The sequence below is a fragment of the Rhinolophus ferrumequinum genome, chromosome 11 (assembly GCF_004115265.2).
Source record: "Rhinolophus ferrumequinum isolate MPI-CBG mRhiFer1 chromosome 11, mRhiFer1_v1.p, whole genome shotgun sequence".
NCBI lineage: Eukaryota > Metazoa > Chordata > Mammalia > Chiroptera > Rhinolophidae > Rhinolophus > Rhinolophus ferrumequinum.
Genome location: NC_046294.1, coordinates 12,074,648 through 12,146,736, shown reverse-complemented (window position 1 = coordinate 12,146,736; position 72,089 = coordinate 12,074,648). Strand labels below are relative to the sequence as shown.

The 72,089-nt window shown below is 37.9% G+C and overlaps 4 protein-coding genes across 4 annotated transcripts; 1 reads left to right on the top strand and 3 right to left on the bottom strand.

Annotated features, from left to right (window-relative positions):
- The first annotated feature begins 7,850 nt into the window (after positions 1–7,850).
- LOC117031107 (olfactory receptor 1013) lies at positions 7,851–8,786 on the top strand. The gene has a single exon (XM_033121446.1). It carries the CDS (start codon positions 7,851–7,853, stop codon positions 8,784–8,786), a length of 936 nt encoding a protein of 311 aa, XP_032977337.1.
- An 11,357-nt stretch (positions 8,787–20,143) lies between these two features.
- LOC117030659 (olfactory receptor 1013-like) lies at positions 20,144–21,079 on the bottom strand. Its single transcript, XM_033120841.1, has one exon. The coding sequence runs from the start codon at positions 21,077–21,079 to the stop codon at positions 20,144–20,146; it is 936 nt and encodes a 311-aa protein (XP_032976732.1).
- Positions 21,080–44,560: 23,481 nt separating this feature from the next.
- On the bottom strand, positions 44,561–45,502 carry LOC117030657 (olfactory receptor 1009-like). The gene has a single exon (XM_033120840.1). It carries the CDS (start codon positions 45,500–45,502, stop codon positions 44,561–44,563), a length of 942 nt encoding a protein of 313 aa, XP_032976731.1.
- A 23,045-nt stretch (positions 45,503–68,547) lies between these two features.
- On the bottom strand, positions 68,548–69,504 carry LOC117031101 (olfactory receptor 5G3-like). Its single transcript, XM_033121438.1, has one exon. It carries the CDS (start codon positions 69,502–69,504, stop codon positions 68,548–68,550), a length of 957 nt encoding a protein of 318 aa, XP_032977329.1.
- Positions 69,505–72,089: the final 2,585 nt, after the last annotated feature.

Genomic DNA, 72,089 nt, shown 5'->3' with positions numbered 1-72,089 from the left:
TTCTATATGGGTGCATCTGGGTTGATAAATTTGGCTTGATTAATCCTTACATTTCATTCTCCTTGGTTTACCACTTTTGGAACCCAATCCCATATGTGCTTCCCAAATTCCTGCCAATACAGATTGGTGAGATCTGAAAACTTTTCTAGTGTGTATTTCCGCTAAGAGCGAGTCTTTGATTTCTTCCTCTGGGCTAGTGATACTTTCACTGCAGAGGGTGGGTGTGAGGTGAATTATGGGAGCTCGTAAGGCAACTCCCTAAATGCAGTCATTGGCAGACTTTTGTGCAGGGGAAAGCTGATTCCCTCAGGTGGGGGAAGCTAGGGACAGTCCTTCGAACAAGGATGGTTTGCCCAATATTCCTATTCTATTATTTTATGGCCCCAAGTCTTCCCTCCATAAATTCTTTCAGCTTACTGTAAAACCTCTGACTGTGTTAAGCATTTAGTTGGTATTGTTTTTCTGTAGTCCTTACAATCAGGCCCTGGGTCGGACCTCAACCATACCTTTTCTAAAGGATCAAAGGAGATGAGAAACTTCTTCAAACCTATAGTTGAGGCTTCCCAACTTCCCTTTCATATTCACAGTAGGATAATCAGAGTTTTCAATTCAAAAGACCCCATGATTTTTATAACCAAAGTTATTGCTATTTCAAAGTTTTTGATATTTCAATGCTTTGCTCTCTTACTGCACTTCATGCTAAGATATTATTGGCGATCATTTAAATTATCATGATGCCACTACATCCCATGGCTTATCAGTGTCCCATTTCCCTGGCCAGTGATATATTTGCACATTTTTAAATATGTGAGCAAACTAATCTCAGAGACCTAGGTCAAAGCTTTGATTCTAGGGGTCCTCCTAATAGTTATGAATAGATCAGCCAGAGTACTGTCAGAAAACAGATAGCCCATTCAGACCGGCCAAGAAGAATTTAATAAAGGGACTATTTTACAAAGTCCCTTTACAAAGATGTGAGCAGAGTACAGGAAAACCATAGTGGGTAGATTAGTCCTTTGACATAGCACGTTAGTAAATCTAGGCCTCAAAGGAAAAGGGGGAGGAACATTTCCAAAATCCAGAGAAAGATGGAGAGAGATTGTGTGGCAAGGGCACCCAGACAGAAAGGGTTTAGGGGTGAATGTGGCCTTCCCTGACGCTGCAGGGATAGATTCCAGAAAGAAATATTTTGAACTCAGGCGTTTTTCTCCATTCAGGTCCTCTGCTATTGGCCAAATTAGTTGACACAATTTGTACAGGTTGATATCCTGGAGTAGAGAGCAGGATGGAAAGGGTTGGCAGTTAATCTAGAGGGGCAAATGGAAGACACCCAGCACCCTATAGAAATATCAGTACCTATGTGTTTATCAATATCAAATATACATATATAGATACATATCTGTTATAAATATATTTGGATTCAGCAAAACTCAATGCAGGATATAAAAGAAAATTGTGATTGAATACATCTATCCTTGAGGAATGGCAGTCTTAAACAAAACCCTTCTGAGTCTTACTAAATAAGATTGACCTGATATTGTCAATACTTGGTTACCATCTAGAATGTGTAGTATATGTGGGTAATTGCTCCCATCATATCTCTGACAGCTTTGCACTGCAATCTGGCTTTCTGGCTGCTTGGGTTTTTGGGGGGCTTTTTTTTTCAGTTGGATACTCACAGGTTTAAATTTCAGCAGAAGCCAACTCATCACATGATATTTACAATCTCTATTTGTATGACTCTGTGCCACAGAATATTAATCTCTTAGTGCTTTGCCCTCTACCTGTCCTTCATTCCATAATGCCATCTGTGATCATTTAAGTACGTTTGATGGCACTGGATGCCATAGATTGCCACTGCCTCATTTCCCACCATGATGGGTTTATACATCTAATCTTCAAATATGTAAACAATCTAATTCTATTGAATGATTATCTCCTGAAAAGTACTTTTAGGACCAGTATGATGTAATGAACCTGGCAGGTAGCTCGTGGCCACTTAAACTGGTTAATTTGGGGAAGGTTTAATAAAGGGATTATTACAAAGCAATTGTGTGTGGTGTAGGGAATTCCCAAGGAATAGTGTAAAAATTCTAGGACTAATAACTTCTGAGACCTATTACGTGCCTTACCCCTGAAGGTACAAGAAGAGAGAGAGGTTATGAGTCTTGGAGGGAGAGCTTTGAAAGAGAGTCACCTGCCAGAATCTATGGTCTTAGTCCAGGGATGCAGCCAGCTGTGGCATTTCTGCAGGTAAGGAGCCTGGAGGAAACCGCTCTGACTTCACTCTCTTCACTGCCAGTGACAACCTCGGTTAAACCCATTAAGTAGATAGAGAGCAAAGGAGCCCATCGATGCAGTAAATACAGCTGGGTATCCTGGAGCAAAGAGGAGGTTAAAACTGTAACGAATGGATTTGGAAGGACAAAAGAAACATATTCAACATAGAACAAAAATATTAGTATCATTGAACATATGCATTTTAATATGCATATGAGTAATGTAGTATACATAATACATGAGCATGCATGTGTTTAGTTTAGTTCTACACAACTCAAGAGAGAATTATGGCTGATTACATTTTCACCTGGGCATAGTAGTCTCAAAAATTTTTTCTGCATCATGAAATAATACCCAATTTGTCAATATACAATTTTGTTTAATTGCCTTGTTAGTTATTTCCCAAGCTGTAAAATCCTGAGAGGCTGGAGGAATCTACAACCCTTGGGAGCCACAAACTGATATAAAAAATTCTGGGATAGGCAGATTTGAATTCTGTTGAAGTGATGATGTTGCTGAGAATTTTAGGTAAGTTGCCTAATTCAGATGTTATAGGTACATGGAAATTTTGCTTGTTCCTCACAACCAGTCCCAAGTTTGTTTATGTACTAATATAATCATACTAATGATGTGATAAGGGCTAAGAAAGGTCCTCTTTTGAAATATCTCCACCACCTTTCTATTGAAGTTTCTGAAATTGCTAAGAATTCACAAGGAGAAGTAACATTTCTCACCATTAGAGACAAAAAAAAAAAAAAGAGCAATTAATATTACAGAAAAGAACAAGGGAGAAAAAAAACTAAATGCATAAATGAATTTGCTACAAAGTTACAAAATTAAGATGATGAGGTACTGGCATAAAATAGACACAAAGATCAATGGAATAGAATGCAGAGTCAAGAAACAACCCCTTACATTTATACTTTGGGTAAGTAAAATAATGCTTCCCCAAAATATCCATGTTATAATCCCTGGAAGCTATGAATATTGTTTCATAGGAAATGGAAATTAAAATTTTTAATCAGCTGGCTTTAAAATAGATTATCCTGGATTATCGGCTGGGCCCAATGTAATCACAGAAGTCCTTAAAAGTTGAAAAGAGAGTCAGAATCAGAGGGAGATTTAACTATGAACGAATGTTCATAGAGATACAATGGTGCTGGCTTTGAAGATGGAAGAGAGGGATCATGAACCAAAGAATGTGAGCAATCTCTAGAAGTTGGATAAGGCAAGGAAATGGATTCTCCCTTAGATCCTCCAGAAAGGAACACAGCTCTACCTACATCTTGACTTCAACTCAGTTGTTCCTATGTTGTACTTCTAATCTACTAAACTGTAAGTTAATACATTTGTGTTGGTTTAAGCCACTTAAGTATGAGGTAAATTGTTACAGGAACAAGAGAGAACTAAAACTATGGTCAACTGATTTTGACAAGGCAATACAGTGAGGAAAGAATAGTCCTTTCAACAAATGGTGTTGTGATATCTAGTTATTTACATACAAGGAAATAAAGTTGGACCCCTCCTTCACACCATATACAAAAATTAAGTCAAAATGGATAATAGGCCTAAATGTAAGAACTGAAGCCATAAAAGTTTTAGAATAAAAAGAGCAAATCATTATGACCTTGGGTTAGGCAATGGTTTCTTAAATAAGACACCAAAGGCAAGCAAGAAAGGAAAAAATAAAGTGGACTTTATCAAATTTAAAAACATTTCTACATTAAAGGAGATCATCAAGAAAGTAAAAAGCTAACCCAGAGAATAGGGGGAAATATTTGCAAGTCATGTATCGGATAAGAAACTTGTAGCCAGAATATGTAAGAACTCTTACACTTCAACAATAAAGACAAAAACTTGGTTAAAACTGGGCCAAAGATTTTAATAGATACTTCTCCAAAAAAGATAAACAAATAGCTGATAAGTACATGAAAATATGTTCAACATCATTTGTCCTTAGAAAAATGTGAATCATCAAAATGGTGGCGTGAGGTGAGCCTCTGTAAAGCTCCCCTGGAATTTACAACTAATCGAACAACAATAACTCCAAAAAGGACTCCCTGCACAGCAGACAGGCAAGACGAACAGGCCCACTACTGAATTCACCTAAAGGTGGGCAAATTGCGCGAGCGGGGGAGGAGGGAAGGGAGAAGTGCGGAGACGGAGCCCTGCAGGCGCAGGACGCAGACCTAGCTCAGTGCTCCGAGCTCTCTGTATCCCGGAACTACCGCAGCTGCAGGAGAGGAAAGAATTCGAACTGCTAGGGCTCTGCTTATGGCCCACAGGGCTGAGGGGGCAGCATATAACATGGCTGAACCCAACGCTCACAGCAGAGACCTCGGAAAAATGATTGAGGGAAGAAGGCTGAAAATGGTGGTTTAAGCCCTCACAGCCAAGCAGAGAACGGAAGCCTTAGGCACTGAGACTAGCCGTGCCTCCCTACCCTCCTAGAGCTCACCCCGCCCCCCACCTGCCCAGTGCTAGAAGCGGAACAGTAGCAGTGTCAGATCAAAAGAACAGAATATTTGCTATTCTGAGAACTGTGGATCGCAGACACGGATTCGCAGCCCAACTAGTTCCGGCAAAGGGGAGGGAGCTGTGGAAGCAGGACCGGCTGTGGTGGTGGGCGCCGCCATTGCTCTGGGCCACCTCTCACAATTCACCCCGTCCCTGGCCCCACCTATCTGGGCAGATCCCTGTAGGAGTAAACAGAACTGCTGAAACATACGGGCTCTGAATCTGGTGCAGGAAGAGTTTTGGAACTTTAAAAGCTCTCTGCATACCCACACAGACACTGCACCCTGTGACCCAGATGAACTATTAACAGAGGAGAAGCCCATCTCACAGGGAATCCCCCCATTGTGTGAGAAGTTGGAATAGTGCAGAGAAAACAGCACTACTGTGTGAGAGAGGAAAAAAAAGGCTGCAGTCGGAGAGAAAATAAAACATTCTACCAACAAGTACTGGAAAACAAAAGAAAGACCTCTTCCTATCAACCTGTTGCAGAATTCACTCCTGTAGATGTCTAGGAAGAGAAATAATAAATCAGTAATTGTCATGAATAACCAAGGCAACAGGACAGCTCAGAAAGAAAGTGAAAAGTCTCCAGAAAAGGAACTTAAAGATATGGAAATATATGACTTAAATGACAGAGAATTCAAGATTGCAGTTCTGAAAAAACTCAACGAGATGCAAGAAAACAAAGAAAAGCAGTTTAATGAACTCAGAAACACAATCAAAGAACAACATGAGCATTTTACGAAAGAGATCGAAATTTTAAAAAAGAACCAAATAGAATTTCTGGAGATTAAGAACTCAATAGAAGAAATTAAGAATGAAATAACCAGCTTAAGTAGTAGAGTTGACCAGATGGAGGAAAGAATCAGTGATATCGAAGATAGAAACCTGGAAATTACACGGATGGAAGAAGAAAGAGACTTGAGACTTAAAAGAAATGAAAGAACTCTACAAGAACTTTTGACTCCATCAGAAAGAGCAATATAAGAATAATGGGCATACCAGAAGGAGAAGAAAGAGAGAAAGGAAAAGAGAGTATATTCAAACAAATTGTTAATGAGAACTTCCCAAACTTGTGGACAGAACTGGATCCTCGAATCCAAGAAGCAAATAGAACACCTAATTACCTCAATCCAAACAGGTCTTCTCCAAGGCACATTGTACTGAAGCTGTCTAAAATCAACTACAAAGAAAGAATCCTCAAGGCAGCCAGGGAAAAGAAGACAGTAACCTACAAAGGAAAGCCCATTAGATTATCATCAGATTTTTATGCAGAAACTCTACAAGCCAGGAAGGAGTGGAACCAAATATTCAAACTATTGAAAGAGAGAAATTATGAGCCAAGAATAATATGTCCAGCAAAGATATGAAGATATGAGGGAGGAACAAAGACCTTTCCAGACATACAGAAGCTGAGGGAATTTTCTAATACACAACCTGCACTACAAGAAATACTAAAGGGGGCTATTCGACCACCATCAACAGGGACAATTTATGGCAACCGAAACATAAAAAGGGGGAGAGTAAAGGCCTGCACCGGAATATGGGAATGGAGAAAGTAAGCGTGCTGAAGAAAATGGAATACTCTAAATATCAAACTTTCTTTTACATAAACTTAAGGGTAACCACTCTAAAAAGACCCAGAACTGAAATATATACTGTAATAAAAGAAGAAACAGAGGGAAACATCATAGAATACCACCACACAGAAATAATAGACAACAACAAAAAGGCAAAGAAACAATGGAGACACAGCCTTACCAGAAAACTAAAGATAGAATGACAGGAAATCCTCACATATCAATAATCACCCTAAATGTAAATGGACTGAACTCACCAATAAAAAGGCATAGAGTAGCAGATTGGATCCAAAAATGTGAATCAAAAACACAATGTCCAATTTATATTGAATATTCCTCAAAATGTTAAATATAAACTTACCATGTGACTAAGTAGTTCTACTCCTACGTATCTACTCAAGATAAGGGAAAACATGTCCATACACATATTGTGCAAGACTGCTCATTAGTAGTATCGTTCATAATTGTCAAAAAGTAGAAAAAATGAAATGTTCATCAATTGATGAATGGGTAAACAATGTGTGGTATATTCACATAAAGGAATATTATTCAGCAATGAAAAAGAATAAAATAACGATAGATGGTACAACGTGGATGAAAAAGGAAAAATATATGTATATTTTAACCAGGTTTTTTGGTGCAGAATATTTTTGGTCTTATTTTCTATCCCTAATAATAAGAATGCTTTTTTCTCCTTGTATCAGAGAGGGAAGCTCTCACGTGAGAGTTTTAGTTCCTGTTTTCAGGAAGAAATGGGGGATCAGAGTGTCCCTTTTGTATCTGCTGTTTTACAAAATGCCGTTATAATCATTATAAGCTCAAAAATAATCATTATGCCAAAGTGGCATATTTTGAGGTGAACTATTCGTCACCCTTCAAGTGTCACCACCATCTAAACTATGGGGACTTTTTTACTTCTCATGGGCTTTGAACAACTTGTCCATGTCTAGCTGGGAAATAGGAGCAGGGGGCATTTCTCTCTGTGTCTAAATTTAATTAGCTCCTCCCTTAGTTCATTTTCACCCCATCAATCATCCCATTTTATTTTCTTACTATCATCTAACATTCACTGAAATAATTTCTATACTTATTTTTTTTGTTTATTATGTATCTCTCTCTTCTAAATAAAGGCTCCATAGAATAAGGCCCAGCCCAATCATTCTCACCGCTGTATCCCAATGCTGTATCCAGCACTTGGGGCTCAAGAAATATTATCCTGAAAATGAATAAACCCACAACAGCACTAAAGCTTTCCTAATACTAAATGCCTTTTATCGAAATGAATATGTTGAGGCTCAGAAAACTCCCATCACCTGCCCAAGTCAGACAAGACTCCTGCTCAGATCTTTTTTACTCTAACATCCATAGCCTTGAGCACATCTCAGAGGCCTATCACAGAGAAAGCCCTCATTTGGTACTGGTTGAAGGAATTAAACTTCCCTCTTTCATCTGTAGGTGAGTTCTCTTTAAGTTATGGAGAGAAGCAATCACACGCTGACTGAGTTCATCCTCGTGGGTTTCACAACAGACCCCATGATGCAGCTGGTCCTGTTCGTGGTGTTCCTTGGTGTGTACTCTGTGACCGTGGTAGGAAATACCATCCTCATAATGTTGATCTGTAAGGACTCCCGGCTACACACACCCATGTATTTTTTCATTGGGAATCTGTCTTTTCTGGATCTCTGGTATTCCTCTGTCTACACCCCAAAGATCCTAGTGACCTGCATCTCTGAAGACAAAGGCATCTCCTTTGCTGGCTGTGTAGCTCAGTTCTTTTTCTCTGCTGGACTGGCGTATAGTGAGTGTTACCTGTTGGCTGCTATGGCTTATGACCGCTATGTGGCCATCTCCAACCCCCTGCTCTACGCTCAGGCCATGTCAAGGAGATTGTGTAACTGTTTGGTTATATATTCCTATACTGGAGGTTTTGTCAACGCTGTCATACTCACCAGCAATACATTCTCATTGGAGTTTTGTGGTAACAATGTCATTGATGACTTTTTCTGTGATGTCCCGCCCCTGGTGAAGTTGGCCTGTGACGTGGAGGAGAGATACCAGGCTGTGCTACACTTCCTCCTGGCCTCCAACGTTGTTGCCCCCTCTGTGTTCATACTCGCCTCCTACCTCTTCATCATCCATGCCATCCTGAGGATCCGCTCTCCCCAGAGTCGCCTCAAGGCCTTCTCCACTTGCTCCTCCCACCTGATCTCTGTCATCTTGTACTATGGCTCCATTCTCTACATCTACTCTCGCCCAAGTTCCAGCTATTCCCTTAAGAAGGACAAAATGGTTTCTATGTTTTATACTGTGCTGTTCCCCATGTTGAACCCCATGATCTACAGTCTGAGGAACAGAGATGTGAAAGAAGCTCTGAAAAAGCCCTTCGGGTTCACATTATCTGAAGTCTAAATTGACATAAATTTCTCAAATAAGTGCTCGATGAAAAGGGACGGCTTTGGGGGAAGGTTGGAGAACTGGAAGGAAAAAAAAAATCTCTTTTTATATTCAAATAATTCCAATGAGAAAGATTTTGTTTGTATGGGTTTGTTTTGCTTTAGTGATCAGACTACTAAAAAATAGAGATTCAATTTAACATTAACACAGTTTTTCAAAAGTAGTATCATGGTTTAATGCAAAATAGAGTGTGTATATTATAGCTGAGATCCCAAAGGATTAAATTTGACTTCACTATCTCCCATCAGATTGACCCAATTTTTTTTTCCTATGTGATGGGCTTTATGGGGACATAAAGATGTTATATGGATTCTGGAGATATGTGGATTATGCCCCTAATCTTTATTGTCTAGTACTTACAGAACTGTGTAAATAAAAGAATGAGGAATGTTAAGACTATTGTGATTAAGAGAGAGGGCAGTGACGTTATTTAATGCATGCAGATGAAAAGAAAGATCAGACATAGTGCTAGTACAAACAGTGAAGTGGCTACAACTATTTGTTCTAAAGTTTTCATTTAAATACATTGTATACATGTGTTCATTACAACAGTAGCTATAATCTTTCAATAACAAAGTTCTAACTTCTGAGGCTCAAGCTACTCATTTGTCATATGTAAGAAAAAAAATCCTTAATTTGCAGTGTTGTTGCAAAGAGTATTAAAAATATACATCAACTAAACCTGCTATGTAGTGAATATGGAGCTGTGAGTTTTTTGTTTTCCAAACCTCCTGGTTATATATTTTTTTAAAAAAGCATTGGCTCTAGAATATAGCGGGGGTTTTGTTTTGGGTTGGTTTGTTTCAGTTTTTCCACTCGATGTTATTTTCTCTCCCAGGGAATACGTGGTGATATGAAATGGGGGAGAGTATGGCAGAGTAGTCGTTCTCTGTGGAGAGATCATGCATTTGGGGTAACACACAATCCTAGAGACACATATTTCTCCAGGGGTTTACAAAAGTGTTTGGGTTTGTTTTTGTTTTGTTTCGTTTTGCTTTGTAACCTAAACAACTTTTAAACATTTTGCCTAATATTAAACTGATGTAGAAGACACAGTTTACAAAGATATTTTCTATATATTCAATTAAAGCTTTATGAGTAATATGGAGAGAATTCCTTACTCAAAATAAATATTTATAAAATTTAAGTAAATTTCCACAAGTTTAACCACTCCAAATCTTTTCCCCACATAATAAACTTTGCTCACCAAGCTTCAAAGTCAAACTATGTGCACAAACACTATCCAATTCCTCTTTTCTCTTTTTAAGACCACCCAAAGATAACTGAGAGAATGAATTTTATGAAAGATCTTGGACTGCTAGGAAGCAAAAATACAGTATTGTGGAACATCGCGCAACGCAGTATTATAGGATTAAAATAGTTTAATCACAACAAAGTAATAATCAACAATTAAAGAGTGGTTTGATCTGTTTCATTGTTTTAAGTGTAACATGTTGTATTTACTTGATACATTATATTGTATTGTTTACAAACATGTCTATAAGTCAATAATATGGAAAATGCAGTGAAAGCATTCTGCAAAAAGATAACATTCATCTGTCTCCATGGCCTGAGAGTCTGTGTTGCTTTCCAGAAGGCTGCTTTGACATCTTTGTTTCTCAGGCTATCGATGAGAGGTTTGAGCAATGGGTTGAACACCGTGTAGAACAAGGCAGCCACTTTGACTCTCTCCAGGGAGTAGGTGGAACTTGGCCTTGAAAACATAAAGAGCAGGGATCTGTAGAAGAGCATGACTGAGATGAGGTGTGAAGCACAGGTGGAGAAGGCCTTGCACCTTCCTGAGGCTGAGCAGATCCTCAGAATAGCCAGAAGGATGTGGAAATAGGAAATCAGGATGGCAAGAATGCTGGAGAGGACTGTGAAGCCCACCACACCCAGGAGGACTTTTTCATGGACCTAGGTATCTGTACAAGACATTTTTACCAATGGTGGTGCATCACAGAAGAAGTGGTCAATGATATTTTTACAGCAGAAACTCAGGGGGAATGTGTTGGCAGTATGGGCTATGGCATTCAGCAACCCTCCTATGTAAAAGCCCACAATGAGTCCAGTACACAGAGAGCTGGACACAGTATCTAAACAAAGTAACAGATTGCCATGTAGCAGTCAACTGCCATGGCTGCTAGAAGATAGCTCTCAGTGTAGGTAACAACACAGGAGAAGAACACCGGAGCTCCACACCCAGCCAAGGAAATGCGTTTATCTTCCGAAACACAACTGGTCAGGAGTTTGGGAGTATACACAGAGGTGTACCAAAAATCCAAAGAGGACAGATTGCCAATGAAAAAGTACACAGGAGTGTGCAGGCGGGAGTGAACACAAATTAAGACAAGCAGGGTCATGTTCCCCAACAAGGTTATCAAACAGATTGTCAGAAATATTCCAAATAAAATGAGCTGCCACTGGGGGTCTGCTGAGAAGCCCACCAAGATAAACTCAGCATGGTGCGATTTCCCACTTTCATGGTCACAGAGAAGAAAGTCTGATAAAGATTTTGAGGGGGAAAAAATCATTTCGTGATTTTTCTATTGAAATAAATAAAGGTATCAATTAACTCAACAATTACTAGGAGGTTTTTATCCATGACTATCTAGAATGATAGACTTCTGTCTCTGACTTGGGAAGACCACAGGAATTGGTGTTAGAATCTGATTTTGGAATTAGGGCTTTCACTTATTAATTGCTTAATGCAAGGCAAGTCCCTCAGTCTCACCAAACAGCCAAGAAAAATGAAGCCTCCTGACACAGGTGGTCTGATTGATTAAAAAAGATATGCATGAAAACGCCCAGCCCAATGTTAGGTACATAGTAAGCACTCAAAAAAATTTCAGTATTCTTCATATATTATTGAGAATTTATGTCTCAGGTATTGTGCTGAGTTACACAAATACCAATGCATTGTACTACTCTTGCTACTATTAATACAAATAAAAATAATATATATGTATATATACACATTAATATAAAATTACCCATTATGTGCCATTTAGTATTCTAAATCCTAATCTTAACCCACTTAATCCTTTCCACAACTTTATAAGGCAGGTACTATTATGATCCTCATAGAATTTAAGAAACAATTCCAAGATTACAGAACTGGTAAATAGCAGAACTGATATTTGAACGCAGAATTTTCTTTGTTAAGAGTATATCCTCTCAACTGTTAAGCCATTTTTGTCTTTTACAGGTGAATTCTTTCTCTCTTGTTCTCCTAGCTAAGGTAATGCTATAACCCTCTGACAACCTGAATATCTTCACTTATTAAAAAGAGCTTTAAATATAGAGAATATAATCAATAATATGGTAATAACTATGTATAGTGTCAGGTAGGTACTAGACAAGTCAGGGGGATCACTTCCTAAATTGTATAAATGTCTAACCCCTATGCAGGACACATGAAATTAACGTAAAATAATATTGAATGTCAACGCTAATTGAAAATTTAAAAAGGTGGGGGAGATGAAGAAGAATAAGACGTTCAAAATTCCAGATATAAAACAAATAAGTCTTGGGGAAGTAATATACAGTATAGGAAATGTAGTCAATAATATTGTGATAGCATAGTACATGTCAGATGGTTGCTGGACTTGTCATGGTGATCACTTCTTTAGCATAGGGAATATAATCAATAATGTGGTAATAACACTGTATAGTGTCAGGTGGGTATTGCTGAATAACTATGATGTACACATGGAACTAATATTGTATGCTAACTATATTTTAATAAAATAGTTTTTAAAAAAGAGCTTTAAAAAATCCTTTTTTGTTTTTTGGAACCCTCATACACTATTGGTGGGAATGCAGATTGGTGCAGCTGCTTTGGAAGGTAGTGTGAAGGTTACTCAAAAAATTTAGAATAGAATTACCATATAACCCAGCAATCCCTCTCCTGGGGATATCCCCCAAAAATCTGAAAACATTTATCCGTAAAGATATATGTGCTCCGATGTTCATTGCAGCTTTATTCACGGTGGCCAAGACATGGAAACAACCAAAGTGTCCTTCGATAGAAGATTGGATAAAGAAGATGTGGTATATATTACACAATGAAACACTACTCTGCCATAAGATGAAATAGTGTCATTTGTGACAACATGGATGGATCTTGAGATTATTATGCTAAGCGACAGACAGAAAAAGACAGAAAAAGTCAAGAACCATATGACTTCACTGATATGTGGGATATAAAACTGAAAGTAACAAAGGAACAAGACAAACAAATAAAGAAACAAAAACTCATAGACACAGACAACAGTCCAGTGGTTACTAGAGGGTAAGGGGGGAGAAAGGGGGATGGTAGAAGAGGGTAAACGGGGTCAAATATATGGTGATAAAAGGAGAACTGACTCTGGGTGGTGAGCACACAATGTGATATACAGATGATGTATTACAGAATTGTACACTTGAAACCTATGTAACTTTATTAACAATTGTCACCCCAATAAATTTTAATTTAAAAAAATAAAATTTTTTTAAATCCTTTTTATTAAGAATGATTTTTCCACGCACTTTCTCTTTTTGATGTGAGAGTTATATACATGGGTGAGGCATTTTTTGATAAAGTGGATGCTGAACATTAGGAAGAACCCAACTTTTGGAGTCAATTGATAAACCATGAATCCTTTGACATTCATATCTTGAGGCTCCAAAACTCTCAGAGAGAAGCTAAAAGGAAGGACTGACTTAAAACATACAGAAGTAGGGCTGATGTTCCAGTAAGGAAGCTAACTCAAGAGAACATTTGGGTTTCGCTATTTTAAAACATTTTCCTTTGAGCTAAATTAGATCAGTTTTGTAACTAGAATGCTAATGAAAGTTTTCTACTTCAAGGTCTACTGTTCCTGCTTGTTAGAAAAGGAGGCATCTTAATCTGTAAATATTAGATATCCTAATCTGTAAAATGTAGCTGCTGATGTCCAAAGACATCTGGTGACACTGTGGTAAATACAACTTGGAATCCTGAAGATCATTCTGCTTCTCTATTAGCATACAAGTTCTGACCATTAAGTTCACGAACTAGTTGCAATGATGTTGCTAACGTTTTTGATATCAGAGGGATTATTCATTATGAATTTGTACCAACTGGACAAACAGTTAACCAAGTTTACTATTTGGAAGTGCTGAAAAGGCTGCGTGAAAAAGTTAGATGAAAACTCCCTGAACTTTTCGACAACAATTCATGGCTCTTGCATCACGATAATGTACCAGCTCACACAGCACTGTCTGTGAAGGAATTTTTAGCCAGTAAACAAATAACTGTATTGGAACACCCTCCCTACTCACCTGATCTGGCCCCCAATGACTTCTTTCTTTACCCAAAAATAAAGGAAATATTGAAAGGAAGACATTTTGATGACATTCAGGACATCAAGGGTAATAGGACAACAGCTCCGATGACCATTCCAGAAAAAGAGTTCCAGAATTGCTTTGAAGGGTGCACTAGGTGCTGGCATTGGTGCATAGCTTCCCAAGGGGAGTACTTTGAAGGTGACCGTAGTGATATTCAGCAATGAGGCATGTAGCACTTTTTCTAGGATGAGTTCGTGGACTCAATTGTCTGACCTTGTATAATGAATCTTTTCTCATTAACACACAAAGCACAGATGCTTTAGTTCTCTACCCAGTGGTCCATAAACTAGCTTTAATTTACCTTTGTAACTCTCTCTCTCACTACTTTTCTTAGTCTACTTAGGACTTCAACCAAACTAAATTGCTCACATGATTGATTTCCTCATAATAATCTCACACATCCTGAAAGCTTCACATTTATAGTACAATGCTTGTATTCATTTGTACACTATAATATTTATTCCTAATCTGCTTAAGCTTGAGTAGAATTATCTTGGCAGGAATATATGGTCATTATATTTATAATGTATAAAATGGTAGGTTATAGACACCATCTCAAAAGTTACTATGAACTTTCTCTGCTATGTTATCACTTGTCTATACAATGAAAAATACCTGAGACTCATTAAGTTCATCTTTAATATAATATATAATTTGGAGGAAAGTGGAAATATCTAGACAGAGCCAATTACAAGTCTTCTGCCACTACCCTCTAAAAAGGGAAATACCGAAAAAATAATTTTCCTGTCTTCTATTCAAAGTCTCCCCATAAGAAGAGATATTTAAGTGAGCCCTGAAAACTGAGCCCAATGCCACCAATTATAGTGGTAAGGAGAGAGAGAAGTGCAGTTCCATGAGAAGAAAAAACATGTATCAGAACTCTCCCATGAGAGGGAGCCTGGGGAGTTCACAGAAGTGAGACAGGTTAAATGAAGAAATGGAGAGAGGAACCAGCAGGTGAGCTGCAAGAGTTATCATATTACAAAGCTTATTGGAACCATATTAAGGATTTTGACCTTAAACCAACAAAAATGGAAGCCATTGTCGTTATGAGAAAATAACATGATCAGATTTACATCTTTACAGTTTACTCTAGCTGCAGATTAGAGACTAGATTGAAAGGAAGCGAGAGTTCTTTCTGAACTGGAAACTCTTGAAATCCTCAATCCTCTATTACCTGTTGATGTCAGTCCTCTGATAAAGGCAGAAAAGAGATGTGTTAAAACTTCTAGATAAAATTACTAGGGACTGTATAAACTGAGATCTTATCATGATAGACAAGACTCACCGAGTATCACTCTCAATCTCTCTTCTAACCAGAAATTTACATCTAACCTCTAAATACTAGAGAATTCTTGAAGACAAAATCCTTCCAAAGTATGAGTTGGCAATGAAAGCATCTTCTCTCTATTTTTATACAAGAAACTAGAAATCTTGTAAGAGTGGATAAATTTGATACAAGATTAGAACATTGTACTATAAAAGATCCAATCTTATACTCATCCTTCTGAGATCTATGTGAAACATAACTCTATCACAAATTCATCACATTATACTTTATACCAACTTTAATATTTAAAAGATAAATATGTAAATTAACCTATCTATGATTATTTAAAAAAAGAAAAGACCACAATTCTTCATCATCCAGCTCCCAACTCAACTAACAGCTAACCACATTCATAGGAGCAAGACTAGGTGAGAGCAGGCAGGTCAGGTGCAGGTAGACTTGCATACTTGAAATGACACCAGAGTTCCAAATCTTGGTCCCACTCGTTGGTAGCTCTGCAGTCTTGAGAAAATCTTTAACAACCTCCAACCCACATTCCTTCACCTTTAAAAAGGTAAGAAAAATGTCAGTGCTATGAAAATGAAACGTGTAGCCCAGTGTGTGGACAGAAAATATACCTAACTAATAATAGCTATTTTTATTCTGCATGAGAGGAAAGAATAATAACTGACTGATTTATAAAAGAGGAGCTTCAGGAAAAACCATAAGTAAGGCCACGTTTCTACAAGGAGAGAATTTAAGCCATAGTGGTGGTGTCGTTCAGAATCTTTCTGGAATCCTAAAGGTTAATATGTTTGTCTCCCACTCTCATGCAATTTGACAAAGGAATGACACCCACTCTCATGCAATTTGACAAAGGAATGACCTTTAGATACATGGGGCATTATCATCATGTTGGTTGAAGTGACAGATGGAATCTATGAAAGACAACAGCATTCTTCTTTTTACTTTAAGATTTCTGTACTCTGTCTTGTTTCCCTAAAAAGCAATCCTCTGAACTTGTTTATGTTCTACAACTACTGCATTCTTTAGGGTTGTTCTTTTTAATATAAGAATTTAACAGCTTTTAAATTTTTGGAATTGAATTATGGACATCTTTGAGAAACTGACAAAAGCAATGATGCTTCTACCCAATTTCCCAAACGGCTTATATGTATAAACACACAAAATTTAAGAGGTCTCACAAATTCCCAGAAATCTACCTATGGGTTTCGTGGTTATAATTCTTAATTAAAAATTCTGCCACCAAAAGATGCCTCAGTTTCTTTTCAATGCTAACAGTGTATAATTTTAGGAGAAATTAATACTTTGAACTTTACATGTTTAAAGCTATATTCCTAATCTTCATTCCCCAAAATGTATCTATGTGTTTGTTTCTCATATCATTTAATAAATTGTACTCTTCCAGTTTCTTAAGCCACAAATTAGGAATCACCCTACTCTCTTTCTCTCTTATGTCCTCATCAGTCTTCCCAGAAATCCTGGTGTCCCTACCTTCAAAATATATCCTGAATCTGAACACTTCCTATCAGCTCCACTGCTACCACTCTAGTCCAAGCCACCATCATCTTTTGCCAAGAATATTGCAATATCCTTCTAACAGCTACACACTTGTCCCTCTATAGTCTATTTTCAATATATCAGTCAGTATGATCCTTTTTTAAAAAATGGCAATTTATGACACACCTGTACTTAAAACAATCCTAATATGTAACCAACTTATTTTGTTGAAGTCAAATTCCATGCAAAGGCCTAAAGTCCTCCACGAGCAGGCCCTCCATTACCTAGAGGTCTTTCTCTCCTAAGATTCACTCTATTTTAAATTCCATGTCTTCATCCCACCAACAATCCCCATCCTTCTTATTCTTTTAAGACTCTGCTCTATTTTCCCCATGACCTGCTGTCATCTTCTAACTCCTGTTTATTAAGGTTATTGTCCATTTTTCCCCACCAGAATGCAACAACAGTAAGATTTCAGTAAGATTTCTCTTCTTGTTTACTGCTGTATCCCAGCATATGGAACAGTTCCCAGCACCTAATTGGCACTTAATAGATATTTCTAGAATGAACAAGAGGGTAATTGTCTTTACATCTTGAAGCTGTGTTTCCCTTCAGTATTCAGTAGAAGCATTGTCTGCTTCTAAGCTAGATCAAACTATTCAGGATAAATTTACCCTCCCGTGGACTTCTCAGGCTCAGTGTACATCACTAATAAGAAGGAAGAGTAAATAGAGGACACATCTCCATCAAACTCATAACCATTAGGTGGACTAAAATCCATGTTGATTTTGAAATAAATTGCAGTGAAAATGTGATTGTGAAATAAAAGACACAGAAAAAGTCAGAGCCAATCATACTAACATACCCCATACAGAACAGCTTCTCTAGGTTTGTGTTTCCCTGTCCCTTGCTCCCTTCACTGGAGTCATACACATTTTGTGGAGAATGTGTCCCTCTAGCTCCTGAAGACGAGTACCAAGAAGTGAAAATACGTACTGGAGTTTGGACAGCCCAGAGAACCACAACCACTGCAGTCCAAAAACACGCCACCTTTTTTGTCCTCTTGTTTTGTCCACTGTAGAAGTGAATATATGATGACCAGGTATAACTACCAGACTGAATTTTGAATTCTAGATGAGGGCTACGTGTATTATTAGTGGAATCCTATTTAGAAGAGTGTGTGTGCGTGTGCGTGTGTGTGTGTGTGTGTGTGTGTGCGTGTGCGTGTCTGGCATAGCTCTGTATCCCCCCTTCTAATTACTGCTGAGGTCACAGAGAGGCCAAACCACTTGGCTGCCCCTGATCCCAGCTGCTTACCTTTGATAAGGAAGGACACTCCTAGAAATGAACTTTTGTTCCTCTCCTCTGATGTCTGGTGTGCTTCTCTGGACCTGATATTTATTTTCTCAACAGCCCTTTGGGACTCCTTCTACACAGTAGCTCAGAAATATGTACCTCAGTCTCCAAGATTCGATTAAGATTTATGTGGAGCATGAGAATTATGTATTAATTAGGATGTGATGAAGTGAGAATTGTATTAAAAGTTGACTCTCTTGATGGACCTAAGTCACAATATAATCATAAATGTGTCTGGTAATAGAAACTCTCTAAATTGTACTAATTAGACTTTTCTGCAAATTGTTTTCCTTGCCATATGCTTCTATCTTTCCAGGTTACCCTTCCTTTTCTCATTCATCAGGAAACTCCAGTCAATCCCTGATAATATGGGTTGAATTGTAACTCCCCCAGATTTATATCATTTAATAAATTGTACTCTGAGCCCTGACCCCCAGTAGCTCAGAATGTGACTGTATTTGAAGATAGGGCCTTACAGATGTGATGAAGTTAAAACGGCGTGGTTAGGATGAGCCCTAATCCAATCAGATTGGTGTCTATAAAAAGAGAAAATGGAAATTTGGGCACGCACAGAGATATGTGTGTATGTACACAGAGCAAAGACCCCGTGAGGAGAGAGAGCAAAAGGGTGGCCATCTGCAAGCAAAGGTAGGAGTCCTCAGACAAATCAACCCTGGTGGCACCTTGATTTGGGCTTTTTAGCCTCCAGAACTGTGGGAAAATCTATTTCTGTTGTTTCGGCCATCCAGTCTGTGACATTTCATGGCAGCTATAGATAACGAATATACTATTATTAACTCCAGGGCTCTTTATACTGGTACAACTGCATGTTTTATATATGTAAAAAGACTACTACAATTAGGAAATGATGTAGCATAATGCAATATTCTCTAATTTTTATTAATTCATGCATAAAACTGAACAAGCGAAGAAATACAAACACACGGAGAACCTTAATCATTGTCAATCATTGCTTTACCTAGTAGAGATTTTCCACTCTGAGTCTTAGATGTAAAGTTCTTTGAAGTTTATCTTTATCTCTCTATTGCTATCTACACTTCCATTTCTGTCTGTTTCATATAGCTCCTATACTTTTGCCCTGGATCTTTAATTGTTGGGGAAAAGAGTCTTTCACTGGAGGTTCACAGTGACTCTAAGATATTTGTTCTCTTCTGTATCTGTTGCCAAAAAAATCTGCATATCATGGGAAGCAAAGAAATGAGAATCAGAAAAGAACACATAAACTAGTTCCTAAGGGTATTTTACAGTAGGAATTTTACTTATGACCTCCTAACTCACTCTCATTCCCAACAAATGGGGAAAAAACCTTTAGAATCAGAAGTTTTGGTTTGCATTCCTGCTTTTTCACCATGATTTGAAGCAGGTCATTTACTCCATCTAATGTTGAAATGATTCTATACTCAATTTTATTATTCCCATTTATAGATCAAAATATTTATATACAGGCAACTTATGAATGGTGAAGTGAAAATCAAAAAGCTGCTCCCTTTCAACCTTCACAGAATCACAATAATTTTATAGACTCTGTTCCAAGCTAGCAGACATAGCAGCTTTTTTCCAAATGTGCCAGCCTCATTTATTTTAAAAACACATTCAAATACATTATTTTAAAAACACTTTCAAAAGACAAATGCAGACTGGTATTTCCACATTATTTGATGATTTTGTTTGCTTATTTGCTTGTTTTTTTAATATTTGAGAGTATAGTTGATAACAATGACATGGAAATAGTCTATAAAATAAAATACAACCATTGTTTACCAAGTATCGTCATTTAGGAACACTTTGCTCTGTCTACCATTTTCCTCAGGGCATCTTTAACATCTTTATTTCTTAAGCTATAGATCAAAGGATTCAACATTGGAATCACCACAGTATAGAACACAGATACCACTTTATCCCTTTCCAGGGTGTAGCTAGTACTTGGTCGGGAGTAAATGAAGAGAATTGAACCATAGTACAAGGTGACAGCTGTCATGTGAGAGGCACAAGTGGAGAAGGCCTTCAGGCGACCTTGGGTGGAGCGGATCCTCAAGATAGCAGCAACGATGAAGAGGTAGGAGGCAAGGATAAGCATGGTGGGAATAATGACGTTGGAGGCAAGTATGAAATAGAGCACGGCTTGGTAGCTCTCCTTCACATCACAGGCCAACTTTACCAGAGGGGGCAGATCACAGAAGAAATCATCAATGATATTATTCCCACAGAAGCTCAGGGTAAATGTCTCACTGGTAATAAGGATAGAGTTAAGAAAACCACCAAGGTATGAAGCTGCTACAAGACTGGCACATAGTCTTGAGGACATCACCTGGGAATAAAGCAGGGGGTTGGAGATGGCCACGTAACGGTCATAAGCCATGGCAGCCAACAGGTAACACTCACTATACGCCAGTCCAGCTGAGAAGAAGAACTGAGCTAGGCAGCCAGCAAAGGAGATGCTTTTGTCTTCAGAGATGCAGGTCATAAGAATTTTGGGAGCATAGACAGAAGAATACCAGAGGTCCAAGAACGAAAGATTTCCAATGAAGAAATACATGGGTGTGTGGAGCCGAGATTCAACACAGATCAGAGAAATCAGGGTGACGTTCCCTAAGAGACTGATGATATAAATGAGGAGGAAGATGAAAAAGAGCACTTTCTGTAACCACAAGTCTGCTGTGAACCCTAACAGTATGAACTCTTTCACATTGGTGAAGTTTTCCTCATCCATCGAGTTTGCGTTTCTATGGTCCCTTTCTGTGAAAAGATTAATACATATTTATGACATCTACAAGCTCTCCCATGATTTGCATTTTAGATCATTGAAAAAGCCAACTGATGTGTGTATATTGTTCATTGTAAGACATATTTACGCTGAATTGGGTACCATTATTGTTGGACAACTGGGAAACCGTTCTATGCTGCCTTGAGAGATCACTTATTATGAACATGGCATGTATGTGTCAGCATATTTTTTGATATAATCTTTCCTCCATTTTGGATAGGGTGATCAGTGTATCTTCTCTTCTGTTTGCCCTTAGGGTGATTGGGGACCATGTAGAAGATATAAAAAGGGGAGTTGAAACAGATGTGATTTCTCTTCAGGTCTTTGAATCCCTTTGTCATTTTCAAGAGAATTCCATGAAGAAGCATACTTTTATTATTCCATATTTTGAATATAAAACCATATTCTGAATGTCCTTGGAAGTGTGTTTTACTGTAACTTCTTTGAAGGCAATAATTATATTTTATTCAACTTTTTATCCACAATACCAAAAGCACAAGTTTTCATAAAGTAGAAAACGTGTAACTTGAATAAAAGAATAGATTTTCTTGGATAATAATTTGAGACCACAGCTACCTGTATGGCCCTCAAATGTACTATGAAAGGAAGTAAAAATAGTAATCAATCGAAAATTGTGTTCATAATGTGGTTGAATTTGCTGTAAGATCAAGAGTAAAAACAAACAAACTAAAACAACTAAGCTGGCTAAACTGAACAAGGAATTTGTAGGCTAAATAATGGCCCCTAAAGAGATCCAGGTTCTAATTCCTGAAATCTGTGAATGTTACTTTATAAGGGGAAAGAATTACTAAGTTAAGAATTTTGAGATAGGTAGATTATCAGGGTGGACCATAAACACAATTACTAATATCCTTATGTGAAAGTGGCACAAGGATATCTGACAGACACAAGAGGAGGCAGTGGGACCACAGAAGCGGAAACTGGAGTGATACAACCACAAGGAATGCCAGTAGCCATAAGACGCCGGAAGAGGCATGGAATGGATTCGCCACTAGAGACTCTGGGTGCAGTGTGGCCCTGCCAACACCATGCTTTTGGCTCAGTGATATGGAGTTTGGACTTCTAACCTCCAGAACTATGACAAAATAAATTTTTGTTGTTGTAAGACACAAAGTGCGCGGTAACTTGTTAACACAGGAAGTTATGGAACTCAACCTCTAACAGTCTCCTTTCCTTCAAGGGTAGAAGCAGGTAGGGTTTTGGGGGGTGAGGGGAGGGGGGGGAATTCCCGCCCATTCTCAGGAATTTTTTTCACTTTCCCATTCCCGAATCCCGAGATACAAACTGTTGTCTGTTCTCTACGATGAATCGTTTCCACAAATTGACGGCCGATACCACCAACCACCTGGGTTCAAGGTGCCAAGTTTCCTGATTTCCTGACCAATTTTTTTCGGGATTCAGGAAAAGGAAAGCGAAAAACATTCCCGAGAATGGGAGGGAATCCCCGCCCAGAAACGCTAGAAGCAGGTGACTGGACTCTTGCCAGCAATGGGAGAAGCACCATCCCTGCTCATCTATGTTACAGCCTAGAAGGCCCCTACTGCAACGAACCACAGTCACAAAGGGCTAAATTATGATTGCCAGGGCTCTGAGTTGGCAGGAGATGTAATTTCAGCTATTCGAGCCAAGCTTTTAAAATCTCTTCTGCTAGGGGGGAAAAACTTAACCTTGGTCATACACTTGGCTATGGACTTAAAATTGAAGTAGACAACTAAAGAATTGCTCTCTTGGAACTGTATCTATTCAGTGGTAAGAATCTATAATTTTTAACTTTAAAATAAATATTAATGCTATACTCATTGCCAAAGTAGAAATTCTCCAAAATAAGCAAAAAAAGAATTGGAATGAGTGACATTTCAGTTCCCTTAGTATTCCACAGATGTCAGGTGCTCAGGTCATTTTTATCAAAGTCTACTTCTGGAAGCATCTTAAGACCAAGAATCAAGAGAACTGGATTCTGGTCTTAGCTGGCTGCTGCCAATTTTAAATAAACTTCTAAATTCTATTTTGTCACCTACCTTTCTTCGTTCAGTGGGACTTTTTAAGTTCATAAATGTGAGAAAGCCCTTTCAAAGTTAGAAGTTAAAACTATGTATTGCATTCTCTATGATCAAGATTTCTTCATCTCTGTAATCTTCACTTTAGATATGCTATTTGCTTTATATCCCAAGGATTTCCAGTTATACCTAAACTATGACTCCCTAAAGTTTCTTGTGTCCTTATTCAGAAACTCCCTTCTTTATTAGAAGGCTTTCACACAAGATGGGAAACTTCAGGGCTTGTTTGCAAAATTACAATTGGGAATGAAAACTGCAAGAGACATTGCATCCCTAATCTCTCTTGTTTTCTTCTACAGTTATTAAAATACAAAATAAACATACATGTAAATATAGGCATATGTGAATATGTCTATCAATGCTTTTACAAATAAAAAAAATGTTGAAGGTGGCTTAGTGTGAGACATAAGACACAGGTAAATAGCATAAATTAAGAAAACGTGAAATGGAAAAGCAAAACCTGGACATAAAATGAGGCGAGGGTAAAACCTGTTGTGGACCACAGATTTGACTGGAAACCTTCTAACAGTCCATATACACAATTAGCAGCATCCAAAAGACAAGCTACCATCCAGATGCTTGAGTAACACATTACCATTCTCGATACTAACTTTGAAATCATTTCTCCCAAGGTTCCTTGTAAAGAGAATGGGTGCAATTTAAGACAAGTATACAGTTTTATCATATATGTAGACACAAAAGAAAGGGGTTTCTTTAAGCTATATTTACTTGCCATTAATTCACAGACTTCAGGCTGGCTACTTGCTTTTTCAGATTCGGCAGACACACCCTCTCCCCACAAAACATGCCTCGTCCTCACCTTCACACATCTCCCTTCACCGTGAGACCTCTTTAAGAGGTAGATGCCTGTGGGAATTGTCACCCAGAAAGAATTGATCTCTTAGTGATCTCTCAGTCCTCTCCAGGCTTAGTGCACCTGCCACCCCTATCATTCACTTTGATATGTTAATCAGACACTTCCTGAGTTACATATTAATTATAAATATTAATTATATTAATTATAAACTCATATTAATTATAATATGAGTTACATATTAATTATAAATGCACATATTAATTATAAATTAATTATAAATGTATATATCTCTATGAGATATATAATTGCACTCCCGTTAAGGATTTCCCATCCCATTCACTGTCTAACAGAAAAAGAAACATTTTAAAATCATGAAAATATTGACCCACTTTAATTTTTCTATAAGTTGACTTACTCTAAGGACTAATAAGTTTCCTAAGAGATAACAGAAGAGACAGTGGTGGGCTACACACAGCTACAGTGGGTTTTCATGAGAAAAAAAAATATCCATCAAATACATGTCTAATTGCCTATTTCACTGAAAGAGTAAATAAGGTCTGAAGAAAAGATATTTGGCAACATTTCAGCTTCCTTCATCAAATATAACGTGGGGGGATAAAACTGCATTCTGTTTCACCAAAGTAGAATTATATTATGGTTGATTATATTAAGAATTGTTTTGTCTTTTGTCCATATTGACCTTTTTCCTCTGGTAAATGAAACGCAACACTTACTTTGTGAACATAAATTGCCACTTCATTTGAATTTCAACTCAAGTCCAGCATTTCTCACATTACCTTAGAATAAAAAGTGCCTTCTACCCACCAAAAAGAATCCCCTCTCCAATGGTAACAATACTGGAGAAAATATAAACCTGACTATCCCTTTGGGATATGCTACTAAAAGCAAAGAGCACCTTCCCATGTTTTTCTGGTGCCAAGTGACCAATTAAAATGTGCAGTTACCGTTCTGGTATGAAGTAGGGAGAGATCAGTCATCATGAACATAATTGGTCCAATTAAAGCTCTTTTGCTTTGTGGGTTTCATTCATGCATTTGAGACAAAAGAGAATTTGGCAGAAAGGAACAACCAACAAAATATTCTTCTCACAGTAGATGCTCAAGAATTATTTGTAGGAAGGAGAACTGACTCTGGGTGGTGAACACACAATGGGATTTATAGATGATGTAATACAGAATTGTACACCTGAAATCTATGTAATTTTACTAACAATTGTCACCCCAATAAATTTAAAAAAAAGAATTATTTGCAGCCACAATGATGAGAACAATAATAATGATAATGAAAAGACCATAGAATTTTAGTTCTGAAACATATTGACTATCACTTAATAAAATGTGCCCATTTGCAGACAACGCAATTGAAAGACAGATTTTGAAAAATTGAAATTGAGAGACAAAACCAAAGTTATATGGTTAGAGCAAACTTTATCTCTACATCAGACCACAATTATATTTATTTATTCAAAACATTTATCAAGCCACTCCTAGGTACCCAACACTGAGTTACAGGAGGAGACACAACTCTAAGGAAGGTTAAGGTCTTAGGTGAGCTTTGTAATGATTAAGAGGCAAGCCCAGGACAGAGACTGCCTAAGAGTGAATCCCAGGTAGTCACTAGTTGTGGGACCAAGAGCAGTTCACGTAAACACAAGCCTCAGTTTTCCTATCTATAGAATGGAAATAATTTGTCTTCTTAATAAGTTATGGTGATGTTTAAGTGAGATAACATATAAGGTTTTTTTTTTTTTTTTTTAAATTTATTGGGGTGACAATTGTTAGTAGAATTACATAGATTTCAGTTGTGCAATTCTGAATCACATCATCCATAAATCACACTGTGTGTTCACCACCCAGAGTCAGCTCCCCTTCCATCACCGTACATTTGATCCCCCTCACCCTCATCCCCCACCCCCCAACCCCCTTACGCTCTGGTAACCACCAAATTACGTTCCCCAGATTAATTTTCAAACCCCGTGGCCATCCTGTGGTCACCGACTGCCCTCCAATCCCCTCACCCTCCCCCCCACCCCCCACTCCCCCCGCCCATCTAGCAACCCTCAGTTTTTCCTCATTGTCTCCCAAACAGTTTCTGATTAGTTCATTCACTTATTCTTTTCTTTAGAATCCGCAAATAAGTGAGATCATATGGAACTTATCTTTCTCTGTCTGACTTATTTCACTTAACATAATGTTCTCTAGATCCATCCATGTTGTTGCAAATGGTAAGATTTCTTTCTTCCTTATGGCTGCATAATACTCCATTGTATAAATGTACCACAGTTTCTTAATCCAGTCATCTACCGATGGGCATTTTGGTTGTTTCCATGTCTTAGCTATTGTGTATAGTGCTGCAATAAACATAGGAGTGCATAGAGATTTTTGAATTGAAGTTCTGGATTTCTCCGGATAGATACCTAGGAGTGGAATTACTGGATCATAAGGTAGTTCCATTTTCAGAATTTTGAGATACCTCCATACTGTTTTCCATAGCGGCTGCACCAGTCTGCAATCCCACCAACAGTGCACAAGCGTTCCCTTTTCTCCACATCCGCGCCAGCACTTGTTGTTTGTTGATTTATTGATGATAGCCATTCTGACTGGGGTGAGGTGGTATCTCATTGTGGTTTTTATTTGCATTTCTCTGATGGTTAGCGAGGTTGAGCATTTCTTCATATGTCTGTTTGCCATCTGTATGTCCTTTTCAGAAAAATGTCTCTTCAAGTCCTCTGCCCATTTTTTAATTGGATCGTTTGTTTTTTTGGAGTTGGGTTGAGTAAGTTTTCCATAGATTTGTGATATTAATCCCTTATCAGATATATCACTGGCAAATATCTTTTCCCATTCAGTAGGATCCCTTCTTGTTTTATTGATGGTTTCCTTTGCTGTGAAAAAACTTTTTAGTTTGATATAATCCCACATGTTTATTCTTTCTCTTAGTACCCTCGCGCGAGGGTGTATATCAGTAAAAATCTTACTCCGGGTAATGTCTGAGAAGTTTCTTCCTATGTTTTCTTCTAGGTATTTTATGGTTTCAGACCTTACATTTAAGTCTTTAAGCCATTTTGAATTTATTTTTGTATATGGTGTAAGGAGGTGGTCCAACTTCATTTTTTTGCATGTGTCTGTCCAGGTTTCCCAGCACCATTTATTGAATAGACTGTCATTACTCCATCGTACATTCTTGCTTCCATTGTCGTAGATTAAATGGCCATATAGGCGTGGATTTATTTCTGGACTCTCTATTCTGTTCCATTGATCTATGTGTCTGTTTTTATGCCAGTACCATGCTGTTTTGATTACTGTAGCCTTGTAGTATAATCTGAAGTCAGGTATTGTTATACCTCCCACTTTGTTCTTATTTCTCAAGATTGCCTTTGCTATTCGGGGTCTTTTATGGTCCCATATAAATTTTAGGATTATATGTTCTATTTCTGTGAAAAACGACGTTGGCAGTTTGATAGGAATTGCATTGAATATGTATATTGCCTTAGGCAGTATGGACATTTTAACTATATTAATTCTTCCTATCCATGAACATGATATGTGTTTCCATCTATTTATATCTTCCTTCATTCCTTTCATCAGTGTCTTATAATTTTCTGAGTATAGATCTTTTACTTCTTTGGTTAAATTTATTCCCAGGTATTTTATAGTCTTTGGAGCGATTGTAAATGGGATTGTTTTTTTAATTTCTCCTTCTGATGTTTTATTATTGGTATATACAAATGCAACTTATTTCTGAATATTAATTTTGTATCCTGCCACTTTACTAAATTCATCTATCAGCTCTAATAGCTTCTTGGTGGAGTCTTTAGGGTTCTCTATATATAGTATCATATCATCTGCATACAATGATAACTTTACTTCCTCCTTACCAATCTGGATGCCTTTTATTTCTTTTTCTTGTCTGATTGCTGTGGCCAGAACTTCCAGAACTATGTTGAATAGAAGCGGAGATAATGGGCATCCTTGCCTTGTTCCTGATCTTAGGGGGAATGGTTTTAGCTTTTCCCCATTGAGTATGATGTTAGCTGTGGGTTTGTCATATATGGCCTTTATTATGTTGAGATAAGATCCCTCTATTCCCACTTTCTTAAGGGTTTTTATCATAAATGGCTGTTGGATTTTATCAAATGCTTTTTCTGCATCTATTGATATGATCATGTGATTTTTATTTTTCATTTTGTTAATGTGGTGTATCACATTAATAGATTTGCGGATGTTGAACCACCCCTGCATACCAGGAATGAATCCCACTTGATCGTGGTGAATGATCTTTTTAATGTATTGCTGAATTCTGTTTGCTAATATTTTGTTGAGGATTTTTGCATCTATGTTCATTAAAGATATCGGCCTGTAGTTTTCTTTTTTTGTGGTGTCTTTGTCTAATTTTGGGATCAGGGTGATAGTGGCTTCGTAAAAAGTGTTTGGGAGTCTTCCCTCCTTCTGGATTTTTTGGAAGAGCTTGAGGAGAATTGGTGATAATTCTTTTTTGAACGCTTTGTAAAATTCACCTGTAAAGCCATCTGGTCCAGGGCTTTTGTTTGTTGGGAGACTGTTGATTACTGATTCAATTTCCGTGGTGGTAATCAGTCTATTCAGGTTTTCTGTTTCTTCTTGAGTTAGCCTTGGAAGGTTGTACGCCTCTAGAAAATTGTCCATTTCTTCCAAATTGTCAAATTTGTTGGCATATAGTTGCTCATAGTAACTTCTTAAAACTCTTTGTATTTCTGCAGTGTCCGTTGTCACTTCTCCTCTTTCGTTTCTGATTTTATTAATTTGGGTCCTCTCTCTCTTTTTTTTAATGAGTCTGGCTAATGGTTTGTCGATTTTGTTTATCTTCTCTAAGAACCAACTCTTGGATTCATTGATCTTTTGTATTGTTTTTCTGGTTTCTATTTCATTTAATTCTGCTCTGATCTTTATTATCTCCTTCCTTGTGTTCCCTTTGGGCTTATTTTGCTGTTCTTTTTCCAGATCCCTTAAATGTGAAGATAAACTGTTGATTAGTGATGTTTCTTGTTTCTTTAGGTAGGCCTGCAAAGCTATGAATTTCCCTCTTAGGACTGCTTTCGCGGCATCCCAAAGATTTTGGGTCGTCGTGTTTTCATTTTCATTTATCTCGAAATATCTTTTGATTTCTTCCTTGATCTCCTGCTTGACCCATTCATTATTTAGTAATAAGTTATTCAGCCTCCATGAATTGGTGTGTCTTCCAGTTTTTTTCCTGTAGTTCATTTCTAATTTCATAGCATTGTGATCAGAGAAGACAATTGGTATGATTTCAATTTTCTTAAATTTATCAAGACTTGTTTTGTGGCCTAACATATGATCTATCTTGGAAAATGTTCCATGTGCGCTTGAGAAGAAGGTGTATTTTGCAGCATTGGGGTGAAATGTTCTGAAAATATCGATTAAATCCAAGTGGTCCAATGTATCATTTAAGGCTGTTGTTTCCATATTGATTTTCTGTCTGGAAGACCTGTCCCTTGTGGTCAGAGGTGTGTTGAAGTCCCCGACTATAATAGTGTTACTGTTGATCTCTGCCTTTATGTCAGTCAGTACCTGTTTTATATATTTAGGTGCTCCTATGTTGGGTGCATAGATGTTTACTAGGGTTATGTCCTCTTGTCGGATCGATCCCTTTATTATTATATAGTGCCCATCTTTATCTTTTAGTATGTTCTTCATTTTAAAGTCTATTTTGTCAGAAATAAGTATTGCAACTCCAGCTTTTTTCTCGTTTCCATTTGCATGAAATATCTTACTCCAACCCTTCACTTTCAGCCTGTGTGTGTCTTTTGTTCTGAGGTGAGTCTCTTGTATACAGCATATACAAGGGTCTTGCTGTCTTATCCAGTCAGCCACCCTATGTCTTTTGATTGGAGCATTTAATCCATTTACATTTAAAGTGATTATTGATAGGTACATAGATATTGCCATTTTTAAATTTGTAGTTAGGTTGTTTTGATCTTTCTTCTATTTACAGAAGACCTTTTAGTATTTCTTGCAATGCTGGCTTGGTGGTAATAAATTCCTTTAGCTTATTTTTTTCTGGAAAGCTCTTTATCTCTCCATCAACTTTAAATGATAGCCTTGCTGGATAAAGCAATCTAGGTTGTAGGCCTTTGTTTTCCATCACTTTAAGTATCTCCTGCCACTCCCTCCTGGCCTTCAATGTTTCTGTAGAAAAATCATTTGATAGTCTTATGGGAGTTCCCTTGTATGTAACCCTCCGTCTTTCTCTTGCTGCTTTTAGGATTCTCTCTTTGTCTTTAAGCTTTGCCATTTTAACTATAATGTGTCTTGGTGTGGACCTGTTTGGGTTAATCCTGGTTGGAACTCTCTGCACTTCCTGGACTTGTATGTTGGTTTCCTTCATCAGGTTGGGGAAGTTTTCAGACATTATTACTTCAAATATGTTCTCAATCCCTTGCTTGCTCTCTTCACCTTCTGGTATTCCTATGATGCGCATGTTGTTGCGCTTGATGTTATCCCAGAGGTCTCTTAGGCCATCTTCATTGTTTTTTATTCTTTTTTCTTTTTGTTGTTCCGTTTGGGTGATCTCTGCTACCTTGTCTTCTAAGTCGCTGATTCGATCCTCTGCTTCATCTAGCCTGCTGGTAATTCCTTCAAGTGAGTTCTTAATTTCGGTAATTGTGTTCTTTAGTTCCAACTGGTTTTTCGTTATGATTTCTACATCCTTCTTTATGTCTTCTCTAAGCTCCTTAAACATTCTTATCACCAGTGTTCTGAACTCTGTCTCTGAGAGGTTGGTTACGTCTGCTTCATTTGGTTCCAGTTGTGGAAGCTTCTTCTGTTCTTTTATTTGGGACGTGTATCTTTGTTTCCCCATTCTGGCTGACTGTGTTTATTTTGATATATTAGGTAGATCCCCTAGAGTTCTTAGTTCTTGCTAGGTTATCTTGTGTAGTATGTGTCCTTTATATTTGACTCGCACCACGTCGTCCTCCTCTGCGTGTGCTCCAAAGGTGAGTCTTGTGTTGTGTACACTGTCCCGTTCAAGAAGATCTTTAATTGCTTCCCGCTAATGAGCAGGTGGGGTCAACTCCTGGGCTGACCTGCCGTGAGACTTGGCTCTGCCCCCCGCAGGGCACTCTGCTGCGTGAGGGTTGACCACCCCAATGTGGTTTGGCCTCTATGGGCTCCAGAGCCTGCCGAGAACCCCCTCTAGGTATGTGACCTGCAGGTCAACCCCGGCTGCACTCCGATTTGGTCTGGAGTTGGCCCCCAGATATGCCGAGTCCCGTGCCACCCAAGCTGGGCCCCGGCAGGGAAGTCCCAGAACAAGGCAAATCACCAAGCACAGCAGCAACGACAACAGCAAAGAAGAAAAAAAAAAAAAAAAAAAAAACAGCCGATAACCCCCGCTCGACACAGGCAAAGATATCAAAGATACAAGATAAAGCAAAACAAAACCAAGCAAAGCAAAACAAAGCAAAACAAAAAGCAGCGACCGTCTCGGCCTGAGCCCATCAAGCAATGACCAGGTTGTCCTCTGCTGTACCAAAGAGCCCCCTGCTTATTGCGCAGGCAGAGCCGGTCACCTGGTGCTCAGAGAGACTTTGGGACTGCAGACTTAAAAGCGTGGGCCTGAGGGGTCTGGATGATAGTCTCCACAAAGTCAGTGCAGCTTCTGCCCTTGTCCGCACGTATGCACACCGAGAGGAGCACCACCAGTCCTTTGTCCAGAGCTCGTGAGTCCTAGGGCACTCCTTCAGTGTGTGTGTATGGGTGCGGGCGGGAGATTTCTGATCTGCTGACCGTGCCTCACAAGCTGGGCCCCGGCAGGGCAGTTTCAGAACAAAGCAAATCACCAAGCACAACAACAACAACAACAACAACAAAGAAAAATATCAAATACGTTCACATGCAAAAACCACCTGATAACCCCACTCGACAGAGGCAAAGATATCAAAGATATAAAGACAAAGCAAAACAAGACAAAACAAAGCAATACAAAAAGCAGCGACAGTCTCGGCCTAAGCCCACCAAGCAATGTCCAGGTTGTTCTCTGCTGTACCAAGGAGCCCCCTGCTTATTGCGCAGGCAGAGCCGGTCACCTGGTGCCCAGAGAGACTTTGGGACTGCAGACTTAAAAGCGTGGGCCTGAGGGGTCTGGATGATAGTTTTTACAATATCAGTGCAGTTTCTGCCCTTGCCTGCACAAATGCACACTGAGAGTGGCACCACCAGATATGTGACCAAAACTCTTGAGTCTTAAGGCACCTCTTCAGTGTGTGTGTGTGAGTGCGGGCAGGAGATTTCTGATCTGCTGAAAGCCCAGAGCTGCGCCTGCCTCACTGCTGATCTCCGGGTGTGTCTCGGGCGCTGCACCCACCCCACCCTAGGCAAGCCAGGAAGGGTGGGGGCTGGAGATGGAGGGGTCTTCACTCTCCCAGCCCAGCCGTGCGTCGCCCTCTTCCCGCAGGCCAGAAAAGGTGGTGGCTGGGGGTGGAGGCGTCTCTTCTCTCCTAGCGCAGCCAAAATCACGCACACTGCCCAGACTGCCTGGGTCAGGGCTGCCCGTCAGGCTTCCCAAAGCGTGAGCTTTTGATACCACTTCTCGGTTCAGGGGCCGGTTTAAGTCTCTGGAAGGGCGAGGTAAGATTGGAAGAGCGGGGCGGGGGAGGGGCCTAGGTATGGAGACTGCGCCCCCGTCCGCCGCAGGGCGCGCCGCCTTCCCGGCGGGAGAAATCAGCCGCGGGACGCAGGGAAAGCGCCCGCCTCCCGGTCTCTGCGCTCTGCGCGCCCGGCACCGCGGGGCTGCACCGCGGTTTCCAGTCCCAGTCTCTGGAAGGGCGGGGTAGGATTGGGGGAGCAGGGCGGGGGGGAGGGGCCCAGGTATGGAGACTGCGCCCCCCGTCCGCCGCAGGGCGCGCCGCCTTCCCGGCGGGGGAAATCAGCCGTGGGAGCAGGGAAAGGGCCTACCCCCGGTCTCTGCGCTCTCCGCTCTGCCTGGGATCCCGCGCCTGCCCGGCTCCGTGGTTTTCGGTCCTCGCCCCCGCCAGCTGAGGCTCCGCTGGGGGCTGGGCTCTCCCGCCGCTGCCGGCCGGGCGCTCCCACGCCGTTTCTCCTCCTCCTCTCCTTGCTCCGTCCAGTTAGCTTACCCCCAAGAATTTCTTAGCTTCAAGCAATCCACGAATCTCCCCACTATATTGTGTGGTGAGCGAAAATTTCCTCGATGGGTTATAGTTCCCGTTTGCAACAAGATCTGGAGGAGAACTCAGAAAGTGCGCCCTGCTGCCGCCATTCCTATGACGTCACTCCAACATATAAGGTTTTAATAAATGTAAAGGGAAGAAATAAAAAACAAGCAAAAGCAAAAATAAAATAATGAGATATATAATGCCTGCCCTTGTGGAAAGTCCTGGAAAGTTGCAGCTAAGTTTAGAAAGCACAAAATCATCACAAATAAGCTGGTACAATTACTTTAATAGGACACAGGAATATTTTCAGTTGAAGTAACTGAAGAATAGAAATGGCTATGCATTAAATTGTGGCAGGTCATACAGCTAGTAACGTGCAGGTAGAGATAAATTTCAAATACTTCTTAGCTCCAAAACACATTCTGTGCTAATTACTACAGATACAACCATGAACAAAGTAGAAAGAGTCCTGCTGTTGCTTATAGTTCAGATTGTCACAACTACAGAGCAAAGCAATTGTCCACTGTGGCTGTGAGGGGTTCCATGACTTGCCCAAGACCATGAAGAGAACGGCAGAGTCAGTAGAGTCAGAACTCCTTGCACGCACTTTGTATGTCTCAGGTGCTCTAGCATTTAGCCCTCTGTCCCCTTTTGTCACCTGAATGGCTTGTTCTACCTCTACGAGAATAGGAGTTTTAAATTGAGGTCCTTTGTTCACTAGGAAGAATACAGATGGCCATCAAGGGGTTCAAGATACCCCTGAAAATGTGCATGGGAAATCTTGTTTGTGTGCTTATTTTTTCTTTTCTTTTTCAAGTGTCCAAGTCTATAATCCCCCATCTATATATTGCACTATGTGTTCACCACCCAGAGTCAGTTCTCTTTCCGTCACGATATATTTGATCCCTTTTCCCTCTTCTACTATCCCCTCCCCCCACCCCTACCCTCTGGTAACCACTAATCTGTTGTCTGTGTCTATGAGTTTTTGTTTCTTCATTTGTTTGTCTTATTCCTTTGTTGCCTTCAGTTTTATATCCCACATATGAGTGAAGTCATATGGTTCTTGACTTTTTCTGTCTGATTTATTTCACTTAGCATAATAATCTCAAGATCCATTCATGTTGTCTCAAATGGCAGTGCTTCATCTTTTCTTATGGCAGAGTTTCAAGAAGGTCTATTAGATTTTCAGTAGGGTCTGTGGTTCAGAGCCATTGGGCTACAGTTTGCAGAGTTACCTCCCTCAACCTTCTACAGTGATGTTGACACTTCCTGAAATGTATTTTACCAAATGAATTTGGGCAACAAAAGAGAAACTAGATGAAATTTCCTTTACAGTGCTTTAGAACTCTGACCTTCTAGACATGACTGCTGAAAACAGTTTTTTAGCCAAACATTAAAATCATTTCTCATTTCATCATTTTAAACATAACCAGAAGAAGCGACCTGAGTAAAATCTTATGAAAACATTGCCAAGAGGAAGGTTAAGTACAGGTAGACTAATATTTCATGTAGACATTTTGACAATAAAAGGAAAAAGGCTTCCTAAATGAAGAATTACTGGTTTTCATATGAAAAAATTTCAAAACAGAGCAGAGTGATTGTATGAATAATAGTATCACTGTAAGCAAACATTTGTTTGCATATCACTTTATCTTAAAAGAAAAAAGTGTCCCTGTTCTCAAAAGTCTTGCCCTATAAATACATACAGGCTAGATGTACACACAGCCCATCCTCTTTTTGGGTACACAGGAAGGCTACATGTCTCAGCCCACTTTATAGTTAAGCCAGAATTAGGTGACTACAATCTGGCCAATGGGATAGGGATGAAAGTGAGGTTCACCATTTCTATTTCTGGCCATGAAACCTCATACACAATCATGCATCTTCTTTCTTCCCCTTTTGCCAAACCGTGCTAGCCGTGAATTGGTGACGATGACACCAAAAGAGAGAAGGAACCTGCTCTCCAAGTCACACATTATTGGAAAGATGACACATCCCAAGAACTTGAAATGTGATACAGTCTAGCCTATCTGAACTAAAATAGTTTTAGCCACTCATTTATAAATGCAACAACTAAATAGGCATTGCAATTGTTAAACACCAAAACAAAAATGTAGTCCCTACCTTCAAGGCACATAATGTAATCTAGAAAAAATGTAATTGCAAGCAGATATTTTAATACAGTATCTTTTGCAGTCATATATAAAGGGAAAAATCTGTTAATAGGGATTATCTTCTGGAATTTTCACTCAATTCTGCTGTGAACCTAAAACTGTTCTAAAAAAAAAACCAACAGTTTATTTTAAAAGATGATAGAAGGTGGTTATTATCTCATGAGAAGAAAGTTGAATTTGAAGGGGGCTGAACATGAAAGGGAAGGTTGAAGGGAGTTTTCATTTTTCCTTTATATACTTCAGTGTCGTTTGACTCTTTTTAGTAACAGGCTTGCATTAATATATACTGATGTAATAGAAATAAAAAAGAATGTAAAAGGAGAAATAGAAATAAAAAATCAAAATAGAAATAAATAGAAATAAAAAAGAACGTAAAAAGAACGTAAAATGTCGTTAGTTATATTTAATATATTTCTAAGAACACCAGTTCTTAGAAACTGGCATTCTTAAAATATATTAAATATAACTAATGACATTTTTAATGAATGACATATTTAAAACCTTTGCCTTTTTATGTAATTATTAATCCATTTTGGGGACAGCCAGAAACTACATTTCAACTTCAGCTTAGAGAATTTCTGCCACCTTGTGGTGTGTAAACATAACACCACATGTTTAGTGTATCCATACGTGTGTTCAGTGAGAAGCACCTCCCATTAGCCAGGCTCTGCAGCTCTAAATACTTTTAAAGAACCCATACCCTTCACAGTGTCCATGACCAAGAATCCCTACCTTGTAGCACTTATTATGTTATAAAATTTATATATAGTTGTGGTTACATATCTCTCTGTCTCTTCCCTAAACTGTAACCCCCAAAAAGGCTGGGTCCATATTTGTTTTTGCTCACAAGCACATTATATATCTGCCCTAATATAGTCCACTGTGTAGCACCCAGCACAGCACTTGATAATTACTTGTTGAATTAGTTTATTAAATAATATGCCAAAACGTAATCATTTCTGAGTTATTTTTAGGTTTAAAAAAAGCAATGCACAGAAAAGTATATACAATATCTTCCCATTTCTCTGGGTGTGCAAAGATATATTCATGTATATTCTTATAAATGGATAAAAATCCTCTGGAAGAAAACACGGGAATTATTAATACTGGGAGCTGGTGGTCTGGGCTGTGATCACTTCTGATTGTGTGCTCATTTGCATATTTTATGGGACTATTTGCCATGAACATATATGATTTTTCAACATAAAAGCAGAAAGCCAAATAATAAATAGTATAAGCATTGCTAATACTATGGCATGTTTCTTATATTTTTCATGATTTGTAAAAGGAAGGAAATGAAATTCCACGTGCTTTTTAAAATTTGTATTTTTTTAAACAAAAATTGTATCTGTTTAAGGTATGCAACATGATGTTTTGGTATCCATATACATAGTGAAATGATTGCTACAGTCAAGCTAATTAGCATATCCAGCTCCTCACATAATTTTCATTTTTGTTTGTGTGGTGATAGCATCTGAGAATTACTGTCTTAGCAAAGTTCCAGTATAAAATACAGTATTATTAACTACAGTCACCATCCTGTACATTAGATTTCTAGAACTTATTCATTCTACATAACTGAAACTTTGTACCCTTTGACCAACTTCTATTTCCCTCACCACCCTGCTCCTGGTAACCACTGTTCTACTTTCTAGTTCTATAAATTTGACTTCTTTAGATCCCACATATACGTGAGATTCCACATATGAGATCATGCTTATTTGTCTTTCTGTGTCTGGCTTATTTCACTTAGCATAAATATCCTCCAGATTTATCCATGTTGTCTCAAATGACAGGATCCCCTTCATTTTTAGAGCTGAATACAGATATATACACACACACACAATTGACACTTAGATCATTTCCATATCTCAGCTATTGTAAATAATCTTACAATGAACATAGGATCACAGATATCACTTCAAGGTACTGATTTCATTTTCCTTGGATATCTACCTAGAAGTGTGATTGATGAATCATATAGTAGTTCTGTTTTTAGAGGAATCTCCATACTGTTTTTCCACAATGTCTGTAACAATCTATATTCCCACCAAAGGTACACATGGGTCCTCTTTCCTCCACATCCTCAACAACACTTATCTTTTGTCTTTTTGATAATAGCCATCATAACACATGTGAGGCGATAGTTCACTGTGGTTTTCATTTTCATTTCCCTGATTAGTGATGTTGAGCATATCTTTACATACCTAATGGCCATTTGTATGTCTTCTTTGGAAAAGTATCTATTAAGGAGTAACTGTCGTAAGTATCAGAGGACCAGGTTCGTGACGGGATTGTGCCTCTAACTAACTCCATGACCTTGAGCCGAGCAATTCTCCACTCCACTTATTATTATATTGGTGCAAAAGTAATTGCTGTTTAACAGGTTAAAAATAATTGCAAAAATTGAAATTACTTTCGCACAAACCTAATAGTTCCCTCACCTGACAAAGAAAGGGCTCGGCCCATCTCATTTCTAAGGTAGTTTTCAATTCTAACATTTCTGTGACTCAGATAAAATGATACCTGAGTTTGAAGCCTGAGCAATTAGCAGTGAACTCTACAGAGACATCATCACAGCAAGACGCTAACTAACTGTGCTTGCCAGTGTGAGATGGAGGCTCCAAGGTCCAAACTTTTACTGATCCCCTTTCTGACAAGATGCCTTGGGCATCTTTAAGATTGGGAGCTCAGATTCCAGCGATTACCAAACTTGAAAGATACCATTTGCCTCATTCCCAAACAAGTCTCAGAGGAATTCATTAATCAAGGCAATCTTGAATAGGAAAATTGCCTGGGTTATAATTGCTGTTTAGCTCTGAAAGTTGGCTCCTGGGGACTGTCATAGGTAAGGCAGCACAGAACCACTGACCCTGGAATGGGTAACGCCTTTGTAAATTGATTTAAGTCAGGAGAGTCCCTTTCCAGTATTATTGGTTCATTAGTTGCTATCTTGTCTTCTTGGGATTTGATTCCTTGCCCTACGCAACAAAATAAAACAAAAATGTATTCCAATTCAGCAAAAACTGGCAAACCCAGGAGAGTAGATTAATTTATAAAAATTGGAAGATGTAGGAAAGACTGTAACACAAATCTTCACTATGTTGGAGAGCATGGGTCTTGCTAGAGGACACCTCTAGGTTTGAACACCAGCTCTTCATCTTGAGCAAGTTATTTAAAACTGTGAGTTTCAGTTCTTTCAAATGTTACAGCAGTTTAAATAACACTACTTGCAGTGGAGAATGCAATGAGATCATACACATAATGTGCCTGGAACATAGTAAGAGCTCCATAAATATTGTCATTATTTTAGCCATCACTATCATTCTCACCCAGGCTATGGTTGCACTTGCTCCTACCAGGTCCCCTCACCTCCAATCACTCTTCATTCCTGGTCATTCTACACAAAGGCACCTTTTCAACTGAATAGCACTACATGCTAAAATTTTAGTCATTTCCGAGTGTATAATTCAGTTGCATTAAATGCATTCACATTTTCAGGTAACCATCATGACCATCTATCTCCAGAATTATTTTTTTTATCATCCCAAATTGAAACTCTGTACCCATCACACAATAACTCTGCATTATCTTCTTCCCCACAGACCCTGGTAACCACTATTCTACTTTCTATCTCTATGAATTTAGTACTCTTAGTACCTCATATAAGTGGAATCATACAATATTTGTCCTTCTGTGTTTGGCTTACTTCACTTAACATGTCTTTAAGGTTCATCCATGTTGTAGCATGTGTCAGAATTTCCTTCCTTTTTAAGGCTAAATCATATTCTATGGTATGAATATTCCACATCTGATTATCCCTTATCTGTCAATGGACATTTGGGTTGTTTTCACATTCTAGGCACGGTAACAGTGCTTCTATGAATGTCAGTCAGCCTTTTTACACATACAAAGACAAAGCAAAGAGTTTTTGCTGAACAAAGGATGAACATGGTTATGTAAATTATTAGTCATTTCATAATCAATAAATAATACTAAGCATCTACTCTATAGCAGGCATTCTGCTAGGAGAACAGCAGTGAAAAGAAAGAGCTTTCTTATCAGTGTGCAAAGTATAGGTGTGCCAAGAAATATGGGGACGAAGGTCGGGTAGCTGGCCACCCTAGCCTGGTGGGCTGCAACCAGGGGCAGCCTCATCAGGTACTCTTCAGAAAGCAGCCCACACAATGTCCCATAGTCCCCACAGAGACTATCCCAGCATCCACTACTCTGTTCTCTGCTTTCCTGCAACATGCTAGTCTGGCCTAGTTCAGGCACCTGAACAAAACTAAGTCAACAGCCCCATTGTGCACACGGGCCGTGGTGCCACAGCACAGGTGGCCATGGACGTGCACTCAAGCAAGTGATGGGGATGAGGTGGGTCTGGTGAAGTCTCCTGGAAAATGCATCTCCATGTGGGCATCCAAATCTGTCTTCATATTTGTCAGCTCTTTTTCACCTTTCAGCTGATCATCATCTTACGGATGGCTAGGCTGCAACGTGACTAATAACTTGTGAACATTCAGCAAATTAGAAATTCATCTGATTTGGAAACATGTAATATGTAAACATCAGGTTGAATTTGAAATCTACTTTCATTAAAACAAGAAATCTCAACCATGCCTTTGTCGACAAGAAAAGGAAGAAAAGCTTTAATGTAATTTCTTTAATTTTAATTTCAGCCCATTCAATATATGAATACTGTAAAAATTCATTCTCAAATTATTATTAAAAATTACTTATCAGGATTTGTGCATAGTAATTTCAACTGAAAACCTGAGGTAAAACTGTTGTGCTCATGGAAACAAATTCAAATTTCCCATTCAAAATTTTGGGGAAAATATTTGTAATTTTTATACAAATTCAGAACATCTTCCTTATCATATTTTATTTTTATTATTACAATATGATATTTTATAAATAAGAAAATGTCCATGCTCAGTAAAGTGGGCATGCTTATCCCTAGTTTTTGGTGGAATTAAAAGACAGACCTAAAATTGCAAAACCGCAGTAATCGATCTAGGATTAGAATTCAGGTGGCTGGTAGAAGGACGTCATCAAAATGGAGGCGTGAGGTGAGCCTCTGTAAATCTCCCCTGGAATTTACAACTAATCGAACAACAATAACTCCACAAAGGACTCCCTGCACAGCAGACAAGCAAGACAAAGAGGCACACTACTGAATTCACCTAAAGGTGGGCGAATTGCGTGGGGGGGGGGGAGAAGTGCGGAGACAGAGCCACGCGGGCGCAGGACGCAGACCTAGCTCAGTGTTCCGAGCTCACTGCATCCCGGAACTACCGCAGCTGCAGCACAGGGAAGAACTCGGACTGCTAGGGCTCCACTTATGGCCCACAGGGCTGAGGGGACAGCATATAACAAGGCTGAATCCAATGCTCACGGCAGAGACCTCGGAGAAAAGACTGAGGGAAGAAGGCTGAAAATGGTGGTTTAAGCCCTCACTGCACAGCAAAAGAAACCATCGACAAAATAAAGAGGCAACCAACTGAATGGGAGAAGATTTTTGCAAACAGTGCCTCCGATAAGGGGCTAATATCCAAAATATACAAGGAACTCATGCAACTCAACAACACAAAAACAAACAACCCAATTGAAAAATGGGCAGATGACCTGAAGAGACATTTCTCCAAAGAGGACATACAAATGGCAAATAGACATATGAAAAAATGCTTAACATCACTAATCATCAGAGAAATGCAAATAAAAACCACAATGATATATCACCTCACCCCAGTCAGAATGGCTAACATCAACAAGACAAATAATAACAAGTGTTGGAGAGGCTGTGGAGAAAAAGGAACCCTTATACACCGTTGGTGGGAATGCAGATTGGTGCAGCCACTGTGGAAGGCAGTATGGAGGTTCTTCAAAAAATTAGGAATAGTATTTGTATAGACATTTTCAGTGCTGTTTTATATATATATATACATATATATATATATATATATATATATATATATATATATATATATTTTCTTTTTAGAAATTTGCTATTGGCTTAAGAATGTAGTTCCCAGAACAATTTTTCTTACAAAGCTCCTTCCTTACACCTCTTGGCTACAGGGTGGGCCAAATTAAATACATATATATTTTTTCATTTAATGTATGTGCAGTTTGGTTTCTCATCTTAAGACGGTGGTGCTGCTCACGGTGCTACTTCATCTGTGTACAAAAGGACCAATGCATGGTCTGTATCGCTACCAAAACATTTACTGTATATATGTGTATAACATATGTATTATGTATATATGTAACAGGTACCAGGCCAGGTATATATTTTTATTTAGAAGTGTTTCACTTTTCCAAGTTTTCTTTATAGTGTTATGCTTATTTTCAGTTTTCTCCCCCCTCCCTGATTCTGTCTGGTACTTAGCACTGTAGTGTCTTCATCGTTAATTAAAGAAAACTGTCTAAATGAATTTAAAAAAAAAAAAATTAGGAATAGAATTACCATATGACCCAGCAATTCCTCTCCTGGTTATCTACCCAAGAAATCTGAAAACATTTGCACATAAAGACACGTGTGCTCCAATGTTCATTGCAGGTTTATTTACAGTGGCCAAGAAGACATGGAAACAACCATGGAAACAATCCTTCGATAGATGAATGGATAAAGAAGTTGTGGTATATATACACAATGGAATACTATTCAGGGTAAGAAAAATGATATAGGAACATTTGTGACAACATGGATGGATCTTGAGAGTATAATGCTAAACGAAATAAGTCAGACAGAAAAAGCAGAGAACCATATGATTTCACTGATATGTGGTATATAAACCAAAAACAACAAAAGAACAAGACAAACAAATGAGAAACAAAAACTCATAGACACAGACAACAGTTTAGTGGTTACCAGAGGGAAAAGGGGGTGGGGGGTGGAAGATGAGGGTAAGGGGATCAAATATATGGTGATGGAAGGAGAACTGACTCTGGGTGGTGAACACACAATTAGATTTATAGATGATGTAATACAGAATTGTACACCTGAAATCTGTGTAATTTTACTAACAATTGTCACCCCAATTAAAAAAAAAAAAAAGAATTCAGGTGGCTATCTCCTGTCATGAGTTGCATTTTATTATTGCATTCTAAGATTCTGCAAAGGAACCAATAGTGGGGTGTCTGGCACACTTAAGATAACACCATGATTCCAAAATATTGCTGTTTTCACTAACTAGTTTTTATTAGGAAGCAGCAAAGTATGTTTATAGTGTATGAGTTGATTCCACATGAATCCTAAAATTTATTCTTCACAGTAGTCCTATGACATGGTGGATTCTTTCATGACTTCCATTTATCTCATGGACTTCACTGATACATGAAAAGTGTAATGAACAGAAGCTCTGATATTCTGTAAACTATGGATGCAGGAATGATGTTTATTTTCTTCACTGTTGTATGCAATACAAGCCTCAGTGCCTGGCATACAAAGGAAGTTCAATAATTATCTGTTGAATAAACATGTGAGGTTTTCCAGCTCTAAATTTTGTTTCTTTTTGTAATATTATTTTGCTTCTTTACCATTTCCAATAAATATTCTGGGAGAAATATTATCCCACCTAGGAAACTCACTCTAAAACAACATTCCTGAAGTTTAAGTGAATCTGCCATAAATACATTTGATGGAAAGTCACATTTTGGGGCTTTTATAATGCATAAGATAATAAAAAGACATTTTCCCCAAGCCTCAATGACCAGCCACTGATCTGGTTAGGATAAACTGATCTCTCAGGCCCCCACAGCTATACGGCGTGCTACGATTGTGTGAGTACTCTCTGATCCATTTTCTATTTCCAGAGATTGTGCACTATTCAATATCAATTTTAAAAAAAATAGCCCATAACACCTTGTATGCAGAAAAGTACTAAAAAGTTTAGAAAATTTATTTTTCTGGCTAACGAGTAGACACTGATTTTCAGAAGAGACTTCTTCATTAACATTTCTAAATTTATTTTGGGCAAATAGGTGAAATTAAGAGTTCCTTAAAATTCTGAGGATATTTCTATACCAATTTAGCCATGACATTACAATGTGATATATTTCTTCAGTGAAACTCTCTCCTTTTCATGTCTTCATTCCAAAATGAAGAGATAAGGCTAGATCAAGAAAAATAAGATAGAATTGGATAGACTTCCTGGATCTCTTAGAGGACATGGAGACCTGGCATGGGTGCCCTCTCTTCCTATGCAGTGACGGTACATTACTACTCAAACCCAAAGGCTGCCCAGCCCTTATCATGCCCAGGAATCATATCCATCAAATTGAACGGCATGTATGTACTCCCGTGTGATGCTACAAACCTACTGACCTTGCTAGGAACAGGTAGATTTAGACTAAGAGCCTACATTTAACTATAGCATTTCTCTGTCCATTCTTGGTTGGGTAATGAACTGCATTACCAGGGTTAAGAAGGCACAATCACATGAACAACCAAGCCCCAACCTATAGAAGTTTAGGTAATCCTCTAAACAACTACCAGAAAATTGAGTCCTAAGAAATTCATTCCATCAGAATTTTTTCAGGTGTGAAATACCATAGAACAAGCACACGTCTCTTACTTGTGTAAATGGGCCCTGTGCACCAGCCCATTTTTCCGTGCTGACCACAGATCCGTCTTCGGTCCCTGAGACATACGTAGTTCTTTGTGTTGGCACCCCCAAAACTGGTGTTTACAGATAAGCATTTCATTCCATTCCTAAGGTTAAACATGAAATCAACAGCTTTTTTTTTCTTTACAGATTCCTAGTGATAGGAGCTAGATGTGAGCACAAAACCTACAGTGCTGCATTTTAAAAATTCCATTGCCAAGGAGTCAGCAGGAAGAGAAAATATATTCCTGGAATGATAAAAGTTAATAAATGAAAATAAATGATGTTTTTTGAAAATAATTGGACAGTGAGCTGTCCAAGAGAAGCAATATTAAATGGACTGTGGGTTTGATATGGTACGTTACAAAGATCACATACAGGACTTAATGAAGCTACACTAATTGATTAAATGAATAAATGACTGGAGGGATGAATGGATAAAAGGGATGTCAACCAGCCCCCAAATACTTGTAAGTGGCCTGGAATCTTTGGAATCCACACAATTAGTCTGTCCTTTTAGATTTCTCCTCCAATTTCCTTTCTAGATAAGAATTTAGGCCCCACAGAACTTTCTCTTAGCAACCGCTCTGTGGATGGCATCTTTGACCTCCTTGTTCCTCAAGCTGTAGATAAGTGGGTTCAACATAGGGATCACTGCTGTGTAAAACACGGATACTACTTTATTGAGATCGGGGGACAAACTTGCATTAGGTCGTACATAGATAAAGAAAAGAGTACCATACAGGATGGAGACGGTTGTCAGGTGAGAAGAGCAGGTGAAGAAGGCTTTGCGCCTCCCATCGGCTGAGCGGATCCTCAGGATGGCCATAAGGATGTAAATGTAGGAGACCAGGATGGACAGACCACTGAAAACTCCTACAGCTCCAGCCACGACGAAAACTACCAACTTATTGAGCCCGGTGCCAGCACATATAAGGGAAAGCAGGGGGAATATGTCACAGAAAAAATGATTGATGACATTGGGGCCACAAAAAGGGAGACGAAATGTATTGGTTGTATGAGTCATGGTGTTCATGAACCCGATGACATAGGGACCGACCACCAGCTGGGTACAGAGTCTCTGGGACATGGCAACTGAATACAATAACGGGTTACAAATGGCTACATAGCGGTCATAGGCCATGGACACCAAGAGAAAACACTCTGCCGCCACAAAGAACCCAAAGAACCACTGCTGCAAAGCACAGCCCAAGAAAGAGATGGTTTTCCTCTTCACAAAGAAGTCAGTGAGCATCTTGGGGCTCGTCACTGAGGAGAAGCTGATGTCCACAAAGGACAAGTGGCTGAGGAAAAAGTACATAGGTGTGTGAAGGTGGGAATCGATCCGTATCAGAATAATCATACCCAAGTTTCCCATTAGGTTGATGATGTAGAAACTGAGAAAAAGCAGGAAAAGGAAGACCTGTAATTGGGGGTTGTAATTCAAACCTGTGAAAACGAACTCCGTGACCCTGGAATAGTTCTCATTGGCCATCAACTGGTTGGGGTTTCCACTAGAAGAGAGAGGAGTGACAACAGATTTGGTAAACATATCTTCAAAAATGGGACACAGCAAACATAGACTAGAAACTGGAAGAGTGTGAGGCATGATATGAGTTCGTTGCATGCAGCAACTGGGAAAACAAAAGTGAGATAGAGACCAGTGCAAAAGAGCAGACCTGCAACTGTACTATTTAAGACTCCGGAGAATCCATCAATACATATGTAGATGAAAAAATGGAAGCCTACAAAAGAGGAGCAGCGTGCTCAAGGCCCTATAACTAACTGTTAGCAGAGGTGGTTCCAGAATAGACACCTGCTAACTCCCACTTCAGTGAACTTGACTGGAGTTCACAAGGTGGCCACACATCTGATGAAAAGATGCAGGAGAGTGGAAGTGAGGCAAGCTGGAGAAGAAATGAGCAGCCACTCATTTTTAGGCCACTTTGTGATTATAACCTAAGGCTAAATGCATGTTATCCAACTGCTCTGGAATCCGCCTCCTTTGATCAGGTGGAAGTTACTTTTCTTCTTCTGTGAAGCAAGAATCATAGTAGTAATACCAACCTTGTACACTGTTGTGAGGATTAAATGAGATAACACACCAAAGCTTTTAGCAGAGTCTTACTGAGCACCTAAGTAAGTGCACGATAATTGTTGGTATCTGTGCCTTACATGGTCCTTTCAATAAACCTGCAGGCTACATATGATCATCTCATTTTACATAGGAGGGAAACTGAAACCCAATCCACACTCATAATGCGAGTGACTGGCAGAGTGGGCTCGAAACACCTGTCAAAATGGACTGCGCTCTTTCCTTTCTCACACTGCAGACAAGTTTCTTGTCTTCACAGTTCCTTTCATCTCAAACAAATCCAAAATTCATTCCAATCCGAGTACAGGAGAATGCATTTTGTTTTCCTGTTCCTGTTGTTGGGTTTATAGCCAATGGCCATTAGTGGGAAGCTCATAAGATAATAGAAGGTGTTGAGTTTAAGTATCACCTTTATGGAAACATGACAGGGAAGAAATTTAGAAAAGAGTCTAAATTCTCCTGTTTCTGCATCTTCTATAGATCTTATGTCACCCACACTAAGGGTCACCTTGGTTAAGTCAGCTGATCTCTCTGAACCTTAAATGCTTCATTTATTTAATGTAGCTAAAACTATTGTCCTTAGATCTCTGAGCAGTGTCACTCACTTAGAATGAAAGGATCTATGTACAAGTGCCCAGAAAACTACTATATTTTGCTTTAGAAAATGTTTTATGAGCCCAGGAATATCAGAGTCCAGCATCATACTTATGTGAGACCCTTTTCCTTCGGTTTTCAAATTTGAAATTTATTGTTTGACTTTAGCAAGGCCTCCTCTGTTTACATTACCTCCTTTGCTTCAGGGAAAGATGGAATGGCCAGTCAAACTGTCTATCCATCACTCTCACCTCTTGCTCAAACCTCTTCAAGAATCTAATCACTCCTCCAGGAGCAGTCACACTTCATGTCAATCTTCCACTTGACAATTGCCCGAAGCTCCTCAATTCTTCCCTGTCAATCTTGGTTTCTGCACTTGCCCAAGACTTCTAGCCCTGTATGCACATTTGAGTTTTTCAGTTTCTCTTTTTCATCTGGTGCTTAGAATAGAATACAGTGCTCCATACATGTCAAACAACACAGAATGGGGGACACATCAGCTCTCATGTTCAGAGCACTAGGATAATAGCCACACAATCTATGTGAGCCTTCCCTTAGGAAGCAAATCATCCAGTTGGTGTAGACAGGGATGGAGTAGAATTCAGTGCTATCTTGTCCCTTTACCCTGCTGGTGAAATACTCTGTCCAATTTTATACTTGTAGTATGGTTACAGTATACAGACTACTGTAAGTAGTTTGATCCAGTAGCAGAACCTAAACTTATCTCTACTTATATAAACGATGCCTTCTTAGATCTTGCTCAACCTCCAACAAAAATGAGGATTATGCAGATCCTGGCCATGAACCAAACATATCATTGATTCTAAGTTTATTTAATTTATGTTCTCTTGAACTTGTTAAAAATCAAGTAGAAAGAAGAATAGAAGATGACTTAGAAAAACTCAACTTACATTCTAATGGGGTCCCTCTTCTTTAAAGACAACAAGAAGAACAAAGGATAAATAAGCCAAGTTTCTTAGGTTTCATCACATCCTTACACATGACTGCCCTCACACAGAATGGGGCAGAATTTTCAATAATCACTTGATTTTATTCTTCATCTTCTTCCAAAAAAGAAAATGTAGAGGACTCCACTGGAAAACATATTCAGAGTCCTCACTGGTGAGATGAAAATTCCCTGACAGAGTTGCATCATTGTTTTCTTTGTTATTGTTATTGAAGATGCTCTGCTCCAATGTGTGCCATATCTTGGAAATTAGGCCACCAAGGGAAAGTGCAATTAAAGTTTTGCTTCATAGGCTAAGTAAGTCCTACTAGACTTGTTTTCTGATAAATTTGTGTTCGTTTCTAACCAGATCTAGACTCTCCATTACCTCTAGTTCCAGGCTCAGCAAAAAAACTCTATGAAACCTTTGTAAATTAGCACAGAGAGGTTGGTACCTCTCTCTCTTCTGCATTAATATCTTGGGAGCAAAGGCAGAAATGGACTTTCTTCAGATACAGCATTTACCACCCAAAGAAATAATTTTCCTAGGATTTTGTCCAAACTATGTAAAGGGTTTAACTATTTTAGTCTGGGGATAGAAAGGAACAACTTCTCGTGATGTATTTACTGGTCATTAAACTTTGACAGATTATATCTGAACTGTTAGCATATGGCAAAGGAAATAGATTTCTTACTGCCAAGAAATAAAAACAAATAAAACAAAAAGCTTAGGGTTACATTTCACCTCCAACACAAACAGCATCGACAGAGTCAATATGGAAAACTGAATGCTTCTAGCCTGAGTAAGGGAAAACTACAAGTCCTTCAACATGCAACACAACTTCCCTACTCTAGAAGCTTAATTTCTTAACATTCTGCTGTATTGTTTAAAGCATTTTTTCTACGAGACCCTAATTTTTCATAACTTTCTGTTGACTCTGTATATGAAAGAAATTTTGAGATACAATTGACATAGAACATTATATGCACATAACTCTGTTTGTATATATTGAAAAATGATACCACAATATGTCTAGTTAACATTCATCCCATACATAGTTACAAGCATTTTTTTCTTGTGATGAGGACTTTTAAAATCCATTCTTAGCCACTTTAAAATATGTAATATACTATTATTACCTGTAATCACTTATTTCTTTCCTAAAAACCCTTTAGATGATGCCCTTTTATTATTTATTCTTTATTATAATGTTAATTCGCAGAGGACTGAGAATTGTTTGTTCCCCCCCCCCCTTTTTGGATAGCATGTTTTGATTGCCTTTGTACTTAAATAATTATTAACCTTACAATTGAAAATCTCTAGGATTTGTTGGCTTCTTATTACTAATTTTTGTCTAAAACAATGGAAATTATAAATCTAAATATTTGACTCTTTGTTAGCTCAGAAAACATTTTATAGCTTTGATCATCCCTTCTACTTCAACTGTCTGACTTATCCTAAACACACAAAAATGAGCCTTATGCTGATGTCTATTGTTGAATCTCTGCTTTATGTTTTTGAAATGATTATGTTTCTTATCTTGTTAATTATGTTTCCTTTTTCTCTGCATCTTGCAAGAGCTTTTCAATTTGGTACTCTCAAACAAGAATTTGATCCACTAAGTGTCAATTCTTTATTTAAAGCCTCCCATGTGGCTTCTAATTCCGATGTTGCATTGTATTCTCCTTAAATTCCTCACTTAATACTTAAATCCCTTTCCCCTAATCTTTTTTTTTAATGTTACCTCTTCTCCTCTATGATTTTACCCTCTTATTCATGGAGACAAACACATTTGAGATCTTCCTAGGAAATTCAAATATTTTTCTAAAATGTTTCTGGTTCCTTTGGTACTTCATTGGAAAATTATGTGATTCTTTTGAGTTGTCTAGATAATTGCTTTCTATTGTGCGACAGTGTGCGTTCATAGGTTTATTATTGCTCAGGGCTTTTATCTGTGTGTTCTCTTAAATAAAGGGTCTTCTATCAACAAAAAGCATTTGCCATTAGTTGGGGTTTGCGAAGTACTTTTGGCCCTGTTTACTGTCATCCTGATGTTTGGTTAAAGCTCTTTTCTTTGAAGAACTGTTAATGTTTGTTCCATTAGCATAATATTTATATTTTCCATTTTTTCGAATTTTACTTACTGGTTTACATGAAAATTAATATTTAATCCCTTCCATGTCACTTATCACACAATTATTTTTAATTTCTTTATGTAAATCTGTTTTGAATCATTCTTTAGAACACATGTTTTTAAGATTTATTTTTAAATTTATTTCCTGAAATATGTCAGACAGAAAGACAAAATCTCACTTAGATTTGGATTCTTAAAAAAAGAAAATCCAAACTCAGAGATGCAGAGACTTGGTTGGTGGTTGCCAGAGGCGGGAATTGTAGAAGGGAGTTAGTAAAATGGGTGAAGGTAGTCAAAAAAGGACAAACTTCCAATTATAAAATAAACAAATCCTGGGGATATAATGTATAGCATGGTAACTATAGCTAACAATATTGTATTGTATATTTCTTTTTGTTTTAGTTAATGTTTATTGGGCTGACAATGGTTAGTAAACCTACATAGGTTTCAAGTGTACAATTCTGTAATACATCATATGTATATCACATGGTGTGTTCACCACCAGAGTCAGTTCTCCTTCCATCAACATGTATTTGACCCCCTTTACCCTCATCTACAACCCCCGCCCCCCTTACCTTCTGGTAACCACTAAATTATTGTCTCTGCCAATGAATTTTTGTTTCTTTACTTGTTTGTCTTGCTCCTTTGTTGTTTCCAGTTTTATATCCCACATATCATTGGGTTCTCAACTTTTTCTGTCTGACTTATTTCGCTTAACATAATATATTTCAAAGTTGCTAAAAGAGTAGATCTTAAAACTTCTCATCACAAGAAAAAGTTTGTAACTGTGTGGTGATAGATGTTAACTAAGCCTATTGTGGTAATCATTTCACAATATATACATATATCAAATTATTATGTTGTACACCTAAAGAAATACCATGTTATATGTCAACTACATCTCAACAAAAAATTTTTACTTTCCAAAGTTATAAAGACAAATTTCCAGATAAGGCACTTCTAGCTGTAGTGATAGAATCACTTTTGATTAAAGTTGGAAGGTCAAATTCAAAAAACAAACCCATTTATCAAAGAAAAGGCATATAATTTGGATGTTTCTTCAATGTATATTTATGTTCTTAAAAATAATTTTCTTCCTTTACCTAAATGACCCATTAGGCAAGGAAACTAACCAAAAAAAAAAAAAAAAAGGAAACAAACTATGCTGAGCCTCACCACAGAACATGCAACTTATGCTGCAAAAGATTTGCACATTTTAACTGAAAATGAGGGAAAAATTAAGAAAAAAACATTACTATTTTCATTTAATTATAATAGCATCAAATTGATCTTGAAAACTCTGTTTCAAATTCATACTAACTCCAAAAGAGAGGGAAAATACTAGTCTCTTACCCTTATCTGAAAGAATTAGAATGCTTTCAGATTTACCAACAGGCAACACTAAATACTAGAAAACAAGGATTAATACCTTCAAAATTCTGAAGAAAAATGATTTTCTTTTTTTTTTTTAATTTAAATTTATTGGGGTGACAATTGTTATTAAAATTACATAGATTTCAGGTGTGCAAGTCTACGGCCATACCACCCTGAACGCGCCCGATCTCGTCTGAAGAAAAATGATTTTCAATTCAGAATTCTATGCATAGCCAGTATAGTCATTAAAAGTAAAGGTAGAATATAGTTTTACACATACAGTTTGTTAAACTCTTTACCTTTCTTGAAAGACAACTTTATCAAAACTTTTACTTTCTTAGAAAAATATTGGAGCATGTGCTTCAATGAAACAAAGGGATAACCAAGGGGGAAAAAAGGAAAAATAGAGGATATAAAGAAAATGGAATCTAACATAGAAAGTGGAATTCAACACAACAAAAAGTAAAGGATTATGTTTAAAGGAGATCCCAACACAATAACTGTGCACCAGATGCAGAGGTCAACTAGTCCAGATGGAAACAGGCAGAGGGCTCCAGGTGAAATTTCTTCAAGAAAATGAAATCAATAGGATACCTGATCTGATGCATGTAAACTGGACAGGGAGTTCAGGACAGAATTATAGATTAATATAAAACTAAAACTAAACTGGACAGGGAGTTCAGGATAGAATTAGAGATTAATACATAGGAAAGTAAGCAAACAAAAAACAAGACTATTATTATGAGAAAAAGAAGTATGGGGGGAAAAGCTATTTATAATATATTGTGTGACTCAATTAAAACTGGTTTCACGTAGTGAGAAGTGATACAACTGAATACTGATTGAACAAAATATACAATAAAATTGCATTTAGTGGATGGGGAATAGAAAAGATGTGGTTGATACAGTGTAGGGGGACCTACACTGGGCAAAGTTAAATCCTCATCTTTCATATTGGAAAGTCAAGAGGTAGTGACGAAAACTAAAATAATGCATTAAGTAAAAAATATAGGTCAGTTATTTAGTGGTTGACTCTGGGGAAGGAGAAATGGAGACAGGGGACTCTCACAGGAAATTTTTTTTTCTTTTCCATAAGAAGCTAAATGATCCTTTAAATTTAGCAGAAGAGATGCTTGCTGGGGACAAGCTGGATTCCGTTAAGGCTGAGAGTTAAAGGAAATCTTCAGTGAAGAGGTGGAGGATTCAAGTGATAACAGGGTGTCTTAGTCCATTCAGGTTAACAGAATGCTGCTATAGACTGGATGGCTTATAAACACAGAAATTTATTTCTCACAGTTCTGGATGCTGGGAAGTCCTAAATCAAGGTCCACTGTGTCTAGTTAGGACCTGCCTTAACTAGAAAGGGGGTTTTCTGGGGTCTCCCTATGAGGGCACTCATCCCATTCACGAGGGCTCCACCCTGATGACCTCACTCCTCCCAAAGTCCCCACCTCCTAATTCTATCAGATTGAGGATTAGTTTTCAGCATATGAATGAGGTGGGGAAACACATTCTATGTACAGCAAGGGGTCTCTCTGGATTCCTAGGAAAGTGGAAAGAAGAGTGGTGGCAGGTCCTGGCAGGGAATGAACCCCAAGGCATGGGTGTGGTGATGAGAGAATGGGAAGAGAGAAACTACGGAAGACACGAGCAGCCGCATCTTAAGAAGGGAGTGAGGAAAGAAATGGATGAATGTGTGTCTTCACAATGTGCGTTCAATATAATTCTGTAACCTCTTCTAGGGTGGGCAGGGAAGGGCACTCAGCTCTGGATTCTGCAGCAGCCCACACTCGTCACCCTTGTACATGAAATCAAGGCTCTGAGGCATGGCCAGAACCCAGGCATCTGGAAGTGTCAAGTGTGATTGAACTTCAATCCAAGGGCTCACGGGTGAAAATTCAGACATTCCAGATCACTTAGAGTGCTTAACAGCTTTGGGAGAAACGATAACTGTGCACTTCCTGGAAGAAAGTCTGTTTAATGAGGGTGCTGGAAGATTTATACTGTTGAATCTTTTATTATCTCAATCCTGACCACTGCTTCTCAGAATGATTACTTATACCTATAGAGATGCCTTCCAAAGGAAAATTGTAAGAATGCTTTTCTTGGACCGTGTGAGAGAACTACTGTGGATACCCAGGGAGTTGTGGAACGCAGTTTCAGAAACATGAACTTAACCAACTGAAGTGTTATGAAAGTAGTCCTCAACTGTGAATTATCGATTTCTCCAAAAGAGGAATTTTGTCTTTATAACCAGTAAAATGACTTATTTATAATCCTTCAACTATCCTTGAAATGATGATAGAAATTCAAAAATTCTCCCAAAGCTATAGATTCACAAATTATATAATGAAAGTACCTTCAGACTCCAGTGTGAGAAACATTGATCGAGACTAGTTGTTCTCAACCTGGCTGTATATTAGAATCACTTTGGAAGTTTTTACATATACTGGAGGCTGGGTCATAGTCTAAGAGAGTTAATCAGAATCTCTGGGCGAGGCCACAGGAGATTCAGTGTTGAACCACTGGTAGGAACTCCAGACCTAGACACTAACTGAGCCTCCTGGGCTTCTATGCCTTCACTCTCCCTGAAATCCATCCTGCCTCTTGCCTCCAGCAGCGGGGTTTGCATGGTGGGTGAGACAGAGCTATGAAAAGCCATTTGAGTACCAGATATGTTCAGAGTGGATCTATTTCCTTGATCCTCAAGACCTCACAAATCCTGCCACAAAGTTCTTTCCAACATACTATCTCATCCCCTCACCTTTACCCTCGGCAGCTTAATCTGATGGGGCTACCCATTCACCCTTCCTCTGAATCTTTGATCCCATTATCACGTTTGTCTTCAGCCCACTCTGCAGCATAGTTTGCATGTGACGTCCTCCATAAAAAGCCTTCCTTTTTCTGTCTGCAGGCCAAAGCAATCTCTCCCCCTAAATTTCAAAACATGTAGTAACCTCACATGCGAATTTATTAGTGTTGCCTTTTGTTATGGTGGTTTTGAGTGGGACTTACTATCCCTTACAGAACTGTGACCGTAGAGGATGGAAACTATAGATTATTCACTTCAACATTTGTGATGTCCAGGGTAGCACTGGTATGTCTACACTAGTTGTTAAATATCAAGACACATCCATAATCTTTGGGAAATTGCTGCCACTCTTAGCCCTTCCAGTGGGCTGCCGTGGCCACCTCAGCCCAAGTCCAGACTTCCCGACGGTCCAGCCGCCAAAAGGATAATGCCAGGTACAGCAGAAGGTTCTACGACCCTGTCCAGCCAGCATTCCTCCTGACAGATCAATGCCCTTGTCCTCCCAGGTATATTTTGTACACCAGCCCCAATCAATGTCCATTCTTTGCAAACTTTGTAACATGGAGTGAAGAATGCAGAGCAGACCAAACAATGGTTGTTAAAGTAATTCAGTTTACTTTCTTATGTCCTTTTAAATGAAGGCACATTGATGACAAAAATCTCTTAATTTTTTCAGTATTATTGGGTAAAGAATGTCAATTCCAAAAATGATAAGGGAGGCATAAAATGTTGGGATGGTTTTTCCTGCAGGTCCCCCTCCCCAAGAGCTCCATCCCCCTCTTCCTCCCATACCTTATGGGAGATGTCTCCCGTGGGCACCATAGTTAGAGGCGTCCCTGTCAAAACAAATGTTGAAGAAACACAGCTGCTAGTGACAGATCTCCCTGGCACCCCGGCCAGATTTCCCCCCAACCTGGAGGCCTAAACATATAAAACAAAGCGCCTGACCCCAGTTAGTGCTCAATTCTTTGGGAACAATCCCACTGAGCCCGCTGGCGTAATAAAGCCGTGTTCTCCCTGATCTCTGCGAGCCGCTTGAGTCTCTCGGTCCTCGTCAGTTCTTCCGCAACAAAAAGACCAGACATACTGACATACTGAATAACAGACATTCTCTATCAGTAAACGTTAGAGCAGGGTGATACTGGCACCAAAATAGATGACTAAATGAGATTGATATTAAGCTATATACTATATAATAAAGGAAGCAGTTGGATGAAGGGAAAGGAGAGCTTGAGAATGAAGCATAATTTAATTTGACATGTGTCTGTCATTTCCTTCTGTATTACTCCACTTTTATGATCCTCAGTTTTCCTAATCTCTTGAATGAAGACAACTCCTACCTTACAGAGTTGTCTTAAAATAGAACCATCTTTACAGGACTTACAACATTACCTGTTACTTAAGAACTCTACATCACCTGTCCTTAAAGAGTGTTTCAATAGCTCAATTGTCAGTAGCATTTTACAATTACCATTATTATTAATAAGTATTATCCCAAGAAAAGGAAGTAATTATTCCTTAAGTATTTTTAAATCCCTGAATTATTAGATTAAAATACACACGAAAAACCATAAAAGCACAAAAATAAATATTTGCCAAATATCCTAATCTATCGTCAATATTTAAAGACAAAAGTAGTAATAAAATATTTTAATTACATAATTTTATTTACTACAAAAACAGCAAAGGACAGACTAGGAAAAATATTTGCACCTAATTTTACCAAGTCTTTTTATTTATGATCGTAATGACGATGGAAGGAGTTATAAGAATGTTTTATGTAGGAGTGAAAATCTCTGAGCTTTGTGCTTTTAAAACAGGTGAGCCATAATTCTGTTACATACCATGGCAAAGTCATTTCCCCCCCTTTATACTTTAGTTTCACAATCTCGAAGACAAGAATGTTAGAGTAGATCAGAGATTTTCATTTTTTATGTGAGTCTGATGAAAGACCCAGTCCTTTTCTGTGGAATAAATATACGTAAAACTGTGGCCCAAACACATAAAACTTGTACATGAGTTCACAGCCCTCGAGAATTAATTCTTAGATATTTGAAAGTTTTTTCCAAACCTACTATCTTAATAATGCTTTCAATTATTAAAGGCAGCATTAGTTAATTTTATTGATTGATAAGCTGATGCTGCCATCTAGTGGCAAAAGTTAACAATACTTAAAGAAAGAATTCACCGTGTTTCCTTACTGGGAATGCTGCGTACCCTTTATTTGAACACATTCTATATTCACTGAGACCATGTTAACAGGAGATGACTAAAGTAAAATGAGGGGAGAAAATGATGTTTCATGAAGAATGTGAAATTGTGCATGTTATGGGCACTGTAAGCACATATTGTAAAACAAACTTTGACCCTTGTGTTCTAAAATAATACTAAATATTTAAAACCAGATTTTTAAGAATTCAGGATGTAATTTATTAACACAGAATTGGAGAAAGAATAATATCAACCTTAAACGTTCATCATGCTTCATCACATCCCTTTCAAAATGACCCCCGGGGAAAACAAAAACGTGCTGTGCCTTGATGGGTTTCACAAACATCTCTTGCATTTAGTGGATGCCTGACCTAAGGCATATGGCACAAGCTCTCAGAAGCCTCGGCTGGGGAAAGCTGCGAAATGGATTGAAAAACTCATATCAAAACGGAAGCTCAAGTATTCAAGGAGATGTTTACAAAACACTTAGCACAGTGTCTATGATATCGTAGGTCCTCAGCAAATATATGATAACATTACTATTAAAGAATATTTATACTAATAAGTGTCGTGAAATGATATTAGCACAGAACACTGCAATCTCAGGAAAGAAAGCACACACATAGGCTAACATGTACACTTGAGAAATGGCAGGCTTGAATGTCCATTCTGTGCCTTAATGCTTACTTGTCTGTCCCATGAGCATTCGTGTGGTTGGCAGGATTTCTAAAATGGTCCTGCAAAGATGTCCTGTCCTAAGCCCTGGAATCTAATCTCATGGTGCAATATCACTCGTATGATTGTGTTGTGTTACATGGTATAGTTAACCTCAACAGAGGAAGGGTAACTTGGATGACCTGGATGGATCCAGCGTGTTCTCCAGCTGAGAGCAGAAGAGTCAGAGAGGTTCAAAATGTGGGAATAGATGTGTCGGTGCTCGTCTGAAGATGGAGGGGCCACATAAGAAGGAATGTGGCCAGCCTTAAGGAGCTGAGAGAGGCCCCTGGCTAAGAGCCAGCGAGGAACAGACACCACAGCCCACAACCACGAGGAACTGTATTTTGTACACACACAAATGAGTTTGGAAATGAGGTCTTCCCCAGATGCTCCAGGAAGGAGCCTAGAGCTGCTAACATGTTGACTTCAGCCTTGTAGACCCCGAGCTAGAATCAAGCCACGACACACAGACTGCAAGCGGTAAGTCTGTGTAGTTTTACTAGGTTTGCAGTAATGTGTTATGCAGCAGTAGGAAACGACTACAAGAGTATATTCATCTTTAAAATGGAAATAGTAACATTTTATTTGTGTACCTATTATAGAGATCAGAGATGGCAAGTCTGGAAGACACGTTTGCTGGTACACTGTGGAAGTTCAATCAATGATAATTACTATCAATGTTTTTCAACAAGTGAAATTGTGTTAACTGATTATCAAAATAGAATCATTTACAAATGTCTGATTATCAAAATAGAATCATTTACAAATGTCTGTGATCCTCAACTAACATTATTTAAAAAGAAGTAAAATTCCAATATAACTTAGTCTACTCTTGTGAGGTGTACTAAATTGTAAGCTTAGGTTTCATTGAAGAAATTATTAAAGAAAAGAACAACAGACATTGAATATTTTTGTAGGCAAAGAAAAAGTGGATAATATATGAGTTCCTCAGTTGCAAGCAACAGAAATAGAAAATTCATCGAAAGTATCTTAAGTAGCTCAAAATACCAATGGGAAGGTGAGAGAACAGACTAAACACTGGACAAGAAACAGGGCATCTCTGGGTGTCCCCGTGGCAGAGACTGTCTGTCTACTCAGGGGACCTTGGCTAAAATGAATGATATCCAGTCATTTTTCTGTCATTGTGTCACTCCCCTTACAACTCCTTTAGACATCAGCAGTTAACCCACAAAAACCGGTGCAATTTTGTTCATAGAAGCTTTATTCATAATGGCTAAATACTCAAAACAACCAAAAAGTCCTATAATAGGTGAATGGTTAAATAAACTGTGGTATATCCATACCACAGAATGCTATTCAGTAATAAAGAGGAGGAAAATATGATACATGCACCAACTTGGATGGGTTTCAAGGTCATTAGATTGAGTTGAAAAAAGCCAGTCTCAAAAGGTCACATATTCTATGATTCCATACACACACACACACACACACACACACACACACACACACATATTACTCAAAATGACAAAATTGTAGAGCTAGAGAACAGGTCAGTGGTTGTCTGGGATTAGGAATGGTGGGAAAAGAGTAGTGGGTGACTATAAAAGGAGTAGCGCAAGGGAGATCTTTGTGGAGATGGAATAATTTTGTATCCTGATTGTAGGATTATACAAATCGACACACATGATAAAATAATATAGAGCTATACACACATCTCATACCAATGTCAGTTTCCTATTTTTCATGTTGTGAAGATATAACATTGGGGAAAACTGGGTGAATGTTGCAAGGGACCTATCTGTACTATCTTTCAAGCTTCCTGTGAATCTGTATTTATTCAAAATTTAAAAAGTGTTTTTTAGAAAAAGATTAAATGAGAAGTGAGAAAAAGGGGAGGTAGAGATAATGGGAAGAAAGGAAAATTAAGTTAAGGGAGGCATACATTTTGAATCTTGAAATAATCATAACTATTCCAATAGCATAGTTACTCAAAAATATTAACAGGGTGTGCAGCAGCAGAAGTATTGACAGAAGTCTAACAACATTCTCTCCTGGTAAAGGGTTTTGGTTAACAGGAAATTAATGAGATAAAAATTTGCTAACCTCCTGTGATCTCAGAGTCAATGGAGCTTGGAAAGCTATGGCCTAGCAGGGTAGAATTTAAGATTAGTCAGAAAAACTGTGCCTTAGTAGTAAACGATTTCAAGATTTAATATTTTCTAGACATTTCAGGTCATTTATATTTGTACTCATTATTATTCAAAGAGGATAGAAAGCATTTTGAGTGTCACAATAAATGTAGATTATGAAACAATTTTATGAGAATGAAACTAGAATATACCCATCAAGGATCTCAACCAATTCAAACTATTGTGTGAAAATAATAGTTTCTGACTGTCTAAATGCATGTTACTTTATTTTCCCAGTCTTACCCAATCCAAAGATCCTAACAGAGAAAAATCATGAGCCTAGAAACGTGTGACTGTGGACGTGAGCAGCAGAGAATTCCTGTCAGCTGATTGAAAGGTTTGTTTTCTGCTTATAATACTCAACCTAGGGAAAGTGAAGAAATTAAGACCCAGAGAAGCCACGGCCTCTTAATACTAACATCCAATGAACCCATAAATCTTACAGCACATTTCAGTATTTCTATGCCACATGCAAAATTCAACCAAAATATACATTCAAGTTAGGTCATTTAAACCGAAGACATAGACTAAATATTCTGTTTGTATGAGATTATTCTTCAGGGTAAGTTTTGAGATGTTTTCTTGGGCTTCTAAATTTATTTTTCGTATCTGGCCTCCCTGAAGATAATTTAGGAAATCACTTAACTCACCTGTCTGAAGAAACATGCCCTAGACGCCATCTGCTTATGTCAAAGTGAATTACAAAATTAACTTTGTAATTAAATTAATTCCCTGACTGAAGCACAGAGAGGTTCATTATCTTGCCCAAGGTCACATAGCTAGTAAGTGGTAGAGGTGACGTTTGAACCCAGGCCATCTAGATCCAGAATCCATATTCTTTTTTTTTTAATTAAAGTTTATTGGGGTGACAATTGTTAGTAAAGTTACATAGATTTCAGGTGTACAATTCTGTATCACATCATCTATAAATTACATTGTGTGTTCACCACCCAGACTCAGTTCTCCTTCCATCACCATATATTTGATCCCCCTTACCCTCTTCTCCCACCCCCTCCCCCCTTACCCTCTGTTAACCACTAAACTATTGTCTGTGTCTATAAGTTTTTGTTTTTCATTTGTTTGTTTTGTTCTTTTGTTGTTTTTGGTTTATATATCACATATCACATATCACATATATCACATATATAATTTATATATTCACATATCAGTGAAATCATATGGTTCTCTGCTTTTTCTGTCTGACTTATTTCGCTTAGCATTATACTCTCAAGATCCATCCATGTTGTCACAAATGTTCCTATATCATCTTTTCTTACCACCGAATAGTATTCCATTGTGTATATATACCACAACTTCTTTATCCGTTCAGAATCCACATTCTTAAACACCATGTTGTAGTCCTCTTATTGAAGTTGATGTTGTGGATGAAAATTTATTAACATAGGAAAGCATTCCCAATGTATGGTATGTGAAAAAGCAGGTAGAAAAAAAAAGTATTTAAAAACATACACCATAAATCAAAAGAGGTTATTTTTGGTTAGTGGGGTTATTATTTTTGTTGTCTGGTTTGTTCTAATATGTGTTTTCCAGGTTTTCTGTACTGAATGCTTATTATCTTTACAACAGAAATGAAACTTATTAAAAGTGACTTTTCTCCTCAAAAAAAAAAAAAAATTTGCATTCCCTGATGTGAAAATGAAGTACCCTGCAAATGCAGACATGTCATTTTTGTCAGCTCCTTCGGGTGTCTAGGAAGATAAACAATATAATGATACCATCCTGAAACCTGGACCTTCCCATAGCACTTTAAAAAAGGGTTCACTGATTCCATTCTGCACAACACACAGCAGAGGTTTCTCTAAAGGGCTGTTGTATGAATTGGAGCTAAGTCCCTCAAGGAGCCAGAAGCCCAGGAGATCAGGCCTATAGACAACATACGCATATTAAAGTTATTGCGAGAGAAAATAATCTGGGGACTTTGAGTCAACCGTAATTGTACAAAACAAAACTGTACCTCCCTTTGGAGGTATTAAAATGGAGAGATTAAATGAACAGTTCGGTAATTCAAAAAGACCTGTTATTTAGGTTTAAGAATCATGCAAATTTTCTGTTTTGTGCACAAGAATATTTGAGCCAAGATACTCTCTTTGGAGAATTTAAAAAGTTAATTACAGTCATGTAATCATGACAGTATAATTTTATGAATATGACTTATCCAAAACTCAGCAAACTTACCTTTTTGATAAAATACCTTATTTACTTCTATTAATTACTTCAAAATTACACTAAAATTTCTGGACTTCTGACCACAGACAAGAAGAATTACTGTGTTTCCCTGAAAATAAAACCAGGTCTTATATTAAGTTTTACTCCAAAAGACACATTAGGGCTTTTGTTCAGGGGAATGTCATCCTGAAAATTCATGGTAGGGCTTATTTTCTGGTTAGGTCTTATTTTCGGGGAAACACGGTACATATCCCCAATATGGTGTCCTTGAAGTATCATGAATTCTACTATATTCTGATGAATATGAATTACCTTTGTCCTGATTAACCAGGGGTCTACTAACATATAAAATGACCTGTTGCCTTTTCCTGACTCTCCTATGGCACAATATGAAGTCCATATTTTTCTCAAAAGTTTGAGTCAATTGGCATCTGATCCTTGAAGAACACTGAATCTCAAGAGTCTACATCCATAGAGAAGAAATTAAAATAAATGCTATGGAGTTTGAGCCAATATCACCTCACAATGGGATTTTTTTTCCCTCTCAAAGGAAAGCTTCTGAAGAAAAAATACTCAAATCTTGGGACTGTCTTTGAAAAATGGAGCAGAGATCTATTGAACATGTAGCACTGGATGCTAAGAAATGAAACTCACAATTCAAATACTAGCCCTGAAAGTTGGTACTGGTTGTTGGGGGAGACTGAACGTAAATGTGAAAAAATCAAATATGTAACAGAAAACTCAACTACACATAGATTTGGAAATATCTTCTCTTAGGTTTATTTAGAATGACTTGGGAAGTCCCCAGCTCGGTAAAGCACTCCCAGAGACCATGCGCAGGTACATTTTTATACAAGTAACATAATTTTAGGGGTCAAAACCCTATAAAAACATTCCTGGTTATCAGTGAAATATACTATATTCTTAACTTTTAAATGACTTGTGTTATGTCCTAAGAACAGGGCTTTACAAACTAAACTTCATATACGAGTAAGTTCTAGTCTACATGTAATTAGAAATCAAAACACCTGGAAATTTTCACAATAACCACAATTTTAAGTTTTATATAACAGTTTTTATGAAATTTTAAGAAGAGTTTGTTTTGGTTTAGAACAGATTGTTTAATAAAATGGAAAAGTACCATTGCATTACTTGTTTGAGGTTTCAAAAATATCCTCTATACTTGGTGTTAGGAACTAAATTGTGTTTCCCCGAAATTCATATATGGAAGCCCTAATCTCCAATGTGACTGTATTTGGCGATAGGGCCCCTAAGGAGGTAATTAAGGTTAAACGAGGTCATAAGGGTGGCACTCCAGAACTGTAAAAGAATTAATTTCTATTGTTTATGCCACCCAGCCTGTGGTATTTTGTTATGACAGCACTAGCAGACTAATGCAGTCATATTAAAACTTTCCAAAAGAAATCAGTGTTAAAAGAAGGATGGCACTCAAGTTATCAAAGAGAACATAAATGGGCTCTATGGACAGAGCCAACAAAATTATAAAAGGCAGCATAAGAAAATGTCAGCTCTATTTATTTGAAAGACAGATTTTTCCACATTTCCCTCATCCAGTTACCTTTTCCTGCATGCATATATGTGTGTGTGTGTGTATATGTATATATATACCTTCTTTACCGTCAGTTACACTCGAGGCATTCCATGTGATTTTATTTAAAGCCAGCCTAGCCAATCTTACATCTGATTCCATGACCTTATGCTTATCCAAGAATGTCTAACTTTCATTTGGCCACTCTCTTGTGGCTTCAATTTTCCCTTTCTACCAAAGCACTCCACTCAGGTATAATTATTTTATAATGTCTAATATTCAAAGGAAACCCCCATCGGCTCCTCATGCCTGCTCCAGGAACTATCCCATCATTGTGTCCTGCTCTGTGATATCGCAGCGCTGTCTCCAATCCCTCTCCTGACTTTCACTCTTGAACCCACTCTAAGCAGGTTTCCGTCCCCATCACTCCCCAGGTTGCTGTTTCAGGGTCTCCAGTGACACCCACATTGCCAAGTTATCAGCAGTCGTCGAACATAATACAGTACTTGACATCGTTGATTACTTCCTCTTTCTTGAAATAATTTCCCTAGATGACTTCTTAGCAAAATGCTATCCTCATTCCCGCCTTTCTTAGTTTAATGTGCTGGATTTTCCTCATAATCCCAATTTCTAAATGTTAAAAAATGCCAGTGATCCATTTCTGGGCCTCTTCTTTATCTATCTTCATTTAAACTTCATTAAAAAAAGCTCATTTAGTCCCATAGCTTTAAATACCATTCCTATGCTAATACTCCCAAATATTATCTCCATTTCCATCTTATTTCTTAAATCCTAAAATCAAATATTCAACTGCCTCCCTTGACTTCCAATGGGGGATTAAAATAGAACATGTACAAAATCAAACTATTGGCTTCCTCTTCAAACCAGAATAGAGACTATACTTACTGAAGATAATGACAGGTCAGAAGAAAATATGTAGAATAAAGCATGAAGAGGAAAACTCATGGGAACTGCAAAAGAGAAATACGTAATACAGTGAAAAGACGTAAAATGTGTGATTAGAGTGGCAGGAGAGAAGGAAAATGGCAATAGTGAAGATTTCTCAAAAAAAAGAAAGAATGTTATGGACTTAAGAAGCACAACCAAGCCCAAGCAGGATCAAATACACTATAAAAACACACACACACACCTAAGTACATCACATTTAAACTGCCAAGAACCAGAGAAAAAGGAAAATGCATTCAGAAAAAAAATGAAAGAAGGAAGGAAAGAAGGTAGGAAGGAAGGAAGGAAGGAAGGAAGGGAGGAAAGAAGGAAGGTAGGAAAGAAGGAAGGATTTCTTCTGAAGGAGCAATGATAAAATAATGAGTTTCTAACACAAATGAAAGAAATCACAAGAAAAGAATAACTTTAAAGTGCTGAGGAAAAAAGTAATTTCCAACTAACAATTCTACAGCAGGTGAAACTATCCATGAAGGTGAAATAAACGCATATTCAAACAAAATCTAAGAGAATGTTTCATACATGGGCCTAAACTAAAGACAATGCCACTGAGTGTCCTTTAGTTAAAAGGAAAATTAATTCTTACAGAATTTCAGGGGTGCAGAAGACATATTTCAATGAAAAGAAAAGTATGTAAATAATTTTAAATGGCTATCTACTAATAAAAATGATAATAATGTATAGAAAACTGAAATAAATGATAACAAAAACATATAAATCAACAGTGGGGTAAATGGAATGAAAGCATTCTAAGATCTTCCCATTATCTGGAGAGAGATACAAACACTAATTCATATTAGACTCTGATACATCCAGAATTTGTGTTGTAACCCCAGCCACCAAAAGAATAGAAGAATCTATAAAAACCAAGTACTAGTGAGACTATCCTCTCATCAAGTGAGTCAGAACTTTTTCTTACACTTAAAAGCCACACCATCTGACCATTGAATATTTATTAAGCATACACTATATTGAAATAGTGATTGAAACGTATTAGTTTAATAAAATAACATGCCCACATGATGCTTAGATTTTATTGAGGGAAGATAATGAACAATAAATTTCAAAATCCTTTTAAGGTTATTACAGATTAAAAGGAGATAAATGTTACGGATAACAGGAAAGGTAGACCAGAGTAAAGAGAATCTAAGTTTCTTGGTGGGGTCGTGGTGGGAAAAATATCAGGGGAAAATCCCCTGACGCTTTTAGCAGGGGGAGGAGCAAAGGAACCATTTTCCAATACCCATTCTGTTCTTCACAAGGCCTGCCCTCAGCAGAGGCGAGGTAACCGGAGCCAACCCTGGGAGGCATTATCGGAGGCTAACTGAGGAAGAGAAATACCTGCCTTCAGCCCCCTCTATACATCCTGTCCCAACTTATGGGGGAGAAAACAAAAGAGAAACACTTATGAAGTTCACAGTGCGGAGGCAAAGCTTCAGTAAGGAATGAGACTTAATCACGGGAATATAAAACACTTCCCCTGCCCCTGTGCCTTGTCACCACATTACTAAAGGCTGATTTACAGCGGTTCCTTTTACCCAGAACATCATGCCTGGCTATCAAGCAAGAACTGCAAAGCATACAAAAAGGCAAAAAACACAATTTGAAGAGACAGCAAAGCATCAAAACCAGACATGGCAGGGATGTAGGAATTATCAGGGCAGGAATTTTAATCAACTATGATTAAAATGCTAGAGAATACAAAAGCACTGTAACACAAATGAAAAATTACTTTGATGGGCTTCTTAGTAGACTCGACACGGCTGAGGCAAGACTCAGTGTGCGTAAGGATATAATACCAATACAAACTTCAAAAACTGAAAAGCAAAGCGAACGAAGAGAAAACAATATTTAAGGACTGTAGGACAACTACAAATGGTGTAACATATGCATAATGGGAATATAAAAAGAAAAAAGAGACAAAGGACAGAAGAAATATTTGAAATAATAATGACTGAGAATTTCCCCCAAATTAATCTTAACACCAAACCACAGATCCAGGAAGCTCAGAGAATGCCTAGCAGGATAAATGCCAACAAAAACTGTACCTAGGCATACAACTTCCAATCTACAGAAAATCAAAGATAAAGAAAAAATCCTAAAAGAAGCCAGCCAGAGGCAAAAAACCACCTCACCTATGGAGGAACGAGGATAAGAATTATGTCTGACTTACCCTCAGAAACCACGCCTTATGAAAATTGATGACCTCCTCTCAAGAACCAATACTACAAATCAGGAGATCTCAGTGTGTAGAGGCCTTAACTGACAGAGAATTTCCTTACTGATATTGGGCCTTTACTCACCCTTTCTTTACAAAATAAGGAGAACTACTTAAAGGCTTTTGGGTAAACACACAAACAAACAAAATACACCTCCAATTGAATTTCTAACACTGTCTCATATAAAAAATCAGCTGGGAACATTACTTATTAATAAAAACAAAACAAAAATCTATCTTAACATGCACCGTGTTACACTTATAAAGACTGAAGGAAAAGAATAAGAGGCCGTAATGGAAAAATACAGAGGAGCTATAACTTAGATTAGAGAATTAGTGTGATTCTCTGAGTAGAAGTGACACTTAAGCAGTATATGAAAAACAAGTAGAGTTATCTATGTAAATACGGTAGGAAAAGAATTCTCCTAAAGAAGATTACATTAGGACATTAGAATAGCGATAACTAGAGTTAGAGGAAGACAGTTGGTTTGAATATATTTCCATATACTTGGAGAAGGGGAACAATTCAGGAAATCTATAATTATCATTTGCTTCCAGCTGTTCTCCTCCTAATCCCCTTTCAATAAATTTTGCATCATAAGTATTTACAAAATAATTTAAAAAACAGAACATATTCAGGTCTTATACTAGGAAATGACTATCTTAAAAGGTGACTTGTGGTTTGAGACATGTTATATAATGAAGAGTCATTTGAAGGCAAAATATGACTGGGAAACTGTTAATCTTTCTAGATAAAAGTAAAAAAAGTATATTTCCCTTTTTCATACCTAAGCCAAAGTTTTAATAATTCCGAGTAAAATAGTGTTGGAAAATTTCACACACACTGACAATTAACAATGTTAATTGTATATAATCTTTGACCTAGCTATCTTACATTTGGAAATCTATGCTATAGAAATGTAATTACGAGATACAAATTGCAACATCATTTGTAGGGAGAATAAAAGGAAACAATCTGAATTTGTATCATTAGGAGAAACATACATTCTTTGTATGAAATGCTGTGCTACAAAAAACTATAAAATATAGTTTTATATGGATATATTTATGATAATATCTAGTATACTTTTCAAGTCATTTATTTGCATTGTGTCATTGTTAACAGCATTTTGCTACCATTTCAAAGTTTTTAATTAAGAGAAAACTTACCACAATGCATAAAAATTACAGATTCTGGGAGGTAGGGAAAATGCAGCATAGATTTGCTGAGAAGACCTCCTTTTTACTTAGGTTTTGACAAAGATTTCCTTCACCAATGTTTAGAAATGTCTCATGAAATCAGAGAATGTTAGAACGTAGAGTAGCCTTAAGACAAGGCATTGTGCCATCCCCCTCAAGTTATTCATTTACTGATATAGTCATTAGTTTGTTAGTTTTGACACAGATTGCAGCTTTTCAAACATGAACTTTAATTACCAAATTAAACACATTTGTTGTAAAATAAGTTCAACAACTTAGAAGAGTATGAACAAACCCCTATGCTATATCCAACGTTAGCAGTTTGGCCTGTAGCCTTCCTCATTTCTTTCTACGATCATGTACATACGTACATACTAATATAGTTTACACTTTAGGTAAGTTTTACCTCCACATTTTTCCTTTTCTTTTCTTTTTACTAAGTGTGATCAGTTCTACAGATTAAACTTTGACTCGACTTTTTCTATCAGAGAAAAAGTATCAGAGAGCTTCCTCCAAACCAAAGCATGAATATCTAACTTATTCTTTTTATAATTAGCTGCACAACATTTCATAGAAAGCAAGTATGTTTCTCCTACTGATACAGAGTCAGGTTGTTTCTTTTATTCCCTCTACAAAAGATGCTGCAACATTTGTGTCTGGTGTTTATATTTCTATGGCATAGGTTTCCAAATGCAAGATAGCTAGGTCAAAGAGTTATGTGCATTTTAAGAAAAAATCATCAGATTACAGATTACTTTCTGAAAACGTAGCTATTCACACTTAGCTACAATAGCTATGTATAAAATTGCTGTCCATATCCAAATGATAACCTTACCAGCCTTGCACATAATCTTTTTAATGTTTGCTAATCTGATAGATGAAAAAAGTTTCATTTCTCTACTGTGTTTCATGTGTGTGTGTGCATGCATGTGTGTGTGCATGTGTGTATTTCAACACTTCCCTATTGGAACAGTAACTCCTTGTGAATCGCTTGTTTTGCAATTTTTCTCTCATTTTCCTTTGTTCAACTTTTAACAAAGTTTTTGAAAACTTTATGAATGAACTCTAGTCAGCTTACCCTTATAACATTTGCTTTTCTGGTCTGGAATAAAATGTCTTCCCACATATAAAAATATGTTAAAGTTCTCCTGGATTATCTTCTGGCATAAATGATATTTATACCTCTAATATATCTGGAAATTCTTTCGTATTCTGCATCATGTCGCAAAGGAGAAGACTGCAGAAAAAGCAATATAAACAGTACTTCCAGTATACAAGTGACCTGGTAACTGGCAGACTCAGGAGTTAAAGAGAGCTTCTAATTCTCAGCTTCTAGTCCTTTTCACCATTCATTATTGAATCGCATCATTGCCTCCCTGGGCAGCACAATTAGAATGCTATTTTATCTATCTTCAGAATTTTTTTTCTTTCAAACTTGCTCCTGAATGCATTTTTCACCTCCTTGTTCCTCAAGCTATAGATGACGGGGTTCAGCATGGGGATGATCACCGTATAAAACAGGGAAATCACTTTATTGATATCTAGGGAGGAACCTGAGCCAGGCCGAACATAGATAAAGAAAAGAGTCCCATACAGAATGCAGATGGCTGCCAGGTGAGAAGAACAAGTGGAGAAAGCTTTCTGCCTCCCATCAGCAGTCTGGATTTTCAAGATGGCCACTAGGATACAAACATAAGAGGTCGTGATGATCAGGCCACTGAGTACTCCTATAGCTCCAGCCGAAACGAAAAGCACTAACTTATTGGTCCAAGTGTCTGCACATGCTAGGGAAAGCAGTGGTGAAATATCACAGAAGAAGTGATTGATGACATTGGGGCCACAGAAGGGTAAGCCAAACGTGAGAATTGTATGAGTCATGGTGCTTATAAGAGCTATGACATAAGGCCCTACCACCAGCTGCACACAGACCCGCTGGGACATAATGAGAGTATACAACAAGGGCTTACAGATGGCCATATACCGGTCATATGCCATGGAAGCCAGAAGGAAACATTCCATTGCCACAAAAAGACCAAAAAACCACATCTGTGCAGCACAACCGATGAAAGAGATGCCTCTTTTCTCTGCAAAGATATCACACAGCATCTTGGGAGCAATGGAAGAAGAGGAACAAATGTCTACGAAGGACAAGTGGCTAAGGAAAAAGTACATAGGCGTGTGGAGTCTGGAGTCAATCCATATGAGGGTGATCATCCCCAAGTTACCCCCGAGTGTGAAAACATAGATGAAGAGAAGCATGACAAAGAGGATAATCTGCTGATGGCCATGATCTGTGAGGCCCAAGAAAAGAAACTCAGTCACTGTCGTCTGATTCTTGCCTTCCATTGGTCAGTTGCAGTCTGTCATAGGAAAGAATTTTTATTATGAAAATAACCTATAATTAACAGTGACAAATAATATTTTAAGCCAACGACAGATTATCTAACTGGGTCTATAACAGATAATTATTGAAAAAATGTTCAACTGGAAAATAATATTTCTAGATACTATATCTGAACAGTTGTGCAAAAATCTCATTTAAACTTGGGCAATTTGCCCTTCATTTCTTTGGATTTGCTACTCTCTCCCATAAAAGGAGTCCACCTATATTGTCTAAAATTTCTTCAAGTTATATATAAGAATTTGTCTTCATGAATCATTTCACTGGGTGATGGAATAATAAAACCCACGTAGTAATACCCTTACTGGGAACACTATAAAAACCAATGAGATATTCAGATCCTGATATCAGCCATTGGGAAAAACTAAACAAGGGAATTCCAACTCTTATTGCATGAACAGTACCATTCTAATAGTATTAAGATGTTCATGTGTGTTTGTCAGTCCAACGCACAGATAACAAAACAGTTACTCATATAAAGGAATATGATACCCTGGAAAAATGGTGAGGTCTTACCTTGGAGATCACGTGATCTGACAAATGTTGGACTGCAACTTGTCGTGGAAATCGCATAAAATAATGTACCAAATAATGCACCAAAATAATGTAGAATTATTTTATGTGATTTCTCATATTTTTTATAAACTCCTTTTAAGGAACTTATCCTGAAATCTCTCAGGCAATATCAATTATAGTAATAAACTTTGTAAAATATTAAATGTGCAATATTTTATGCAGGGAACACCCTCAAGAAAATGTTACTTTCTGACTCATTAGTCAAGGGGAAAAAATCAAGCATTTAAAATGTACAGAACATTTTGTAGAATAATTTATGTGAAAAAAAAATTTTGGTTTTAAACAGCATTGATTATCACTCAATGTCCTCTTTAAATAAAATAAAAGCAATGTAGTACTCTTGAATTATACAATAATTATATGTGGAACTTGATATATGATATAGCAATATCTATTCAATTTATGATTATTTTATCATTATCGTGACTATCTGCTTAATGCTATGTGGAGCATATTTTTAGCAGTGACGAAGGAGCATCATCCATTGCATGAATTTTTCTGTTTATGCCCATCCAAATATGTCAACATAGGTGTGTGAGTGCAGGGGGTAATATAGACTGCTTATAGTTTTTATCCAACCCCTCTTCCTTCCTTCTTTCCTTCCTTCCTTATTTATTTTTATTTATTTATTTAAATATAAGTCATTTTGAGTGACTTATAAAATGAGGAGGATGATCTCCATGCTCCTTTCATATTTAATATCCTGTGATCTCGTGGACATCACAGTATTTCTATATTATAAAAAAAATAAAAATAAACAGGGAATTCCATTCAGAAAAAAAGTCACAACAACCAGGTGTGTAGTCTCATAAAGATGTGAACAAAATGTCAGGGTCTGCTCTGTTTAGAGAGCCCAGGGTGCGGAGGCTATATTCCCAAAGTCAAATGCATCCTGATGCTTCTCTGCCAATATTTCAAAAACTTCATATTGTCCATATGCAGTGTACTCACCTCTTTAAGGGTGTCCTTTATGCATCTCCGTAGGAAGATACATAGGGAATGATCTTCAGAGGAAACGATCATTTTCTAGAAGTAAAGAGGGACCATTCAACTCCCTCTTGCTGGCGTTAGCCTTTCCTGAGAGACATGACTATCTAGGTACTTGGTGAAGGAGACAAGTCTCCCATCTTGAAGAGCCTGAGAGTAAACAGATACTCAATGACCTGCACATTGATTCACATACTGAACAGAATAAGGGAAATTTTCTTGGGAGTTTTCAAATAATTTAGAGCCAGATCCCAAAAGAACTAAAATCTCAAGAGCTTACACCTGAAGGGACAAAATTAAAATGATCTCTGTGGCATCTGGACCAAGTTATTATTTCCTACCATGTTTTTTCTTAAAGAGAGGATTCTTTGAAAAAAACAATGTAGGTTTTTTTCCTCTTTGGGATTCTCCTTCACCAAAAGGGAGCCCTCCTTTCTATCAGTGGGGAGTGATGCATTGAGCAGCCAGAACCAGCTGGGATGAAGTCATTTGCTGCCTAGATTCTGGAGCCACACTGCCTGGGTGTAAATCTCAATCCCACAGGTTACTGGCTGTGCCACTTGGAGCAAGTTTCTACACCTCTCTGTGCCTCATTCTCTTAATCTGCAAAACAGAGAAGACAATAGCTTCTAGTTCACAGAGATGCTGGAAGGATTTAATGAAGTAATACATTTATAGCACTTCAAAGAGTATCTAGCACAGAATCAGCACTCGTTAATGTCATTTATTATTATTAGGGATCTATAGCACAGTTGGGGAGATAATATCTAGACCTAAAAATAAATCAGCAGTCCAAAGTAGCAATTGCTTATCTCGAGACAAAAATAAAAACCAATCACTTGACTCCAAAGGAAGGACAGATCACGATAAGCGGGAGTAGATGAGAAAAATTTCAAAGAAGGAATTGTCTGGAAAGACAAATTTTAGATAACTAAAGTTAGGAGAAAAGGTATTCCAGGCAACACTA

Coding starts and splice junctions, on each gene's coding strand:
- LOC117030659 (XM_033120841.1), bottom strand. CDS start 21,079: ATGGATGAGGAAAACTTCACCAATGTGAAAGAGTTCATACTGTTAGGG.
- LOC117031101 (XM_033121438.1), bottom strand. CDS start 69,504: ATGGAAGGCAAGAATCAGACGACAGTGACTGAGTTTCTTTTCTTGGGC.
- LOC117030657 (XM_033120840.1), bottom strand. CDS start 45,502: ATGGCCAATGAGAACTATTCCAGGGTCACGGAGTTCGTTTTCACAGGT.
- LOC117031107 (XM_033121446.1), top strand. CDS start 7,851: ATGGAGAGAAGCAATCACACGCTGACTGAGTTCATCCTCGTGGGTTTC.